Genomic DNA, 67,500 nt, shown 5'->3' with positions numbered 1-67,500 from the left:
TATATATATATATATATATATATATATATATATATATATATATATATATATATTTATATATATATTCTTTATTTCTCAGTTCTTTGAACGCGTCATCTTGATACCCTAATATATATATACTTCTACTGCTACTTCTACTGCTCTAGTTTATAACAATAATCAAATAATAATAATAATAATAATAATAATAAATACTAACTACTACTACTACTACTACTACTACTACTACAACTAATAATAATAATAATAATAATAATAAAAATAATAATAATAATAGTATAATAATAATAATAATAATAGTAATAATAATAATAATTATTATTATTATAATAATAATATTAATAAATAATAATAATAATAATAATAATATTATTAGTATTATTATTATTTTTATTTTTTTTAATTATTATATATAATACTATATAATCAGATAGGATTCATCTGAGACATTCCACAATCATTTAAAGTAATGATAAAGAGCAACCTTTAAAGCGGGTATATACGATTTTGTTCAAATATTTATGAATTTAATTAAATGTGTAAAAACTTAATATATATATATTTCAATATAAATTAAATAAAAGTTAAGAAGAACATGTGTCGAAAAATGCGAAATAAGCCAGATATTTAATTCTGAAATTGAAAACGGCTGTACAGCCGAATTCGCCAGCATGTATATCATACATGTACGATGTGAATCTAAACTTAGTTTTACGGTTAATTTGAATTCCTGCAACGATATCTATTCATACGACACACGAACACTAACTCCGATCCTAATACAAAGACGAATGCTTCGGTTATTGTAGGAACATATGTTCGTCACAATCGACTCGGGCCACTAATGTGTATTTGCTGCATTTTATGGAATTCGGCTTTAATGTATTATTTTTCTTGTCTATTTTGTGTGATTTTAACATATTTTATCAATATATTACAATTAAACACATATAAAAAATCGTATATACCCGCTTTAACATCGCTCATCATCATAATTGGAATGAAATTTGAAACATTGGTTCAACCGTATACGTTTATATGCTTCCTTTCGGTTTATTATTTTGAAAAATAGATAACATTTAATATATATATATATATATATATATATATATATATATATATATATATATTTATACTATTTCTGCTGCTACTACTACTGCTCTAGTTATAATAATAATAAAATAATAATATAATAATAACAAAAATAATAGCAATAATAATAATAATAATAATAATAAGAATAATAATATTGATAATATAATAATAATAATAATATATAATATACTATAATAATAATAATACTTATTAATAATAATAATAATAATGAATAATAATAATAATAATAATAATAATAATAATAATAATAATAATAATAATGATACTAATAATTATATATTATTATTATTATTATTATTATTATTATTATTTTAATACATATAATACTATATAATCAGTTGAGGATTCATCTGAGACATTCGCAAACATTTAAAGTTAAGGATAAAGAGCAACCTTTAACATCGCTCCTCGTCATAATTGGAATGAAATTTGAATAATTGTTTCAATCGTATTCGTTTATATGTTTCCTTTCGGTTTATTATTTTGATAAATAGATAACATTAAAGCATTTAAATGAGTTGTTACAATTGGACGCTGCCTCTTACGTTGAGACATGCAATGGCCATTACATTACATAGGTTCCATTAGTGTTTGTGCTTAGAATGCTTTAAGTCCCAGTCTGGCGTTCAGCAGACATTATATCATTAAATAATACAACTTGATAGGGGATAGGTTGTAATGAATTTAGATATTTGTTGGTACAGAAACCGTTCACGCCCTAATAAGTTAGTTAGTTTATATATTTAGTATTATATATATTAACGATAATTAACATCCATAAACATCCATTAAAATCCAAACGAAATTTACAACAAAAATAGCAACAACAATGAAAACATATATTGAACAATAAAGCTTACCAAAGCTTACCATTTACATCGCGCAAGGTTTTAACAAATAATAATACAGTCGAAACCCGATGGCTCGAACACGCCGGAACCGACAACAAAACTTCGCGCTATCCGGGATTCGAGCCAACCGATTTATAGTATACTTATGGTTACTAACATGAATCTGCTATAGATTTACATCTCCAGTTGAAGAGTATTTCATAATGCCTAAACTCCGTACTAATTTCGGCTATTAAATTATTTAGCACTAAAAGTACAATATTAATTATTTTATTAATTGTTTAAAACAGTTACATATACAACCAACGAAATATCATGTAAAAACACATATTGTATAATCGCTTTTTATGTAGCACATTTACCAGTATACGAAACAGCACTCAAAAACACGAATAAGTATTTTGCACACATCGCTGAACTATTAAACGGCACTACATGAATTTATGTATTTGCTTTCTTTAAGAATGACAGGATGCCAAACTGAGTTTTGTTAAATAAGTTGTCGTCAAGATACAAAGTTTTTATTCCATTAATTCGACGATGTACATGGTATGATTCAGCCGTTCCAGACATATTAAAACTGCATCTACAGAAGGCCAGATTTAATACAGGCTGTCATCTTTAAATCGAATCGATTAAAGATTGAGTCGATAACATGCAAATATGGCGTGGCTTTAATAAATCGCTCCTTATCGATAAACAACTTTATGCGACCAAGGCGAGTTCGACAAAATCGAACAAAATAACGTGTGAAAAATGTGACAGAGACTGTAAAAGCAGTCCGAGCCATCCGATAATTCGACTCTCGCGCATTCGAGCCATCCGACAGAAATGTGTATGAAGATAGAGGCATAAAAAGCGTTGCTTCGGGGAGAGTTTGAGCCAACCGGAAAATTGAGCCAAGCGAATTTGAGCAAACGGGTTTCGACTATAGTAATGTAATTATAATTTTATTGTTTTAAATGCATCACAATAAACGTGTATTTAGCACAATAAATCATAAACAATAATATTATAAAGATAACGAAAACTCTTACCTGCATGATGTCGATTTTGTGATAAATACACTGGGCATTTTAAATTTATATTAAATAATAAAAAGAAAATGCCCATGTGCTAGATTGCTGGAGATTTACCCTTGATCAATTTCCTCGCCCTAAATCCTTCACTAAATTGTCCTTTCACTCAAAAAACAAATCGTATACACTTCATGAATCATGTTTTTATGTAAACACCACATGATCCTTCACTTTTAGCTTAGATCTTGAACAAATGTTTTCAACGGTCTATTTCAGTCCTTATCCGCCCGTAACACGTTAAAATAATTCCATATTGCTTGTAATATTATTCCATGATTTGCAATAAATACTTTCCAATGAAATCCAATAAAACATATGTTATTGCCTTCTTTATTTCGAAAGAGGTTTGTTTAATATATTTCATGTTCCGTTTTCACATTTTTATCAATCCTTATAACTGTTATTCCTTTTAATCTCATTGAACACTTTCTCGTTTATTTCTTTAATTACTTTTTACACATGTTTTCCCATATCCGTCTTACTTCAAATCCTTTCTGATCCTATTGAAACATGTCCCTCGTTAAATACCCACCACTCGCATTTAACATGTATTTATATTTTTTACAAACTTTTCAGAAAGTGCTAGTTTTTGTTAAATATCAGCTGACTCTTATAATGTGGATGGTGAGGGTGAAGATTATAAATAATGCTGGTTCCCATTCGCAAATTGATTAGTATGGTTGATTCCCTTTCCCTTGTGATTCAATTACAGTAATAGCTTAGTGGATTTTGGTCTTGTTGAAACGTGATTGAGTGAAAAATACTACTTAAATGCATGTTAGTCACATAAACCTGATTTATAGAATCGTTCTTGTTTGTATCTTAAATACGTTTGTTCATATTTATATTTGTGTAGTGAATGTTTTTTTTCTGTTGTCTTTGGTATGGACCTTCAAACAAATGTGAACGAAAGACCTATCTTGTTCTATTTAGATTTTTCTAAGCAATAATGTGGAATACAGTTTGTTCAGTTCGGATAAATCATGTGTATTTACATTAATAAACAAGATAATGCACGACAAGTCCCATCATAAACTTAACATAAACACATAAACGTGATAAACTTTTCATATTATGTAGGAATAAATATGATTTCTCATGTGAGTACCTAAATTACCTAAAAAATAAACAGTGTTCAATATAAGTTACTTATTTTTCTGTTAAATAGCTTGTTCTATCATGAACATTTAAACATGTATTAATGTTATAAGAGCTTTTGATCATTTAAGTGCAAAAATATTCTAAAAAGAGTCAAGGTTTTATTTCATTTTCCTTCATGGAAAGTTATACTTTAGAAAAATATCAATATAAATGTAAATCGTCACTCTGACATTTTAAAAACGCATGAACCCCTTTGTCCTTAAAACTGACAACAAAAAGAGTGTAGCTGATGTTTACTTAATTTCAATTCAAAATTCATCTGTATCTTTGGCTGATATATAGCCATCGAGTAGTTAAAGAGCAATTCATTTTATATTATATTCTTTTTTAATGGTATTCCTTATAATTGCAATTTGATAAACTTTTATTTATATTTGTGTGTTATGAAATAAATTTTTGGTGAAATGATCAAAATGGCATTGGTCGTTTGGACTCCAAAAGGTTTGCATTTATCTTTAGAAAGAAATTACCCAATCTTTAATAGTTTACCTGTCCTATATCATCTTTAAAGTCGATTGCTTCGTTCGCATAAATTATGAATAACGTATTCAATTTATTAAATCTGTGATGAATGTTCTTCTGATAAAATCAATAAAAAAAAGCACAAACATGCTGGGTTTAAACAGTATAGAAGCAGTATATAAACACATATATAAATATAAAGAGTTCAGTCGTGCAATCTAAACGCTACTCAATTCATATTCTTAGAATGCAATAAGATATCGCTACCAGATATGTTTTATTTTTATGTCGAAATACCCGGTGATTTAATATGTCAAAAGGTGTTTTCTTTTTTTAAGACATTGTTTTTGGGCATTATGTATAAAATGCGCCAAGTTTTTATTTTAATTGTGAATAATATTTTATCACTAAAATTATAACGAACTCTCAAACTGTATTTGATAAAGCATTTAACGTGTATTTTTAGCATAATCCCGTGTTTTCAAATAAGTACCTTCTCTTGATTTAACAGTAAAATTAGGTACTTCAATATATGTATTTGCACTGAAATGATACAATCGCTGCAATTAACATTTCAAATAAGATTGTTGACTAGGAATAAACGTTCACTGCTTACAAAATCGTTTATTTCGATCCCTCGCTGTAATAATTTTGTTAAATACGAATGACATAAATTCATGTTGTGACATAATGATAAATAATTATTAATAAGACTTCGTAAAAACAATTTTTTTAAATAATGATATTGTAAAATATGCGTTTTCCATCAAGCCAAAACATGCGAGTGTTCTACTAAGAAATATCAGACGATTAAACGATTAAACACAAGTACAAAAACATGTTTTCCCACGGACTAAATATGTATATATTCTGTAAAGATTATAAAAAAATGGTATGAGACTTTTATAAAATTATAAGATCCGCTGCTAATCCAATGTTTTCTTTATGCTTATTTGTAAATATTTTTTTCGCAACAGAATACTGTTTAAGAAACGCAAACTGGTTAAATAATGACTGTAATAAAGAGCAAAAGTAGTCGTATTTTTAAGCACTGCTCATATATATTTAATTCCGACCAAAGCATGAAAATAGAGTACTTTTAATTTAAATCTGAAAATATGAAAAAAAAGACTTTTGGAAATATTGTAACATTTAGCTTACATCAGACTATAATGATATTGTTATTGATACATTGAATGGATGCTTGACGATTTAAATACTCATGTTATCGAATTGTTACTACAAAGAAGCAGAATATCTTTGCAGAAATCATAATTTGAATAATTTATGTGACTTCATTCTGAACTTTGGCGTCCTATTACCGCAATTTAAAAACACACTGCAGTGAAATCACTAAAACGTAATAGATCCCAAGGAAATGAGCAGTTATTTAACGAGTTTTCATTGTAGTATTGTAACATATTGACAATTTGTGCACTGACAATAATATTTCGGAAGCCCGATTCGGATTTTGTAAAGGGCGTAAACCAGTTCTTATCTTACATTCTTTTGTTCAGAAGAAACTGAAAGAAACGATTAGGCTCTAAGCCATTTAGGTAGACATGATAAATCTTTGTATTATATTTAAAGAAACTTATAATGATGAAAACAAATTAAAACAGTTATTTAATATGTATACAAAATATTACACTGTGTTACCGTATGCTCTTCTTATTCTAAAATATTTCAACTACGATAATGGTTTACGTCAAGGGGAAGGGGTGTCATATATTTAGTTTTCATTATTTGTTTACGGTTTAGAGCTGCATTTGCAGTGTTACACTATTGTAGGCTTAATATAGGATCAATGATTTAACATTGATTTTGTTTATGTAATAAAATTGCTATTGTTATATCTCAAACTCATGGAGAAATTCAGCGGCTTCTGATGTGCATGAGCTCTAACTGTAAATACAATACAAGCGATAATAATGCTTTTCCGAACACGTTTGAATTATTTGCAAAAGAAAAATGACCTATAATATCAAACGAAAAGTAAATAGTCGATCATTGTAACAATCTAGATACTATTTAAACTACACTTTGGACTTTTGTATAAACATTGAACATCTTAAAGGAAATTTTTTTGCAAATGCGACGACTTTAATATTTTGCCAATGTTGTCAACTATTCGATGCATTTTTAACGCCAGTACTTCACTATTCGTGTGAAGTTCCGGGTTATACCAAATAACAAAACTAGAACGAATTCACCTTGAATATTGTAAACTATAACCAAGAGTTAATGGCAATGTGTTTTCTGCTGCAGTTTATGATAAACTGGTTGATATCCACTTTATATCCACATATACTTCGAATAATTAAATGTTGAATTTAAAAAAAAGAAAGTTATAATACAACATTTAGGATTGTTCATTACGAGACTCTTAAAAACTTTATTTAGCAAAAGAGAAATAAGATAACAACTGTAAAACCTTTCCTAAATGCCTATCGGCTCGCGAACGTGTTTCAAATACCAGTATGTTAAACAAACAAACATTTCTTACTGAATTTAAATGAAGAGTTCTAGATTGGATTTTTAAATATTAGCGACATACACTTAAATGTCCGGTTTTGTTACGGTACACATAATGTAAAATATCGTGAATATAACATAAGATGTTTTCCCTAAAAGGCTCAGACTTTACGTCTATTGATTAAGAATGTCATTTCATCTAAACATAATTCAAACTGGTAGAGTCAGTAAAAACCGCATAATAAGAATAAATTGATATTGCATTTGTTGAAAGCCGTGTGACATAGACGATTAATACCATTTAAAGTTTATGAACATATATAATATCGTATTATTTCAAGCGACCATCGATATAAACATTCCTAAACCTTAGGAGAATCTCTACGAAAGATAAAGAAGATATTTAGTTTTCAATTAAAGAACCTCTTTCAATCAGGTGGTCAATACTTATTTTTGTATAGAATACAAATACGATAAGGTGGATTGTTCTGATTTGCGGGTTCGCTTAATATATGTGTGTTACTGTGATTGTGTGTTTATGTTTATATATATAATCCTCGTAATTTATGTAATTTATGTAATTTTTGCAATAGATACGTGCTGTTTCTAACTATTATTTGTAGGATAATAATTCACATAGTAAGCGCAAGATACTCAATGTTCCATTTAGTTTATTTAAATATTAGCAGCACGAACGCCACACTATTCCATTAATATTTAGTACAATGCGATTTCTTTTCAAACCACTGTCATGTATAAAATAATACAGTATAAACATTCAGTCTGTTCTATATCATTTCAAGTAACGATTTTGGCAAATTTCGCTTCGGGTACCGATTATTCTCGAGTTCCGTCGTAGAAATTGTGAACACATGATTTCAAAGGCTTTAATTATCGGGTTAGTTTCTTAATAACACAAACCATGTCTAATCGTGAATGTTACGACAATATCGAGTTACAAATAATTTTTGATGAGAAAAATGGTTTATTTTTAAAGACTTATAGCCAGATTGAAAGGAAATAAAAGTTACTACTGAAATTAATTGATAATATAGTGTGGCGCGTAGCAAAAATACTTAGACGTAACGCACACAACTGTTACTAAAAACGTTACGAGGAAACCAGCGCTAGCGTCATGTTATACTAACGTCTAACAAAAGTTGTGTTTTACGACGCGATTGAAAAATCTGAAGACGTTATTTAAACATTAATGGCACAATTTTAGTTCGGCATTCTTAAAAGAGATATCACTTATATGACCTGTGTGTGCTTAGTTGTAAATTGATAATACATTTATCTTGAGTTGGAATTAATTGAGGAGTTCGAACAAGATGATACTTGGTATAACCTAAAATGTGGAAAATTTTATTTAGACTCCCCCTCCTAATCCCGGGATTGAAAAAGTCTTTGCAGAAATTATTTGGTAGAAGTTAATGGTCTGTTTGCAAATTCCAGGAACGTGTCAACAATAAATACGTCGCAACATTTTGTTTAAGACTAATGATGATCTGTATGCAGTATGCTTAATAAAAATTAAAACGAATCAACGCAACGATAATTTGACTGTTAGTGTATAGAATGCATGTAAATTTTGCAATGTTTGTATATATATACTTGTGGAAGGCATTCTACGCGAGTAGTACATTTCATAAGACAACTTATGTTTCAATGGCTACAATACTTGGATAAAAATATTAAATTGCTAGATATGAATGAAGTGGTTAACGAAATACGTTGGTTCATACATATAATCAAGATAACTTTACCAAAACGTAAAGAAACGTATAAAATAATACAGATGGGACATTGTATTATATTTTGCGCGTTTAAAAACCGATAAAAAACATTATGCATATTAAAAGCATGTTTTAATACCAACTAAATGCTTTAAAAAAATTAAAATGTTAGAACAATTTACAATAATAAAGGAGAACATCGCAAATCCGCCAAATATTTTATGGCGTATACCATTTAATTGGGCCAAATTTCAAGCGAATTTAGATCACTTTCCAAGCAATTATATTGTGGCTTTCGTTTTTAATTTTGAAACCATTAAAGCTTTTCAAATCCGAATTATTTAGTGAATTCCCTATAATTCCAAAATACCTGTTGGCGTCAACTTGAAACGCTTCATGACAATGACGCTTGATTATTATCTCATAAACCTCTTTGTAAAAGAATCAGGATGTATTTTTGAATAAAAAACAACCCAAACAACTTTTATAAGATTGATATCTAACTTAAAACTTCTAATCTCGAATAAAAGTATGTATTTGAATATGGTCTGTATAATTTGCGCTCATGAAAATAACGCGCTACCAGTAACCGAATGTTGCATATTTGAACATTTTTTTTCCATTTAAAACATAAGCAACATTTACTTGGACCGTCAAAGTATCAAGTTGTGCAGTCGATGCGTTCTTTCTGACTTGTAATTATATATTTTTATTCAGTTTAGTGTTGTCAAAAAATATTTAAGATAAGAATAATATCATTTAAGTTTAAGTTTAATTAAAGGTTACAAAATAGTAGACGGTAGTTCAAGTAATAAATAGGTTTTTCAATATTTCAATGTAACAAAAAACTAAAAAAGTACACCGGAAAAATATGGAGGTGGCGTCGATTGCGTGCGAAGCAGAACAATTATTACTTTGGACGTCAGCTTTTACATGTACATTATCAAATACCCCAGAGGATATATCGGAGAAAATGTTTATTATCAAACTTTGTATTTTCCTTATGTCGTTATTTTTTAAGAAATTATTTTTGAAGTTTTTTATGACAAAAAATTGGTATTTTTCTAGTTTTCCTCGAGAGAAAAAACAACCCTTACGTGTTTTTATTTAATTTGTTCCACGTATTACACGTCATTTGCTATCAGGAATGCATTTATTAGACATGTACATGTAAGTATACACATATACCATATACATCTCGATTTATAAATATTTAGGCTCTTAAGAGTGTAGGTAGGACTTAAATGGTTATGGAAAGAACGTGGCGCAAATGTTTATGGTTGGCACATTGGAATGTTCGAAACTACTTCATGCTTATACATATTTCAAAACTTAGAAAACGCGATAAAACACTCATCTTGAATGACAATATTTTTTTCAGATGACAACAAAAGGTCGCTTTTGTAGTAATACAGGACCAGTTTAGAAGATATTGTAGTATAAAGATAGCGATAGCTTAAATAAGTCGCTATTGTGAATGGTCGTTAGGTTTTTTCATTTTTTTACATGCACATTTCGACCAATTTAAGAACCTCAAAGGAGAGCACGTTACATAATAGAATCCCACAGCCGCAGTATGTAAAAACTCATGTCGACGTCTCGAGTTTCGTTTCTGATGTTAACTTATTTAATGAGATTGTTTCCGTTAAGTAATTTAGCTTTCAAAAAAAGGGAAAATATTCATTTTTTTTTAAATTAACATTTTTTTTAATTTAAATATTTTTGTTGAAATAGTTGCAAAAACAGAAATGAAATCGCCTTTTTATCAGTAATGTTTGAAACTGTAATCGGTTATTTTGATGTTTTAAGTGTTTAAATTTATTTTTTTGAAAACGCGTTTCACTAAGCGAAATATTTGAAGGGATTTGATCTCATCCTTAAATGTAGTAATTTTACCATAGTATATGCTTATATTAAACGTCGCTTTATAAGTTAAGTCGAAGTTATTTTTATTTTTATTTTTAACCAAACAAAGATGTACGCGGTTTTATTAACCAAAATATTTAACAAATAAACCATATGCATATATCGAGCATTTCAATTTATCTTACAAATGCACGTGAAAAGTTAAATACGTGTCGCATTTAATATATTATACCCAATGAACTAAGTCATTTGAATTTAACCACATGAACGTGCAATCATTTATCCATTACTTCAAGTGAGATATAAAACATTTATATTAAATACATCTGCTTTTTACTTGACTTTCACGTTTTTATAAAATTATTTTAATGACAAAAAAATAATATTTCATTAAATGTTTTTTAATTTAAAATGATATTGTTTGTCCTGAATATATTAATATACGTTCATGCTCATTTGTTAAAAAATACTTTTTTTTTTTAATTAAATACACATTCTACGTATTTGAGTTTCACGTTTCTAAATTATTATTTTAATGACAACAAAATAATATTTCGTTCATTGTTTTTTAAATTAAAAATGAAATAGTATACTTTCATGCTCATTTGTTAATAAAATACTATTACTTAAACTCCCAGATGAAGTTTATTCTGTTTTCCAAATTTTAAAAACTTAATTATTGAAAATATTTATCGTATAATTTTAAATGAAATAAACCTGCATTTTTTACTTTCACGATTTTGTTTTATTATTTTAATGACAGAAAAATAATATTTCGTTCATTGTTTTTTTTTATTTAAAATGATATTGTTTGCAGGGATGAAATATTTTACGTTCATACTCATTTGTTAATACCACGAAATTCCTTCTTAAACTCACATTTGGTAGTTGGTTCTGTATTCCAAATTTTAGAAACTAAATTATTGAAAATATTCAACGTAATGTTACATCCAAGTTAAATCCGGGTTTTTCTTCAACATTACAATTTAAGCTCCTTTTTGCACATTGAATGGTAACGCGAAGTTAAATCCAGTTAGTTCTCCAATATTATAATTTAAGAATTAAAAATAATTATAATTAAGAATAGTAGACGGTATTTCAAGTAATAAATAAGTTTTTCAATATTTCTATGCAACAAAAAACTAAAAAAGTACACCGGAAAAATATGGAGGTGGCGTCGATTGCGTGCGAAGCAGAACAATTATTACTTTGGACGTCAGCTTTAACATGTACATTATCAAATACCCCAGAGGATATATCGGAGAAAATGTATATTATCAAACTTTGTATTTTCCTTATGTCGTTAATTTTTAAGAAATTATTTTTTAAGTTTTTAATGACAAGAAATTGGTATTTTTCTAGTTTTCCTCGAGAGAAAAAACAACCCTTACGTGTTTTTATTTAATATGTTCCACGTATTACACGTCATTTGCTATAAGGAATGCATGTATTAGACATTTACATGTAAGTATACAAATATACCATATAAATCTCGATTTATAAATATTTAGGTTCTTAAGAGTGTAGGTAGGACTAAAATGGTTATGGAAAGAACGTGGCGCAAAGGTTTATGGTTGGCACATTGGAATTTTCGAAACTACTTCATGCTTATAAATATTTCAAAACTTAGAAAACGCGATAAAACACTCATCTTGAATGACAATAGTTTTCAGATGACCACAAAAGGTCGCTTTTGTGGTAATACAGGACCAGTTTAGAAGATATGGTAGTATATAGGTAGCGATAGCTTAAATAAGTCGCTATTGTGAATGGTCGTTAGGTTTGTTCATTTTTTACATGCACATTTCGACCAATTTAAGAACCTCAAAGGAGAGCACGTAACATAATAGAATCCCACAGCCGCAGTATGTAAAAACTCATGTCGACGTCTCGAGTTTCGTTTCTGATGTTAACTTATTTAATGAGATTTTTTCCGTTAAGTAATTTAGCTTTCAAAAATAAGTAAATATTCATTTTTAAAAAATTAACATTTTTTAATATTTAAATGTTATTGCTGAAATAGTTGCAAAAACAGAAATGAAATCGCCTTTTTATCAGTAATGTTTCAAACTGTAATCGGTTATTTTGATGTTTTAAGTGTTTAAACATTTTTTTTTAAAGAAAACGCGTTTCACTAAGCGAAATATTTGAAGGGATTTGATCTCATCCTTTAATGTAGTAATTTGACCATAGTATATGCTTATATTAAACGTCGCTTTATAAGTTAAGTCGAAGTTATTTTTATTTTTTATCAACCAAACAAAGACGTTCGCGGTTTTATTAACCTCAATATTTAACAAATTAACCATATGCATATATCGAGCATTTCAATTTATCTTACAAATGCACGTGAACAGTTAAACGTGTCGCATTTAATATATATTTTACCCAATAAACTAAGTCATTTGAATTAAACCACATGAACGTGCAATCATTTATCCATTACTTCAAGTGAGATAAATAAATTTGTGTATTAAATACATCTGCTATTTACATGACTTTCACGTTTTTATAAAATTATTTTAATGACAAAAAAAGAATATTTTATTAAATGTTTTTTGAATTTAAACTGATATTGTTTGTCCTGAATAGAATAATATACGTTCATGCTCATTTGTTAATAAAATACATTTCTTTTAATTTAATACACATGCTATGTATTTGAGTTTCACGTTTCTAAATTATTATTTTAATGACAACAAAATAATATTTCGTTCATTGATTTTTTAATTAAAAATGAAATAGTATACTTTCATGCTCATTTGTTAATAAAATACTTTTACTTAAACTCCCAGTTGAAGTTTATTCTGTTTTCCAAATTTTAAAAACTTAATTATTGAAAATATTTAACGTATTATTTTAAATGAAATACACCTGCATATTTTTACTTTCACGATTTTGTTTAATTATTTTAATGACAGAAAAATAATATTTCGTTCATTGTTTTTTTTTTAATTTAAAATGATATTGTTTGCCCGGATGAAATATTTTACGTTCATACTCATTTGTTAATACCATGAAATTCTTTAAACTCACATTTGGTAGTTAATTCTGTATTCCAAATTTTAGAAACTAAATTATTGAAAATTTTCAACGTAACATCCAAGTTAAATCCGGGTTTTTCTTCAACATTACAATTTTAGCTCCTTTTTGCACATCGAATGGTAACGCGAAGTTAAATCCAGTTATTTCTTCAATATTATAATTTAAGCTCCGTTTTGCACATCGTGTCGAGTGTTAATCCGAGCAGCAAGTGACGAGGTAAAGAATTGACTGCGGTATATCATAGTTCAATATTACTCTCCGAGGTTAAGTTTGCCAATTTCTCGACGGTTTAACCATTCAGCGAGGGCTTCTGAAATGTTCAGGACCGCTGACGAATTTCACGAACTCTATGACCAATCAAAAAGAAACACGAAGTACATCAAATGAAACCAATGTTCTCATTGGTCGATACGACGTATTTGGAACGATCAATCGAGGTAAGATGAACGCCGTTTTCCTAAAAGAGGAGGTTGTTTTAAATATTGTTTTCGAAACGTGAATTGTGTTGTTTCTTCCTAGTAACAGTTGCACGTGATTTCCGGTACTGACCATTTCTATAAATGTCCAGCAGAATTATGCTTCAAACGCAGTTCGTGTCAGCAACGAAAGGACTTACTTGAAAACCAACAATGAAAGGATTTATTGGAATACTCGCTGTGGTTTACCTGTTCCATCGTGCAGGTACATAGATATTATAATATTAAAGAAAAAAAAAGGTATTACTTTTAAAATTCGGAACACGTACGTCTACTTGAGAAAAATTAACAGTATATACATTTACACAGCATAAAGCAACTAATAAAAAAATTAACTATTAATAAAATGAAAATAATAATAATAATTAATAATAAATATATTGATAACAAATTGTTATTACAGATAATTAAATACTGCATACACATCAACATGTAATTTAACTGCCTATAAACAGGACTGTTATAAAGCGAGCAGAATTTAAAACTTGGAGTAGATGCCATATTTTTGAGATGGTATTAGGTCTTAATAATTGCATACAGTCGAGTCCTCATGAGCGCAAATTCCCAAATAGCGGAAGAAAATAAAGGTTAATGATAAATCTTTCCCTCACAGTTTTGTTATATTTAAATATGATGATTTAAGCCTGATATCTAAGCTTTTAAACTTGTTCACGGATCATATAAAAGTTTACTATCAATGATCTGTATCTCTTGACCGGTGAATTGCAGATTCCAGCATTTAATTGTAAACCGCGATATGCGCGTGTCTCACTGGCGTTCTAGACGACCTTGTTAAAATTATAGAAAAGTGTACAACTTATAAAACTTGAAAAATTGGGTCTGTAATACTGTTATTATTAATTGCAATATAATTATTTTTATAATTTTTGTTATAATAATAATATTGATAATGATAATGATAATAATAATAATAATAATAATAATAATAATAATAATAATAATAACAATACTACTACTAATAATACTTATTATTATAATGAATAATAATAATAATAATTATTATTATTATTATTATTATTATAATTTTTAAGTAGTAGAAGTACTATTAGAAGTAGTATAAGAAGCAGAATAGCAGTGTTGATAGTATGGCCATCAATAACATTACGAAAGTTTCCTATTTCGAACCGACCCAACAAACTAACCGCGACCCGATTTGTTTTTGCTTAAGGGGGAATTATTTATTCTTATTAGATAATGAGATTTAAAAAAAGACACGTTTACAAAGCTCCGCTTTTATGGTTCTCGACTCGTGGTTACCACACAGTTATGTTTACATACGCAGTGTAAACTGACGTGTAGTCTTCGCTTTGTACAATTTACTTTTTTTTATTTAAGTAACGGCAAAGTTGAAATAATATTTGTGAACGATTGTAAAATTGTCAAAAATACATCAATCATCAAATGTTTATTCTAAGTTTATTACACAATAGCAGTTAACTGTCAAAGGATTCTTAATTGTTGGAAGCTTTGAACAGAAAGTCTCAAATGATGTATATAAGGATTTTCTTGTTCAAAAGATTAACGGACGTTTATTCATATTACTTATAAGGAAAAGGTGTAAGATACGACACAAGAATAGAAGACAAAGAAAGTGGTGATTATAATGAGCAAATTTGATAATACAACACGGAATCTGTATAGGAAGTGATTTCAATAAATTTAATACTTAAGTGAAAAAAACAAACTGAAATGCGAAAATTCTATTGAAAAACGGATTTAAGTGTCTTATATGGAATTTATATTGTCCGTTTTGCAATAAACCCGTTCCGCAATAAACCATTAACCCATTTACTAATTGATTTATTTTTTATTGGAAACTGTGAAGGGAAAGTTTCAAATGTCGCATTTACGGATTTCCGTTTTCAAAAGGTTATGACTGTATTGTAAAATTTTCCAAAATAATAGGATACATACAAGTTATTAATTTCAAGAGAAAACACGATAAAACAACACAATATGTACCAAAAATATTTTTTTCAACAAATGTTATGAAATTATGACACAACTGCAACCATTTTATTGCAAAACGGATTGCAGTGTAATTACAATGTGATTTTGTTTAATAAATGCGTTTTGCAATAAAATCATCATTAATATACTAACGGATATAAATTAATTTTGAAACGGTATAAAGGAAGTTTCAAATGGCGACTATAAGAAAAAAAATTAATACGAAAGACGTGTGAATTTCGACTCAAAAGTAAAAGGAAGTAAAAAAATATCAAATCAATAATGAAAATATGTTTAAACAACACATAATGTTTAAAGAAAACGATATAAATTAATTGCGATCTTAATAGAGGAAAAAAATAGAAATGTAATAATTGTATTAAAAACCGGATTGTCGTGTCTTAATGCAATTAGATTTTTTTGTAACAGCCCATTCGTTTTGCAATAAATGCGTTTGGTAAGGAAATCATTACACGTTCATATTTGTATTAAAAGAAAGTTTGAAATGACGATCAGTTGATCGGTATTCGGAATGCCTTAATGATTGTTTCGTCCGTGTTAACTGATTTACCGATTCAAACGTTATAACATTCTTATTTTTATGTTAGTTGAAAGCCTGCAAACCTCGTCAAGGTCAAAATCCACTGGCAGTTTTTGTCTTATTTAAATGTTGTTGTTTTTTATTTATTAATGTATTTATTATAAGTAAGTTTGCCAAAATTTAACAAAAACATAATCATATCTATATTTTAGCTTCATTTTTTCGTGGGTGAAGACAATGACATTAATGAATTTATAAATATCTCCTTAATGCTCTCTGATAAGTTTATGTTTGTAACATTTCGTATCCAACACTCATCGATATTTTAGCTTCTCCAAATAACATTGCGAATTTCAAAACATCAAATTTGTTCCATTATAAAAGTACGCCATGCGCTATACCATCTGCCAGCTGCATCGCCTACACGGCGTCTCACATATAAATAATAAAACGCTGTGACTGCCGTACATGGGAAATAATAGACACTTAGAATAGGTTGCAGATTAAGACTCGCACAAGGCCTGAAATAAAATACTGGGTATCCGTACATCCTGACTACTCACTCGTTATAATGAGTTAGCTAACATTTTGCAGAATGTACCTCATAAGTGGTTATTTCGATATGGTATAGGGGCAAGTAATCTGTATTATGTTTTAGAATACAAGCTCATGACAAGTCAGTTAACAAAAACAAACATTAAGGAATGTAAAATACCGATTAAAAAAAGACATGTGATACTTACCTATTTATGTTTCCAATACACTAGAATTAATTCATGTGTGTGTGATGAGTTTATCGCAATCGGGTTGTTATACACATTTCACATTCAATAAGACACTACCACCCGTTTTGCAATTAAATTATTGCATTTCTGGATTTACTTCACTCAATTCCTATATTGGTTGAAATCAATTTATATTAACATTCTGCGTGTTTTCTCATATTTAATCTTGAAGTTCATCACTTAAAATTTCTTTAAAAAAAATTGAGTCGGCGTTTACTTATATAATATGTGGAAAAATAAAATCCTTAAAAACGACTTTCGAGATTTCGTTTTCACAGTTCCCAAGAAATTGTAATCAAAACACATGTGTGATGCGTTTATTGCAAAACGTGTTAATTACAAAACGGGTTTTGTAAAAATGTCTCATTGTAATAATGTACTGCAACACGTGTTTTTTGCAATACAGTTATTGCATACCTGCGTACTCTTAATCTAAGTCCGCAATTCGTTGAAATCATTATTTATATACATTGTGGATTGTTCTTTCACCTTGACTCATGAAATTAATCATGTTCAATGTTGTTGTTTTTATCTTGTGGTCAAAACTAACATTTATGTCTTATTAAAGAAAAAAAATCCGTCAATACGACATTTGAAACATTCATTTCAGCGTTTCAACTTAATTTAAATCAATAAGTACACGTAAGATTTTTTTTCAGAGAGTGTAATGCAAACGGGTTGTTTTAAATAAATAAATTTCAATAAGTTACTGCAAGCCGTTTCGAAATATAATTATTGCGTTTCTTGGTTTTCTTCACTTAACTATAACACTTGTTAAAAATAATAACTATATATAATCTGAGTTGTAGTCGAATCTTTCGCATCTGTCTTCTTTTGCAAAACAATCTTTACAGACGCCGTTTTAGACTAGTTTTCAGAGTGTCAAACCATTTGTAATCCATTTTTACTTATGTGATGAGTTTATTGCAAAGGGGGGTCGATTTAAAATTATAAAATTGCAATAAGACACGGCAACTCGTTACATTTGTAGGCACATTTCAATACACATTTTGGGTTGTTTTATTACATTTATTCATGCAATTGATCACTTTCAGTGTCTTTTTTTAGTCGAATCTTACACATTTTTTTGAACAGGAAAATCCTTATACGCGATTTTCTTTTCAAAGTGTTCAATCAATTAGAATCAATTAATACACGTGTAAGGAGTTCATGGCAAAACAGCTTGTATAAAAAAATTCATATGGCAATAAAACACTGCAGCACGTTTAGCTAGACAATTATTGCATTTCTGGGGTTGCCTCACTTTAGTCCGAAATTGATTGAACTCGTTTTCTACATTCTTTATCCTATTGTCACATTTACTTATGACATTGATCACTTCAAATGTCTGTTGAATTTTGGTCGAAACGTACACTTATATCTTATTAAAGTCCGTAAGCACGACATTCTGTGTTGTTTTATCGTATGGAATCTCGAAATTCATCACCTTCCTTGACTTTAAGTTGTTAGTCGCAACTTACAGTTGTGTATCCTTTTTGAAATATTATCATATATATTTGTTACTTCCTTTTTACCGTTTCCAACACATTTGAATTGAATTATTCATGGATTATTATTTTGATTGCAAACTGGATAAATTGCAATACGGGTTGTTATTAAAATGGCACATTGCAATAAGACACTCCGACCTGTTTTGCAATAAAATTAATGAACAACAGGTTTATTGGGGCATATTTTATTGCCTTTAATCAAAGCACGTGACAATATGTATTTCATCGCGAAAAATTAGAGAATATACTTAATATTTCAGCGTAAGATTTTAACCAAACACGTGCAATTTCCTTTTTTGATAACGCATGATGTATGGCATGCAGACATTTTCCGATGCTTTTTTTCTAAGTTTATTGACTGCGTCGAACAATATTGTTTCAGGATGCACTTTGTAACTACTTTCCGTGACGAAAATCAGAATATTCATTTACTTTATTAAGTAAACCTAATCAGAAAGGATTATTCGATTAACTGGTCAGAAACAAAACCAGGCTATAACATTTCTACACTTAAAATTAGTATAATACTATATCATTAACAAATTTCTGACTAGTTTTTGGTTCTTTTTCTTAGAATATTAAATGTTTAAGCTACAATATGAATTTTCGGAAGATACTTGTGAAAGCATAATTACTTACATTAAATAATAGCTCGTTATAATATTCGAACCATCGCCAAAATTGAGATTGAGGTTGGTCGCGCCTAATTATATTTTTGCAATAAATTGTTATCAAACACGTGTAATTAACAACTTTTATAAAGAATAATGTATGCAAAATCTGAACGTTACATTATGTTTCAGTTAATTAAAGGTTTGCATACTATTAAAGTAAATACAATGGAATGTACTCATCATGATTGCAAGCTCAGTTTTAAATTTACGAATGTGATCAGAACCTTATGCCAAAATCAAGGTTCGGTATGAAAAAGATTGATCGGGTTTTGTCAAAACTAACAACTGTGTTTACGCCGTATAAATCGCTGGCACATATATTATGCACCTGACTTTGCTGAATCAAGAGGTGTGTCTGCGAAAATGACCATGTATGATAACTGTATTATTGAACTAATAATGCATATTGTACGAATTAATTAATCAAATTAATATTTTTCAATTAAAAAATCTTAACAAATTTCGGAAGATGTATGAATATAAAATTAATATATTTATTTATATATAATAGTATGAAACAATATAGTGATTCGTCTATATTTAATACAGCAATTTATTTTGCATAAAACAGTATGATATTCTGTATTTGATAGACATAGTGCTCTTTACATTAATCTGTATGTAAGAAATTATTAAAAGTCGTTGTACACATTTTCCTTTTCCTTTCCTTCTTACTGTAATTATTGCACGTTGATAGTGTGTGCATTTCACATTTTAATGATATAAAGTCTTAAGAACAATTAGTCTTCAAATATATACAAACTCTTGTCGGAAACAATATAATCTATTGAAACATATCAAATAGGTGCCTTTGGTAGAAAGCATATGGTGTTCGTGGGTCGTATGAATAGATATATTCGCTGGAATAATGCCTTAATTAATAATCCAAGCTCTGTCGATGTTAAAATAGTTATACCACATTAAACATGCTGTTATTGATACTTATAAACAAGAGTGGTTTCGATCTGTTGAAGATAGCTCTATTTAAAATATGTACCGTGTGTCTAAGTATATGTTTGTTTACGAAAATTATATAGATGTATTAGTTAAATCCCTAAGACACTACGTCACAAAGCTTCGAACTGCGAGTCTGCCACTTTAAATTCAAATTGGAAGATATGCTTGTCAAAATTCACCACGAAACGAACGTTTTTGCATTTGTTGTAACGAATTAGATGTCGAAGATGAGTTTCATTTTGTTTGTAAATGTCCTTTGCACACTGATATTAGCAGAAACTACCGAAAGAAATGTTATTATTATAAGCCTTCTGTTTATAAATTCCACAAATTGCTGAATACAACGAATAAATATGAACTTATTAACTTAGCCAAATTTGTAAAAGATTCTCTGATTTTAAGAAATAATATTTCTAATGTTGTAACTTAACTTCAAATAGTTATCCTCCATATATAAGTATATTACCTGGTATTTTCGTAACCGTATACGATGTTGCTTATGTTTATATTATATTCATGTTTATCTCTGTGACATAATTGTATGTGAAGTATCTTAGACTAGTGTTTAGACGATGCACTCTGTGAAAGTCTGAATAAATATTTGTCTTGTCTTGACTTGCCTTTTAGTCCGACCCTACTGCCTTACCCAAAACTATAGTGCAGTCATCCCACTATAAATAGAAGACAATGAATACTGGTGAACATGTGAAATTATTAAACTATTTTTATGTTGTATGCACACATGAAGTCGATTATGTAAAATATTTGTTAAAACATGTATTAAAAACTTATTAAGGTTTCTACAGATTCTCATATTTCGCTATAATTGCATTACCATTGGAATGCACAATACAGTTATGGAGCTTCAGTAAGTTTTATGTACATAAATGTATCATTTCCCTTAAATTTTTTGCAAACAAATACTACTTAAACGTTTCAAGGGAGATAATTGCATGTCACATTTATATAAACTGACGAAATAATTGTCTGCCATTATTTAGTGATAAGTCATATGATTGCACTTTTTGTGCAATACTATAAACAAATATGACAGTATTCCAAACGTTTTTCACTTAAAGATCAAAATCGTATTATACTTGATCCATATTTGTCTTTTTAGCATTGCTTTGCACACACTTACTTTACCTCCATGATCAGTTGTATAATCAGTATAAATACTATACTATTTAATTGGAGACAATTAATTTACCGTTTCCGTGATTAGTACCAGCGCACTGAATTATCTGTAAGTTGTGTCCCCTCTTCAGGACATGTTTAACAAATTATTGCGATTTAATATTTTATTCGTTGTTATAATTTGTCAGATTGATCAGAACGTCGATAAGGACAATCCAATATTATTAAAACACAGACTGGAATGTACATGTTATGGATATCATATGAAATGGCACGGTCCGTCTTAAGAATCTCTAATTATTACATTTATTAAGTCTATAACAGTTTATAAATATTTCAACACGACTTTGAAGAAGCATTTCAAAAAGGGACCGTAGTATAGAGGATATTTGGCGGTCTGTCGATTGGACGGCGTCCAGGATAATGATGTCCGCTAAATAACGCAAACAGTTAAAATCTGATAATGATCAAACTTGACAATTATTGGCATATCTCTGCCATTGTCGATAAACAACCAGAACGCATTAGGTACGTTTGTAAAAACTATGGCCACATTTAGATTGCACTGTCCCCAACTCCGATAGATTTGTATTGGATCATCACAAAACTTAATGACTTGATCGTGGGTATACAATCTCAACCAAGTTTGATAACAAGCCAGATTGCATGAACTACTTATTAAGTATGATCCTTAGCGTATTTGTGTTTGCCAAAAATGTTGCCTGCTTCTTTTCATGTTGTTTTCTGCTAATACTTTAAGTTTTTTAATAAAATATATTGCTGACACTTTAAATATAGCAAGTATACATGTAGCTTAAGATTGTTATTGGGGCTTGATGGGTCAAGGTCAAGGTCACTGTTACTAAAAATGGAAAAAATTTGCCGGTATATACCTTAAGTTGGTATGGATTCAAAATAAGAAAGAAGTGTGAATTTCGACCAAAAATAAAAGGGAATAAAATATCGAATAAATAGTGTAAATATGTTAAAACAACACAGAATGTTTAAAGAAAACGATATCAAGTAATTACGGGCTCCATCGAAGACAAATAGAAATGCAATAATTTTCTTGCAAAACGGGTTGGCGTGTCTTAATGCAATGTGAATTCTGTGCAACCTATTCGTTTTGCAAAAAAAGCGTTTGGCAATGAAATCATTAAACATGCATTTTTTAATTCAAATGGATTGGATAAATTAAAAGAAAGTTTTGTATATCGATCTTTTGATCGGTATTCGGCAAGCATTAATGTTTGTTTCGTACATGTTAACTTATTTACCGATACAAACATTATAGCCCTCTTAGTTTTATGTTAGTTGAAAGCCTGCAAACCTCGTCAATTTTAAAATCGTCTGGCATATTTTTTTTGTTATATATATATATATATATATATATATATATATATATATATATATATATATATATATATATATATATATATATAAAATTTATTTCTTGTAAGTTTGCCAAATTAAAAAAAAAGTATATATATATATATATAAATTTATATATATTTATATATAGCTTCTTTATTTCGTGGGTGGGGGTAATGACATTCATAAATATATAAATTTCTCCTTCTTACTGCTCTCTGATAGGTATTAGTTTGTAATATTTGATATCTTAAAATCATATATATTAAGCTTCTCCAATTAACATCACGGATTTCAAATCATCAACATTCTTCCATTTTAAAAGTACACAAGGCGCTATAATATCTGCCTACTGCATCGCGTACATCACAAATATAAATAAACAACTGTGGCTGCGTACATAGGACATGATATACAGTTAATATAGGAGGCAGATTAAAACACTCACAAGGTCTGATATACAATGCTGGTTATCCGTACTTTCTGACCACTCACTCGTTCTAATGAATTGGCTAACCTTTTGCAGAATGTTCCTCATAAGAGGGTATTTGATATGGTAAAGGGGCAGGTAATCTGTTTATGTTTTAGAATATAAGCTCATGAAAAGTCAGTTAACATGTACAAACATTGAGGCTTGACAAATACCGATCAAAAGATTGCCATTCGATACCTTCCTATTTATGTTTTCAATTCACTAGAATTAATAAATGCATATGTAATGAGTTTATCGCAAACGGGTTGTTTTACAAATTTCACATTCATTAAGACACTACCACCCGTTTTGCAATTAAATTATTTCATTTCTGGGTTTGCTTTAATTAATTCCCATATTGGTTGAAATCAATTTATACTAACATTCTGCGTTTTTTTTCATATTTAATCTTAGGTTAAATCAATTGAAATTTCTTTTATTGTTTTGGTCGGAACGTTTACTTATTTCTTATTTGGACAAATTAAATCCTTAAATACGACATTTGAGTTTTCGTTTTCATAGTTTCCAAGAAATTGTAATAAATATACATGTGTGATGCGTTTATTTCAAAACGGGTTTATTGCAAAACGGGTTGTATAAAAATGTCTCATTGCAATAATGCATTGCAACACGGGTTTTTGCAATAAAATTATTGCGTATTTGCGTTTTCTGAATCTAAGTCCAAAATTGGTTGAACTCATTCTTTATATACATTGTGTATGTTGAAATCATTATATATATTGATTGTGTATCGTTCTTTCGCGTTGACTCATGAAATTAATCATTTTTAATTTTTAATTCTTTTTTATTTTGCGGAGGAAACTAACATTTTGTCTTATTAAAAAAAGAAAATCCGTAAAAACGACATTTGAAACATTCATGTCAGCGTGTTAAATCAATTTAAATCAATTAGTACACGTAAGATGATTTTTAAGAGTGTATTGCAAACGGGTTGTTTTAAATAAATAAATTTCAATAAGAAGCGACAAGCCGTTTCGCAATACAATTATTGAATTTCTGGGTTTTCTTCACTAAACTAAATTTCTTTTGAAAATCATTACTATTGACATTCTGAGTTGTTGTATCACAATTACTGAGGAAATTGATGTCATTGTGTAGTTGAATCTTTGCTCATGACATTGATCACTTTAAATGTCTAGTGAATTTTGGTCGAAACGTACACTTATGTCTTATTTAAACTAAGTCCGAAAACACAACATTCGAAACTTTTTACCGTGTCAAATCAACTCGCATCAATAAGTATCTGTGTGATGATTTTATTGCAAAACGGGTTTATTGCAAAACCTTTTTTTTTTTTACAAAATTCACATTGCAATAAAACTCTTCAACACAATTTGCAATAAAATAATAAAACTTCTTTCAATAAAATAATAATAATATCACTTATCTTCACTTCAGTACGAAATTAGTTGAAATCGCTCTCTGTACACATTCTGTGTTTTTTATCGTATAGAATCTCGGAATTCATCACCTACCATGCCTTTAAGTTGTTAGTCGCAACTTACAGTTGTGTATCCTTTTTGAAATATTGTTTTTTAGATGTGTAACTTCCTTTTTAACGTTTACAACCCATGAATAAATTAATACATGGATGATTTTTGATTGCAGAACGTGTTTATTGCAAAACGGGTTGTTATAAAAATAACAGATTGCAATCAGACACTCCGTCCCGTTTTGCTATACGATTAATTTACAACGGGTTTATTGCGAAACGGGCATATTTAATAACCTTAAATCAAATCTCGTGACAATATATATTTCTTCATGAAAAATTAGAGACGATAGGTCGCACAAAACTTAATATTTTTGCGTCATATTTTAATCAAATACGTGCGATTTCCAATTTTTATAAAGCATGATGTATGACATGCAGACATCTTCCGATTATTTTTGTGTCACATTTTATTAACCGCTTCGAAGAATATTTTTCATGATGCACATTTTTTACTACTTTCCGTGAAGAAAATGACAAAATAAAGTAAACTTAAGCAGAAAGGGTTTTTTCATTAATTAAAAATCAGTAAACAAAACCAGGCTATAACATTACTACACTTAAATTCAGTATTCTATTTCGTTTGCAAATATATACCAATCATACATTTCTGACTAGTTTTTGATTCTTCCTCAAAATATATTAAACGTTTGAGTTACAAAATAAATGGAAGATACTTTTTAAAGAATAATAACTTACATTAAATAAAAGCTCGTTATAATATTTAAACCGTCTCGAGAAATGAGAGTAGATTGGTCGCGACTATTTATATGTTTGCAATGATTTGTGATAAAACGCGCGTAATTTACAACTTGTATAAAGAATAATGTATGAAAAGTCTTTACGTTACATTATGTTGCAGTTAATTCAAATTATACATATTAATATAGTGAATACAATGGAATGTAGTTTTCATGATTGCAAACTCAGTGTTAAATTTACGAATGTGATCAAAACCTTATGCAAAAATCAAGATTCGGCATGAAAAAGATTGATCGGGTTTTGTCAAAACTAACAACTGTGTTTACGTCGTATAAATCGCTGTCCCATATGTTATGCACCTGACTAGGCTGAACCAAGAGGTGTGTCTGCGAAAATGGCCATATATGATAATCGCATTATTGGACTAATAATGCATAATGTACGAATTCATTATAAAAGTAATGTTTTTCCAATACAAAAATATCAACAAATTTTGGACGATGTATGATTATAAAATTAATTTCACCGTAAGATTGTTTTTATATATAATGGTATTGAAACAATATAATGATTCGTCTATAAATGATACATATATTTATTTTGCATAAACAAAAATATGATATTGTGTATTTGAGAGACATAATACTCTTGACATTATTTTGTATGTAAGAAATTCATTAAAAGTCTTTGTTCATTTTTTTCCTATCCTTTCCTTCTTACTGTAATTATTACACGTTGATTGTGTGTGCATAACACAATTTAATGATATGAAGTCTTTAGAACAATTAGTCTTCAAATATATACAAACTCCTGTCGTAAACAATATCATCTATTAAAACATATCAAATAGGTGCCTTTGGTAGACTGCATACATAATTTTGCTGAAACGAATCACAAATTTAAGTCTATAATAATAAACCTTTTATTATAAAGATGGTGCTGCGGTGACCTTCACAGGGCTAACGGGAGTTTCGGGAAGTGCGGGAAATACAGTTGCAACAGTAAGCGTGGTGGAAACGAGTGCGGACTCGTTCTTACTTTTCACTGTGACGGCTACTCCGGCATCTGCTACATTTGCATTTGCTGCTGATGGGAATCCAGACGCGATTGCTAGTGCTACAATCACTGCCGGGGCTGTGAAACTGGCAACCGGTAAAACCTTAGACAAGGAAACGAAATCATCATACGTGTTAAAAATAGTGTAAGTGACACATCAGTTATTTGTTTATAAGTCTTTCGCACGCACGTCTGACGTGTATATCATTAATGACGAACAAGCATTCAGTGTATATCATTGTAAACAGAATTGTTGGTGAGTTACGACCTGTACTTAATCCGTGGTTGCAACACCTATGCCTTCTATGTCTTTATGTACTCCCGTCTGTCTGTCCGGTCGGAGACCGGATGCTGCGGTAACGCATCGATAATATATAACTGATAAAATGCATTACAGATGATAATCAAACACGGTTTAACCATAATGATTGTTGAAAGGATCATGCATGTCTTTAAATCCAAAAGATCAAACGCCATGTTACGCTTCATGAAATAAAATCACATATGTAATTGTACTCGAGTTTTTGCAATATTGAACGTTATCTTGTTTTATTTATTTTGTTGCATTGTCATATAAATAGTTATATACATAAATATTATGTTAGGGTTACACTTGTATTCGCCTAAGACATCAACGAAAAAGTGTAAATGATTTAATCACACAAGTACACATAAATAGATATATAAAGGCAATCATCAGTTGTTCAGTGATTTAGATAACCACCAGTATGGAGTGTTCTTTTTTCTGCAATACTATCACAGTCTGATTTTATTTCTCATACACAGCGGCACCGATAGCCCGGATACTGCAACTTTAACTGTCACCCTTACTGTGACAAACAGGCTTGAGTTTGCAAAGACAAGCTACGAAGTTTGTGTAGCTGACGGCACTGTTGCAGGTATACATATTGTCACCCACTCTCAAAGCTTTAAGATGCTGAATCTTTATCTTTTCAGTATCTTTGTATTTTTTTTTTATGTCTATCCATGTAGAGGTATGGCTAATTCTTACTGGATTTACTGATAAGTTGTGTATTGTTTGTTGTTGTTTTTAAAGAAAAAAACTTTGAATTAAAAAACGTCCATTCTTTTTTGCTTTTATAAGTCCGTAGACGTTGCCACATATTCACGGAATGCTCAAAAGTCCCCAACATTAAATCGTATAACCTGCAAAACGAACATTTTTGTACAGACCAAAATAATAGAAAATATAACAAGCTTTAGACTTGTGATAACTTCAAATAGTTAGTCAATTTTTACTTGAAATTGATATGTTTCGATAGTATGCATTTACTTGCCAAACAAGTCGATTTTTTTTCAGATTCATCATCTTTACTCAAGAACAGCGTACGTTAATTTAAGTTATATCGAGAAAGAATGAAAACCCTTTAGATCTATTGAAGGTTGATAGCACAAAGCAATAGATGTTTCATTTTTATTGTATATAAATGGTATTGTTATTGTAAAAGATAACTGCATTGCATGTCATGCTGCATGTGTATTTCAGAGCATAAGTGACATATTCTAAGTATGGTCACACATTGAAGTTAGTTTTACTATAATAATAATTGTGTATTAAATCAAATGCTTTATCTCTTTATCAACAGGGACTGTGATTGGAACCTACACAGCTGTTGATGCTGTTTCAGGCACAGACACCGTATCCTACACTAATGGTAAGACATTTTCTTTTTAAACCAAAATTTATATAAGTGTTTAAAACAGAAATTTAGCTCTAAAGATTTGGAGGCAAACGATCTTAACTTATTTATTTAACGGAAATGTCAATCATGCAACAAATGATTGAACGAGTTAAAACAAATTTTAACATTGACGTGTATTTAAAGCGTATCACTTAATAAAAAGGTATTGGGCAGAAATATAGAGAAATGTAGAGAAATATAGAGAAAAAAGTAAGAACGTAAAACGGTGAATTTCTCCTTTTTTGGTAAATACACGACATTTATTCTAAAATATCAACTGTACATTGGTATGTTATTGTTTTGGTCTCCGTTTATGTCATCAAACATGTCTGAAAAGTTTGGCGAGTATTCAATGATTATGCCGCTCGCACAAACTCTCGTCCGCCCGCTTGCCACATCTGCCAAGTATGTTCCCATAATACGTCCTGTCAAGAAACGGGCGTATACTTATTGTGAACAACATTATGGTAAATCATGGAGCAAAACAATTATATTAATATTTATATATATTGTTTAACCTAGCTCCTTCTACTGACCTGACTGTTGACTCCTCAACTGGCGCGCTCAAGGTTGCGACGAGCAAAACACTGACTAGCGCTACAGTTGGCGGATACACCACAACAATCACTGCAGACCAGACTGGATCGAATGGAGCTGCCTCAGCGGACGGTACAACTCAAGTGAAGGTCACGGTCGGAGGATGTAGCGGAGCTGGACAGATCAAGTTCATGGCCATTTTACTGCTGATGCCACTGCTGCTCACACGTGTGTTTTAGTTTCTCAACGAATGTGCATTAACACCGTGGACTTGTCGACTTTCTTTAAGTTTATTGAGAATGAATAAAATCAGAACTCCAAGTTGTATTAACGAGATTTATATTGCCAAAAAAGTATGGTGATTTACATGTATATTGTAAAAACATGGATTAATTAATTTTTAAATAGTTATTACATGAACAATATACTATTTCATAAAATGCATTGTAAATTAAGAATTCAAAAAGAAGCTTAAATGCAATAAGATTTTTCATATGTAAAATGGTAGATTTTGATAACATATATACATGGGCTTTGGAGAATACATGGTTGATATTGTTCGTGATACTAACTTATTTGTATATTAATGATATTGTCCCTCTATGAAATACCTTTGGGTACTTGATTTTTTGGGATAATTGGACTTGTGTGTAATTAAATAAGTTTTTGGTTCTTTATTTTGAAATAAAATCTTACTTCAATGTGTTGTCATTTACTCTATATCTTATTTCTTTCTTGGTTTGCTCATGTATTTGCCTACGCTGACATTGACTCGATATACGATCAATTATAAAAAACAACAACTTTAATTAAGGTTCGCTCCGATTGTTGGAATAAGGAAACAATAACGAAATGCGAAAACATGTAGAGAAATTAAGCGGTGAGAAGATGAATATGCCTAACCGCAGCGCATTTTGGTGTAATCTAAACCTATGTGATGAACACGATAGTGCTATCCATGTCTGGTAAAAGAGTTCATTATATAAAATTGGGTTTCATTATTATATCATTTCGATCATCCTTACATCCATGTTTTCATTGTCTTCTTCTTTCTTCTCCTCCTTCTTATCCTCCTCCTTATCCTCAACTTCCTCCAGATCCTTCTCCTCCTCCTAATCCTCCTCCTCATCATCATCGCCATCCTTATCCTCCTCTTCCTCCTTATCATCTTCATCCTAATCCTAATCCTAATCATCATCATTCTCCTCATCCTCCTCCTCCTCCTCCTCATCATCATCATCACATTATGATTATCATCATCGTTATCATCAACATCATCATCATCATCATCATCACCATCATCATCATCATCATCATCATCATACTTATCATCATCACCATCATCATCATCATCATCATCATCATCACCATCATCATCAGCATCATCATCATCATCATCATCATCATCATCATCATCATCATCATCATCATCATCATCATCATCATCATCATCATCATCATCATCATCATCATCATCATCATCATCATCATCATCATCATCATCATCATCATCATCATCATCATCATCATCATCATCATCATCATCATCATCATCATCATCATCATCGTCATCATCATCATCATCATCATCATCATATCTGGACTAAAGTATTGAACGTTTTTTGATCGAGGACACGATATAGTATATATTTTATTCGCACACAGAGCTTTCAAACATATACATATTTCAAGGTATTGTTCACACAAGGAAAAGTGTTTGATGACATAAAGCCTAATTTTGCTTTATACGTGTTGATGATTTTTCAGCATGCATTTAATTATTTTCGAACTTAGACAATAATTTAAGGAAAACAATAATTATTCTCGGCTCGAACCACTGACCCTAGGAGTAAAAGTCTAGCACCTACACCACTCGATAATCCCTGCTCATACAGTGAGAGGTGTCCTCGTTGTCTCACAAAATATAACGATAACAACAGAACCCTCCGAATTATTCAATCATTTCGCCTTTGTAACGCTTGATAACTTATCGTTTTTAAATCATCAAAAGATGCATATAATTGATATTTTAGAGCATGGTTAATGTTACGAGTTGTCGTTTCCGCTAAAATATCATAACTACAGCGAAAATTTGCGAATAAGAAAAAATGCTTATCAATTTTGTCAATTTACCAAAACGTGATAAGGTCCCGATAAATATTTGAACAAATCAATTATTAGACGGAAGTCGATCGTATCGAGAATTTCCACCCCGCAATATATCAAGGGTAAAGCAGAATTCTCACATTTTGGAAGTGTTTAGTGTTTGACCCCATACTTTGCAATAGAAGGTTGTGTGACATGTCTTCTCCTATCCATCAGGTGTATACATTGATACTTAAAACTAAAAAGATAATCGAAATCAAATCTTTACATTAACCTTGCATGTGTACTTGTATATGCCATATTATTAATTGAATTAAATAATAAATTTATCACTAGTCGTATTTTCTATGATAAACATACACGTTCAAAAACCGTTCATCATGCAACAAACAAACAAAACTTATATATACGGTAGAAAACCGCTTTTTCTAAATCGTCAACAATAGTTCCATCCATCAATCCACCAAAAATCTAACCACCAACCCACCCACCCACCGAACAAACCGCCAACCATCCCGCCCCCCAAAAAACACTATCCACTTAACACGACCCCCCAAACGCCCCCCCCCCAAATCATACCATTTATCCTTCACCCATCGACCCATTAACAAATTAAGTTGCAGATAAGAGTTCATTTAGACGAAAAAAAATTTTGGAAATAAGTGTCCCATTACATGTCGGTAATTTACAACACTGTTTCACATGTGTTCTCATGAAAATCCTTTTTTGCAATCCGCTGCTCCTGCTGGTGCCTCGTCTGGGTTTTATCATGCACGTGATTCCAGAAGGATGTTGTTCGTCAGACACTACTCCCTTACCCAACCCTATTGGGTAATAGTTCCGCGATAATATTGTGTGCGATTCAGTAGTGGTGAACAGAGGAAATTATATATTCGTGTTGTTATTTACTGCAAACATGTTTTTGAATATGTAGAATTGTATGTTCAAAGGTATATTTTATTCTTTTTTAGGTTATATATATTTTAATATTTCATTATTACATTACCTTTGGCGTTCGCAATATACTTAGTTATGGAGCTTTGGTTGTTTGTTGTATATAAAGGTCACAGATTTACTAAACATGTGCATATTTGAAGCAAAAACATTTATCATGGACAATGTAACGTATCTAAGGAGATAACTGCAAACCCGGTATATTTAAAATGAAGAAATAGTTGTCTTTAATTATAACAAAATATGCCTTATAAAACGCATTTGTTTTGCCGAACTTAATACAAAATGTACAACATGCATTTCACATAAACGGAAAATATCGTATTAAACTTGATCCGTCTTTGCGTATATTTTTTGTTGCTTTGCGCACGCTGGCTATTCCACCATTACCGGTATCATTTCTGTATAAATACAACACTAGTTAAAGGGAGACAACTCTTTTAAGATTTCCTGTGTAGTGCCAGCGCAGTTAATATTCTGCCAGTTTTATCGTTCGTTTTCGAACACATGTGTAAATAATGATTGCTATTTGATCAGTTGTTATAATTTGCAAGATAAGTGCGATGCAGTATTTAAACACAGTTCCTCTGGACTGGAAAGTACATGAGAGGGATATAATATTAATTGGCACAGTCGATTTTCGATGCTCTAAATAGTACATGCGTTAAGTCTCTGAACAGTTTCTTCAATATTTAAACGCCATTTTTATAAGCCCTTTAAAAACGGACAGAAATTATGTGAGAACGTTTTGCGGGCAGGCGATTGGACGGCGTCCATGAAAATCGGATTATCGTGAAACTTGACACTAAAGTTAATTTGCATATCTTAGTGATTTCAAATAACCAACCTAATCGCGTAAGGCAATTTTAGCAAAAATATAGCAAAATTAACATTGTCCTCTCTTCAAATCATATAGTTTAACATTGGATCATCATAAAACTTGATGACATGACCGTGGGCTTATACTGTCCACCAAGAGTGATAATAAGAAAGATTGCATGAAACAATTGTAAAGAACGGTCCTCAAAATATATATGTTTTCCAAAATAATATTGCCTGCTTTTCATAGGTGGTTTTCTGCTAATCGTTAACGTTTCCATTAACAATCTTTCTGAAACATTAAATACAGCAAGCATTACTGGAGCTTGTGATTGTTATTGGGGCTTCATAGTTCAAGGGCAAGATCGCTGTTACTAAAAAATAAACTGGGTTTCCGCTAAATAACTTTAGTTTTAATGGAGGTCTGAATGCCATTTGTGTGTAGGGAGCTTACGATTAGATCTAGCTTGGGATTGCATATGTAGGTGATCATATCATGTTTATGTCGCGTGAACTAAAATAGAACTACGGTTTCAGCTCAATTACTTAGGTTCGGACGGAGGTGTCAACAAGTAATTGTGTGTATGTAGGTATCTGACTTATAGGCATAGCTTATGATGGCATTTGATGCCAGTCAGATTAATGTCTTTGTCTTCATAAAAGCAAACATAAGAGCAGTTCACGTTAACTAATAACAACTGTTTGATGGGGGCATTGCACTAAATAACTGTTACTTAAATTGCTCAATTGCACGAGTTTTGATGGAGATCTTTTACTGAACTATAGTGCGTTGGTATCTTTACTGCAATCCTAACCTGAAATTGCGCATGTATTATTGTAATTCTATCATATTTATATGTTATGCGAAAAGGAGATCTGTTTTTATAGCATTGACATGTTTAATTTTGTATTAATGCCTGAGTCATCATCTGTATAACAAATTTATAAATCGGTTGCAGATCAATGTAACCCAGACAATGTAACCCAGACAATTAAACGGGCGTGTTTTATGACACTTTTAAAATTTAAAGCATTGTATACTGCATAATGCTGAGCATAATTTCCTTCGCACGATCAATTTATATGCGTCTTGATTTAAACATAAAAAGTAAATTTTCTTAACCTCCAAAGTTTGACCGTGGGACATTTACTTGAAACGGATGTAAACATCACAATATAGCAATTAAACTTAATCATTTTTAGTTCACAACCTCTCGATCACCACGACCAAGATTATTCCTGTTCATATGAATTATTTACATATACATGCACATGTAGATACACTGAGTTCCTTTATAATAATATTTCGAATATTATTTGTTTCATTCGTGCATGACTTTCATAAATTGATATCACTCTTCATATAAACGGTTACGTGCTTTGTGTTTAAACTTATTTATTAAGAATACACACATTCACTTTTCTTCAAAAGCAGTTACTGGTACACTGAAGTAGATAATTTAATAATCAATCACTAGCAGGGATTACTTATCAAACAAACAGAGCCGACTCGTGACGGGATATCTCTACTTTATAACGAGATATTAAATAAATAAACTGAATCTAAACGTATTTGAACATAATATATTGACTACATATATCGCTCATTTTATATTCAAATCGACGGCATTTGTATTTTATGGAAGACATGTTTGTTTGTTCAACAAGTGATTGTAAAACGCAATCGTTCATTACACTCATAGCCACAAGTACTATAATCGTTCTGCTTGGCATGGAGAAATGTGCACCTTTCTCCTAAAGACAATCTCCAGTTGTTTAGTATACATTTTCAGTATTTTACGCTTGTTTCTACATTTTAATTGCACTTCGCGTATTAATATTTTATTGAAATCGTTTGAATAACTGTACACAAAAAATAATGCATTGATTGTATGTAGTATGTCTGGTTCATATTGTTACATGAGCTCTAGATATAGAAAATAGAATGTTTATCATACAAACGCAAAAAAATACCGAAACAATCGCTTTCAAATATATGTTATAGTAACACGTGTACAAAATGGTATGAGCTTTCATTCAGATTACCAATAATACCTATTTATATGCTGTTCTGCACATCAATACAAACTGCATTTGGTTTTAAGCTTCTTTTTTTCTTGAAGCACACAATATAATTTTCTCACAGTTAAGTTTACAGAAATTGAAAAAATAGCCTTATACAATTGTTTATGCATATTAGATGATGTTAAACGATACCAAACTGAGATATGTGGATTCATGACAGAGCTGATGCAGTTCGTTTTATTTAGGTAAAGTAAAAATGCACTATGTCTAAAATACAATTCTTCTAAGTGTTAACGTGAACGTTTCACAAATTGACTCTTGGTCATTACGTGCCAACGTATTAAGCGCGATTATTATAATTATTCTGAATATCATTTAAAAGTTATCTTGTGATAAAATCAACAACAAAATCAATAGATTGAGTCGATGAATTTTTTGCAATTACGACTTGCATTTAATCAAGCGCTTCTTATCGATTAACAGATTTATGTGACCCGAAGCGAGTTCGAGCCAAACGAACAAAACAACTTGAAAAAATTGTGACCGGAACTTTGAAAACAGTTCCAGCCATCCGATAATTCGAGCCTAGCAAATTCGAGCCATCCGATAGAAATTTATATAAATATATAGCAATAAAAATCGGTGCTTCGAGGAGAGTTCGAGCCAACCGGAAATTCGAGCCTAGCGAGTTCGATCCATCAGGTTTCGACTGAATATCTCTATGTTGTATCGTTTGCACCTGCGATACGTTTATTTGATAGCGAGCGTCAGTATGAATGTCTTCATGCATGTGACCTTTGGCTGACTCTCGCTGTCTAAACTTTGACTTTCGTCATGCACTTGATTTATAGTTGACGTGCATTAGAAAATAAAACTTTGTGTTTAATTTTCGAATTTGTGTTATTATCTTTATTTTAAACTTACAAAATTGCCATGACATCTCAAAACATGCAAAATACTAAAAAAGCAAAATACTACTCCTGTGTGAAAAAACTGTTTGAAAAAAATGGTGTTCTTTCTTTGCTAATAATTAATCGCAATCGTAACAATTTTACAGCGTTTGTAACGCTTTTGATCGACGATGCAGCAAACACGTTTTTATCGGCCTAGGGTTTTAACTGCTTTGCATATTCAAAAGCGTTCATGGTGTATTGGTAATGAGTAGGCTTTTGATTCTAGAGGTCCCGGGCACGATGTGTTCTTTATTCGTAATTTCACAATATGAGAATATGGGGTGATATATAGTTAACTCTACACTTTATCGATGTTCTCTTTATGCTTAATTTGAATATTAGAGAATATGGGGTGATATATAATTAACCCTATATCTCATCGATGTTCTCTGTATGCTAAGTTTGAATATTAGAGAATATGGGGTGATATATAGTTAACCCTATATCTAATCGATGTTAACTTTATGCTAAGTTTGAATATTAGAGAATATGGGGTGATAAATAGTTAAAACTACATCTCAGCAAAGTATTTCAATTATTTACTGTTTGCAAACATACAATAGCATGGCTAAAAATTAGTTTTAGACAACATGGTTAGCACTGCATTAAGGAAAGTTATAATATTAACAAATCGATTCTCGTTAGTTTCTCTTAACTGTCATTAAAATAAATCTTTAAGAAATATGTTCACGGCGAACAACAATCGAAGAAAACATATTATTTTATGCTTTCCGGTGGTTTATAGAGAAATATCAGTGAAATAAAAGTGGTATTTCACTGTTTCAAACAGTGAAACATAACAGTGAAAAATATCGTTATTTTTCACTGTTTCAGTTAGATACTGGAACTACTTCCCCAATAACCCCATGGTGAGCCTCAATTGCAATTTTCATTCAAGGGAGACTAGTCTACTTGAACCTGAAACACACATTTACCTCCCTTAAACATAATTATTTCGTCTGCTGCTTAACTCTTTAACAACAATGGATGAATTGGAAAACAATGAAATAAATCTTCTTTTCTCAAATATCTTTGACTTTGATGACTTTTTTAATGAAATGAATGAACAAGATGATGACAGCGCTTCAAAATCACAAGAAATAACATCAGCAGCACCAACAGCAGGAGCAGCAACATCAGCCCCACCACCACTGGTAACAACACCAACAAGGAATTTCAGATCTGTAAGTGTGGATAGCTTTCTGCTTGAAAACGAAAATTTAAATACAAAAAAGTAAACCGACAATGACATCAGACTTTTCAAAACTTTCCTAAAAAGTCACAAAAATGAGGCAAGAAATATTGAAAATATACCTCCTCATGAATTGAACCCTCTGGTCTGCAGTTTTTGTTGGGTGTGACTAAAAAAGATGGATCAGAGTATGAACCCACATCTTTGAGGGCATTTTTAAGCTCAATCGACAGGCATTTAAGGCACATGAACTACAAGCACTCTTTGATAAATGACCCTAAATTTGCCAAAGTGAGGGAAGTATTAAAAAGTAAACAAAAAGCTCTGAAAAAAGAAGGTTATGGAAATAAACCGCATAAACTGGGCTTGAGCCCAGGCATTAACAAATGAACATATTGAAGCTTTGTACGCAGCTAAAACTCTGGGAGAATCAAGCCCAAGAGCTCTATTACACTCACTGTGGCTTATATGTACAACCCATTTGGGGATGAGAACCGGCAAGGAAATTCACACCCTATGCTGGGGTGATGTCAGCCTTGGAATCGATTTTGAAACTGGTGAAGAATTCATCACCTTCGACACTGAGCGTCAGACAAAAACACGTACTGGTGAAAATCCTAGGGATATAAGGTGATTTTCCTACTTTAATATATTTGTACACAAATCTGAATTGATAATTTTTTATTTATATAAAAACTGGTACTGTTTATAAAATATTTAAATGGAATTTTTCTTTAGTAAAAATAATACAAACATGGAGGATATTTGTTGGTTAAAACTTAAGGTAGAATATCGATTTTATTTCACGAGTGATCATATAAATTATTATTTTTACGAGTGGCGAAGCCACAATTGAAAAAATATATTTTATATTATCACAAGTGAATTTATAGACCTTTTTTTACAATATAATTCTTATTTGTATTATTAATATACAGTAGACTTCACTTTTGGTGGAATAGTATTTAATTTAAACAAAACATTTAATGCAACACACATTTTAACTATTCATAGGAAAGTCAAGCCACGGGCATATGCAGTTCCCGAACAACCTGACAGAGATCCGGTGCATCTCTACAAGCTATATGCCAACAAACGCCCTGTTGACATGATGACACAAGACAGCCCCTTCTTCTTAACTCCTGGCAACATGACACAGCAATGCTGGTTCAGGAAGTCTGCCATGGGAATAAACAAGCTATACAGCATAATGACCGAGATGAAAACAGATGCTGGTATTCAAGAGCCAAGAATCACCCCATACAGGTCAAAACCCCATGGCATATTATATACACTACTTTCATAACAAGACTAAAATATATAATAAAAATCACTTACCTCCCATTTAGTAAATAGGTGTTGTTTGTCCAATTTACATGCTACAACACTCAACATTTTAATTCATAAAATCTCCTGTACTCTACTAGTACTATTCCTCTACTTTCCGGGTTCCATTACATCCAGTACTTGACAGACCACCATGTATTTATTGAAGTGTTTCAAGAGCACACATAACAATTACAACTTATATCTTATGTAATATGTCATGTGTACCGTTGAATATTGATTTTATTTTTACCATAGAAATAAACTTTTTTCAGTGCAAGAAAGCACTTGATTCAGAAGCTGAATGACGAGAATGTTCCTGCTCATCAAATAATACAGATTTCAGGGCACAGAAATATTAACAGCTTAAATAATTACAGCAGTTTGAACAAGGAACAGTCAAAAAATATTTCAAAAATACTTTCTCATTCAAACCAGTCAGTTGAAAAGCACAACCGCACAGCCACTGCCACTGCGTCAGCCACACCTGCATCAAGTGATTTTCCGATGGCCCGAGGATTTTTTGTCAACTCACATTTCCAGGGCAATGTAACATTTAATTTTCACAACTCTGAATCTTACATGGGCCTTTCCCAGACACAGAACGTAGTCAATCACCAGAGGCAATCTCCATCCCGTACACCGGCGGTAACCGCAGATTCCCCTGTACAGCGACACTACAAGCGAATCCGTCTTATTGCAGAGAGTGACAGTGATTGATATCGAAACCATTTAGCACAAAAACACTGTTGAAATATGTTTGCGTTCCTAGTTTAATCCAGTTATGTGTTATTAATGCAGCAAGTCGTAAAAGTGTTGTTCAACATGGCGAGCACTTTCGTAACTTTGAGATCAGTTGAATACACAAATTACTACGCCAGTATATGCAACACTATTAATTTCATAATAATTTAAATTAAACTATTGTTTGTAATAATATTGAATGTATAAAGTATGAAAAAGATATATGTTGAATAAAACATTGATTTTAATAGTAATACACTTTTTACAGATGTGAACTATTTTCTTGTGTAGTAAGTTCTTTGTGCGTTCTAAAATTTGAGGCACCCCACGGGGAAACTTAATGAGGCAAATTCGGAAAATTAACAAAACTACAAAAATAAGCATAAAATAAAAAGAAAATTTGTTGGTTTCGGTAGCATATCGAATTTAATTCACTCGTGATCATAGAAAAAAATATTTTCACTCGTGGCTACGCCACTCGTGAAAATATAAATTTCTATGATCACTCGTGAATTAAATTCGATATTCTACCGAAACCAACAAATATCCTCTATATATAAAAAACCTAATCACCAGCAGTGTATTCAGATTATCATCTTATGCAATATATCTTATGACAATCACTATGGCGCAGATTTATGAGAATTAATTGTTTGTTTAATGAGTGTAGGTTTCTTCGGAATGATGGGTGACAAACCACTAAAATGGCGACAACATTAATAGCAACCTATCCCCTAATAATATCACTTCCGTTCTAAAATAAGGCAGTAAGGATCGGGTCGAACATAATTATAGAAGGAATTGTTCATTTTGTGGATTATCACGCATGAAGATAAACACTTTATTTCACATATTCATTATACTAAATGTTAGACACGACCGTGTATAAAGGCTATATAAATATATTGTAATAAATCAAAATGACCATTATGATACACGTCTGTTACTTGCAGAGACGATTACCGGTAAACAATTACGCTTAGTGATCACATTTGGTAAACGTCACAAAGATCTCGATAATACTACAGTAACAGTTGGTAAACACACAAGCTTTAAATGTTCATATCCAAAATAGTGCCCGATCTGGATTTTAACAAGCTTACAAATCAATCATTGCATTAATCGATTATTCTTAATCTGACCATTTTCAACTTTAATGAGGCTGTCATTAAGAAAAATGCGTTTGCTTTGTCGTAAAAAGAAGATAAACTTTGCTAAGAAAAGAGGCAAATTTATCTCATTTTGTCCCTTCGGTTTTATCCTGCTTCATCGTCGATGTCGTCAGCGTCATGATGCTGGTGATTATGATGATGATAAGGTTTGTATAACTAGCTCCTTAATAGTATTAAGAGGAATGATAATCCATCCTTTTCCCCTGATGGTGCCACGCATGGATCTTATCAGGCACGTGAATTAAAGATCACCGGCAGCGGTTTTAAAAACCTTAAAAATACCAATTTTATGTGAGATTATAATGTTTTAATGCATATCCATGCCATCATTCGATTAAAACCAACGTATTCAACGAGTATACAGCCGATAACAATGCCGAGTTTTTGCACTTCGCGATCGAGTCGATATTTTGTTCAAACCGGAAGTGACGTAGTCAAACACCACTTGAGTTCATAACAAAGGAATCGATATCAGCTGTTGTCATAATAAAGATCGACATATATATCGAAGGTTTTCTTACTACGCACACATGACGGCGTATCTTGATTGTATTAAGTATTGAATAGTGATTTAATCAGACAATTATAAATAACACACAATGAACAGATACAATTATTACCAGAAATTGATCGATGTTCGAATGCAAGTCCAAATTGACCGTTCAAATGTAACACTTTAACAATGTAGTCAAAACAAATAATGTTGATTTAAAATGGACGAATCTTACGTAAATGTCGCGTCATTTAAACTAGAATTGTTTAGAATATTTGTTTAATTTCTTTTGCTATTATCCGGACAGGGCCATTTTTTTGAAACCCGATGTTAACCCTGCACACGATTTGTATTTATGCTTAATTGATCTCGTTGTTGTCGCCATTTACTTCAAAGTGAAAATTATCTCATTTTTAGTTATTTGTTATATCTAGGTTTATAATTTGCCGTAAAAAAGCCGTGATTTCTATAAATATGACGAAATTATATTGTTCTAAACTCTCCACGAGCGAGGTGAACTTATATCATAAAGAACAAATACCCTGTCAAAATTTATTTATTTTGCATTTTATTTCAAATCTAGTTGTCAATACTATCCTGCTGGTGCAGTATGTTGTATATTCTGTTTAAATGAGTATTGCAGACATATAATCTGCTGGTTTTTTTACTGTTTGTGCAGATGAAATTGATAACAGTAGATCACTGATAACATGACTTCAGAAAGAGGACCGACTATTTTATGACACCAGCTTTATTTATGGAAGCTGTAAGATGGTAATACACTAAATTCTGCTAACTTGGTGCAATGTCCATGCCTTGTTGGTATTGTTATTTGCATCAGTATAGGCACTTTAGTGACCTACTTATTTTGTCAAAAACCTCCGAATTGAATTAACTTAATAAATAAAATATGCTTATTTATGTTTGCACTCATTATAATGATGTCATAAGATGACAGTTAACATCCATGTATTGTCTACTTTTATAAAAATTGCAACAAAAACTTGTTTGATAAATATAACTTTGTAGTCATACTAGCATTAAAACATGTTTTTCTTCTGATCCACTCGGTACACAACACCTTTTACACCATTATCCGTGATGTGACAAACATTAAAGTACAACTGATTAATTATCATACCAATTAACTTATATTGATTAATGTTTGGCCAATTTAATTATTGTTCGTTTTATACAAAACATTTCACACCTCTTACACACAGACATAAAACCCTTGAAAAACACCGACCACAGGTATAAAAGAGACGTTAATTGCGACAACCGTATATTCAGATAATTAAACAAGACATTATATCTATGATTGATACTTATAAACTATTGATCATTTTATATCCTTAGTTTATTTATTTATTTTTTTTTTGGGGGGGAGGGGGGGGAGTTGAATTTAACAAATGCGAGTTGACCAAAAACACGTGCGAGTTGACTTAGGTATGAAGTGACCGGCCCACCTGTGTTTTTTGATTTGCCTTTATAGCAATTGGCAACTAGAATCAGTATAATTGATAACTACTATTGCACAATGACGACTTCATTTATGAAAAATTAATATAATATTATACAATCAAGATACATTTACACTACATACGGAATAATTGGTAAATGACACATGTCGGCAACACATTATTAATGGAAGTTTTATTAGACAATTTGTTATAAAATAAGACGTGTTATTTCAAATGTTTTATGCAAAGCTTTGAATATTTGCTGGGCGTAAAGTCAACAGCGTCCCGTCGATTATCCGTCGTAAACTCACGGCTAAAATCCATTTGCGCCCGATACTGGCGCCCGTTGGGAAGCAGAAGAATCCTTTCTTCCAATTTTCAAGGCGAGCATTGCATACAAATGCTGCACACTGCACCATCGTATTATCTGTAGATCCGCAATGGCACATAACAATACGAATCGTAATCAACTAAACGCAGATAGAAAATTAAAAAATGTTAAGTAAATGATGAGTACAGTCCTGTATACAGTGACGTTTTCGCGAAATTTGCGTTACTGTAAATAACAATGGAGGTCGTTCTGGGTCATGCGCAGTGGTGTTCGACTACGTCATCGGGGGAAAATAGCGGCGTAAATTGCCGAACACATTACGGAAATTACCAATCATCAAAATCATCGTTTTTCAGCTCTAAATATTTTTTTTATTGTTTTGTTTTGATTTTAATGTAATAACATTGTATTCCTTTACAAAATATTATTTTTACGTAAAATTCTGCCGCTGATCTTTGAGTAAGGAAATTGTGGCAACAGTCTCACTATTATCTGGTCGGCGGCAATTAAGTAATAGCGAACGAGGGAACTTGCATGATCAATTTGGTTTTGTATGCAAACATTGTATTATAATATGTAAAGATTTTTGTTGAAAACATGTATAAAAACTAGTTTTGACTGCATAATTGTATATTTCAAATATTTAATATTTAATTTATCTTTGCCAAGAGAAATCAACTTATGGAGCTTAAATTAGTATTATCTTAATATTGTGCAAAAATGAAGTCCAAAAATTACCACAGATAATTTAACGTATCAAGGGAGATAATAGCTTGCCATGCTTATATAAAATGACGAAAGAGTTGTTTGCCATTATTTAATGATTATTAAATTAATTACGCTTGTGTTTTGCACTAGTTAAAATATAGAACAGAACATAACAGAACAGAACAGTATACTATTTATTTCAGGACAACACATGTGCCGTTTCCGTGATTAACACAAGCGTAATCAATTTTCTGTAAGTTGAATCCCTTTTTCTAAAAAAACAAATGCATACAGAATGGTTGCTATTTAATAAGTTTTTATCATTTGTAAAATTGATTGCAGCGTAAACTAGAAGTGGCGCGGCAGAGGCCAACGCGTATCCCCACGCCGCTTAGATGTTATATTAAAAGGCAATTTTGGGTGGGCGAGGCCTATGATGGTGGGGTCCCGGGGTGTGTAATGTGGACATGGGTGGTCGAGATAGACCGTGTTGTCTTAAGAGATGTTCAGTATTAATTTGAAGTAAATTTGTGAATAAATGAAGAAGTTATGTTAAAACAAAATTTGTGTACGAACACAAAATTTGGGTAAAACAATTGTGGGTACGAATTAATTATGCCAACAAAAAATTTTGGTTCGAAACAAAACTTGGGTACGAAAACATTTGGGCACAAAAAAAAATTTGGTACGAAAAAAAAATTGGGGTTCGAAAAAAAAAATGTTGGTACGGAAAAGTTTGGGTACGAAAACAAATTCTGGTACGAAAAAAATTTTAGTACGAAAAAATTTTGATACTTAAAATTTGGGTTCGAAAAAAACATGGTTACAAAAAATACTTAGGTACGAACAAAATTTTTGTTTACGAAAACAAATTTGGGTACGATAACAAAATTGAGTACGAAAAAAATTGGATATAAAAAAAATGGGCACGAAAAAAAATATGGGCAAGAAAACTATTTGGGTACGAAAAATATTGGGTACGAACAAAAATTTGTGGGTACGGGGAAGAAGTACCCATGGACCTCTCGATAAATTTGAAAGAGAACGGGAATCAAGCTGCCTTTACCTTTATCAATGGCCCTGAGGTGGGAAATGTGGACATGGATGGTCAAGGTAAACCGTGTTGTCATAAGAGATGTTCAGTATTAATTTGAAGTCAATTGGTGAATAAATGAAGAAGTTATGTTAAAAAACATATTTTGGTGGGCGTGGTTGTCCACTATCTCCTCCTACACTAGTAGCACTAGAACCTTGAAACGTACACACATGGTAGCTATGAGCATATGTGCGACGGTTCACTATTTTGAATTTTGATCTGACCCCTGGGTAAAAAGTTATTATCATGTGCGTCGCATGTTGTTAATAAAATGAGTTTAAAAAACACCATTTTAAAGTTTTGGGTGGCCGTGGTTCTCCACAATCTCATCCTACACTATTAGCACTAGAACCTTGAAACTTACACACATAGTCGCTATGAGCATATATGCGACGGTGCACTACTTGGAGTTTTGATCTGACACCTGGGTCGGAAGTTATTATCATGCGCGTCGCATTTTGTTAGTAAAATGATTTTTTTACCCATTTTACCCAATTCTAAAAAGCATGTATTTATCCAAAACTTTTGACCCAGGGGTCAGATCAAAATTATGTCGCTGTCGCCGTCGCACATATGCTCATAGCTACCATGTGTGTAGGTTTTAGGGTTCTAGTGCTAATATGTAGGAGGAGGTAGTGGCCGAACGGAAGAACAGAAAAGCTGAGATCAATTCAATATCCCCACGTTTTTAAAGCGTGGGGATAATGAGGAAATTCAGTATTTCAACACAGTTTGATAAAAATAAGAAGTGCATGGGAGAGATATTATATGAAATGGCACGGTTCGTTTTTAGAAGCTTGAAATATTACATTCATTAAGTCTCTAAAAGTTTCTACAAAAGCACGTCTTTTAATGAGCCCCTTAAAAGGGAGCGTACTATGGGTGCAACTTTAAATGACGGGCGAATGGACGGTGTCCGGGAGATTGATGTCAGCTCAATTATGTTAACAATTAAAATCGCATTATTATAATAATGAAACTTGACAATAAAGTTTATCTCGGCCGTTTTCATTAACCAGCCAGATCGCATTAGCCACTTAAAAAGTGGGTTAATTAAAAAGTTGCTCCCCTTACTCCGATAGTTTTACATCAGAGCATCATTAAACTTGATGAATTGATCGTGGCTCAAACTCCACCAAGTTTGAATACTAAAATAGAACTACTGCTTCAACTCAATTACTTAGGTTCGGAAGGAGGTGTCAAATGGTAAGGGGCGTATGTAGATACCTTACGTATAGGCATAGCTCACGCTGACATGTGGTGCTTGTCAGGTCATTTTTGTGTCGTCATAAATACAAACAGAAGCGCATATGGATGATTATAACTGGACTTTGGATGGAGGAAAATCGGTTGTGTTGTTGTTTTACATTTAGACTAAGCTGGCCATTGAATGTTATGCTATTTGTATAAGAGGCAAAGTAAGTGTTGCTTAAATCATTTAATAACCTGAGTTTTAATGGAGGTAGTTTACCGAAATAAGTGCAATAGTAGCTAACATGCAAACTTACCTGATATTGAATTGCTATTGTTTTGATTAAGTAAGATGAATATTTTAATGTTGTATTCATACTTGAGCAATAATACGTATAACAAATTTATACATCGGTTGGAGATCAATATAACTCAGACCATAATATAATAATATTTCGAATGTTCATTGATACATTCGTGCATGACATTCATAAAATGATATCACTCTCCATAATTATGAACAGTTACTTGCTTTGTGTTTTATGTTATTTATAAAGAAATCGCGCACCAACTGTTCTTCAAAAGCAGTTACTAGCAAACTTAAGTAGTTAATTAAATAATTAATCACTAACCGTAAGAACTTTTCAAACAAAACTGAGCCGACTCATGACAGAATACCTCTACCTTACAATGATATATAACTTACTTATCCAAACTAATATGATAATAATAAATTAACTGCATATTAAACTTATATATTATTTAAAATCGCATTGAACTTTTAACTACGACATTTTTTTCAACAAGCGGTAATAAAACATAATCTTTTACGACAGGTCAAGACATAAGTTCTTAAACAGTTCATCTTGAAATAAAGAATCGTGCGCCTAGCTGCGCAGAAAATATTCCGTTTAGTCATACTTTTATGTTATAAACCTCAATTTGCAAATCGTACACTTCTCATTTTACAGGCGGGTATGCATTATGTTTCAAATGATGTGAGGTTGGGTGGATAAGTAACACACACTTCTAAAGGTACAGAAGAATTTGTACCAAAATTGTACCAAAAGAAAAACACATTTGTCGTTGTTCTAAGCCGTATTATACATTTTGATTGCACATCGCGTGTTGATGATTAACGTTCCCTTCTAGGCGATTCTCACAAGTCAATGCAGACGGCACAAAGACTATGCTTAGTTATGCAACAAATACGGTTTAACGTGTCGATTTCGTTGTAAACTTAGTCGTTATACATAAATAAGTGTGTTTGTTTTGTTTTCTTTTATTTGTATTTAAGTCTCATCCATTTCATGTACGTAATAATTAGAGAGCATTAAAACATACATAAAACAAGAAATTGGCCATTCTCTGTAAGAATTATATTAAGAGAAAATGAGGGGTTAAATATTGCATCGTTTTCACATACTTGTTCTCTGTATACATATTTAAATCAAAAGATATAGTCCGGCATAAAAGTGGCCATTTTTCACTTAACCCGAAATTGGGGTGTATAGAAAATGTTAAAATGATTTTTAGGGGACATGCTACTGATGAAGAATCAAAATGATGCCGGGCTGGTATCTTAGGGGGTTACGAGACATTCAAGATGGCTTCCAAGGTTGCGGCAATGTTCGGTCTGATTTATTAAAACAAATATAAATGCACTATTTAATGTATTATACTGTCATTTTGATGTATTTAAACATGTTAAATATGAATAAAGAAATGCAAACATGTGTTATATAAACACAATATAAATATGTCGTCCAAAATGGATGCCAGTGTCGATTTGGCTGCTCAAAAATTGCACTTATAACCATGACCATACCCAAATTGTCATATAAGAATTATGAATATAAAACAATAAGACAAATTAGTAGCAATTAAGTGTTTAATGAGTGTTCGATTCAATGAATTCCAATAACTCATATACAGAGTATATAATAACAACAAAATATCGACCTAATCCTGACAATTGGATACAAGTTATATTATCCGTGTGTACAGTAACAGCAACTTCGTAAAAGGTATGATTTGTGTTTTGAAAATACTGCGTTGTCTTAAATGTCAATAAGCACATTATATATCAATGAAAACACCATCAAACGTATAATTCCACATTTGTTCACCAAGGTCATGATAATGTCACATTTTTCAAGCATCATGTTATAACGTAGTATGTATACTTGTTTAGCGTATGTTTGGAGTTTTTGTCTAGCATAGAGTGTTGTTCTAATGTAAATATTATTTAAGTTTCCATGTTTGTCTTTCGAAACAACACTTACATAACTCAATATACCATTAGTATCCATCTTTCCATCCACATGGACAAAGTAAGCTATCTCATGGGCATGTTTTGTCAGAACATTGTTAAATTGTATTTTGTTAACCTGAATCTTGACAAACGCAAACATGATAGTCGCGTTTTTTACATGAGCACCCATGTGTCGAACATCGGCTATCGCTTCATCGGCCATCATCATCGCTTCATCGGCCATTGGCTACATTTTATAATTTTAAGCACATTGAGTCGAGCTAAAGCAAAAATTTATGCTACTGAAATGGATAAAAGGGTGTTTATCGCATGGATTCAGATCTGGAAGGGGGATGGCTGCATCTTATGCGTGTTTCCATAAACACGCCTGTATGTGAACACGTTTCACATTTGCATAGAATGCTTCCGTGGTTGTCGGCAAGCTTGCTAGCGATGACATAGCCTTACCCGACTTTCCTACCCTGGTTGCCCAAAGCTTCTGTCTTGTAATACACGTTTCCTCTGTATCAGTATTTCCATAGCAGTCTGAGTCAAATACTCATTCACATGTTTGTACATACAAGCTGTCATATATCGCCTAACAGTCTGATGGAATTGCCGACGTTCAGCATCTGAATAAATTTTCCCTACCGATACCAAACTTTCTAGCCACTTTATTGCATCAAATCAGTTGTTGTTTTTCTCAGTGATACCTAGTATATTTTTCGGTGGTGGTACAGACCTGTCACCCGTTAGATTGACACCCTTGTGACATTGGATTGTCTTCCTGACCTCGCCACACATTTGGCGCTGAACCCTATGTATCGGCCAAACATTACGTATATATCGCATTTATTGAGACTTTATCTTATATAAGACTCAATATAGTCATGTATCTTTCCGTTTAAGAGCCAATGAATGACACACAGATTCATCTATTAATGAACATGTGATCTGGCTTTAAATGCGCCGCTCACACAATTCTTCATGTAAATGATTCTTCAGCACCTATTTTGTTTCTCCTATTCTGAGTTCCTCTGTTTCAGTTAACATAGCAGTAGGTACTGGACTTGCGCCAATACATGGTTAGGTATATCAATTTCCCTAGAATTAGTTTTAAGCTTAAATTAATAAGATTGATGTCAAACACGTTGGTTTCTGCACACATTATGTGCTTTTAAGACACAACCTGGGTTTCAACTGTTTTCGGTATTGACCATAAAAATTATGCGGTCATTTGTTTTCAAATTTTATCATTTGGGTTTAACCAATACCTTTTGCTTGGTCAACATAATCAGACGTTGGTGCTATTTTCCAGTCACAATGTTCGCTAGACAGGTCGGATGCTTGCTTGGATCTAACGGAACAATACAACTTTCTCAGAATACTTGCTTTATCCTAAGCATCTGTACAAATCCTCGCCTTCGTATCTCTGCTGTGTTGTTCATCAGTGTCCACTAAATTGGCTCTGCTCATTTCTCTCAGATCTTCTTCATTTTTGTGGATTTTTTTTCATTATAAACTCAAAACCTTGAGATTTTAAGGATGAAGTGATGAACCTAAAATTCCATTCTTGTCATGGCTATATCGTATACAAGTTATTTCTTTTAACATGTCGATCCATTTGGCATTCCAGTTCACCGGAAAATATCTCATGAAATGCTCATCCTTTATTAACTTGTATTTTGCGCTTTCATGCATGTTTTCATTGACCTTAGATAACAGAGGTTGAATCTCGAGTAGTTTGGGTGTGCAGCAGCAATAGGTATGGTAGAATGAACGAAGCTGATGCCAAGTGCTCGAACATACAACATTATAAGAAATCATGCCTTAATCAAACAATCAACCAACAATTTAGACGTACGACTGGTACATGATATGCTTTTAGGATACGTTTCTAGATCATCAAATGTCTGAAAATTATTCTTAGTGAATACCTTGCGCAACAATTCCTATGTCACTATTCGTAATGCCCGTACATTCTGTGTACATTTCTCCCCTTCAGGAGTTTGAGGATTCGAGTAAATGTTGACTTATGCAGCTCTTCTAACCAATTAGTTTCCATAAGCGTTTTCACTGACCCCACAAGTAATCTTTAAACACGTTTCACTCGTCAAATGGAAGTTACGTTGGTATACTGCAATTTAATGTTTTTGAAACATTATTAAAAAACAATAATTCATTTGCGTAGTCCATGCTTACCCGATGTAAATCAAACAGCTGTAAATCATTTTTGCATAACGAATACGTGTACATAATGTCCGCACTTACTGTGTTATGCAGTACGTTTGTATGTTAAGTATGATGTCCTAGTTTCCTTGTCAGTAATCTCTTCTTGTTTAGGTTAAATAATACAATTACGGGCTTTATGTAGATACTATTGAATGGTCTTTACAAAATATCATTCAGAAAAGCATTTATTTCAGTTTGTAAAGCATGACATTTCGATTCAATATATTGCAATGGAATTTAACTGCAATTGTCTACATAAGCGACCATAGTGGCAGCCATTATGCGTATTATCTTAAATTTTATTTCAAATGACTCACTTTAAAAACATTTACAATCAAAACATCATTCTATTTTAGGCTAAAGAGATCCAAAATAATGGATTAATTCATGATCATATCGCCATATAATTTAAAATGCTGAAAACGGCGGACATCTTGGACGCAATCTTGGATTCCTCAAAACTCCAAAGATTCCAGCCTGGCTTCATTAGCATTCTTCATCAGTAGCATATATCTTAACAAAAACACATTAACATTTACTTTAACATGTCGGGTATATGTCATTTTCTGCCGGACTATTAGGTTACCATTGCTTATCCATAATTAAAAACTGCCATAAGATATAATAAAGTAAAATACTAACACTGCGAAAAGTGGCCTTAACGCGCATATTATGAAATGGTTTAAGAAATCGATTATTACATCTGAACAGGACGGAAATGAACTTATTAGCATGGCTACCTACGCTTAGATACAAACTAACAGACCCTGTTAAATAAGATTATAGTGGCATTGCTTACATTTTAAAACCATATCAGTTAAAAAATAACTAAGAAAAAAAACACCCATGAACGGTGACTCCAGACTGATATAGCCATATTTAGCAGAACATAAATCCAGCACATACTTTTTCCGAAGGAATAAGCAGCCCTACCCAGTTTTCACATAACAAGCCGTGTGACTTTATACAAGATTTGTTCTCCTAAGACTGGGTGCACACCATTTAAAGGAGTTATTTTGCACTACCTAGCATGTTACAACTGTGGATATAATAATAAAAGGACAAAATACTCAAAAGTAGGTCTCATAAGAGTGTTAAACCTATTTTGAGTAGATGCATTTTTTTCCTTTTATGAATAATACAATAGCAGGTTTTGGTTGATAAATACATAACATTCTCTGTAGAACAAGCTGACATGGCATGATTATCAGGATTTACAAATTATTCATTACAATTTTCCTTGCATCAACATACAAGGGACAATGAAAGAGTACATGTATTTCATCCTCGATCTTATCTGTACAATGGAAACAAGTTCTATTACATAGCTCTATGTGTTCATACCGATCGGTCTCTATCCTAAGCGGCGCCACACCACAGCTAAATTTTGTTAAAGCACTTCAATAATTGAATGATATTTTACCGCTAATATATGTTTCAGTACCAAAATCTACTTTAAAATATTGTATAACTCCTTTATTTATTAAGTCCTGTACCCCTTTGTCCAGATTTTCTATTAACTAAATGTGTCCATTTAACTGTTTCCTTTTATAATAACTCTATAACATTTATAACATTTTAATATTACCTAATGGTGTATCTACAATATCATACATTGAAGATCGTTTACACACATCTTTAATCTGGTGTACCCATTTCGAACATATGTTGATTTTGTCCAATCATACATTTTGTTGTTAATTCAAGATTCATCCATATTCACATTTATGAAATGCTGTCTACAAACAGATCCCAATTGTTAAACTATTGGTGGTGTCCAGCTCATTTCACCCAAAACAGCCAATAAAGGCTGTGAACGTTTAGACAACTTTTTCAATATTCTGGTTTCAATTAAAAAGCATGGACATGATCAATAGTGCTCTTTCCCTTAATAAAATCATTGTGTTTATCATTAATAGCATTTTCTATTGAACACCGTTGTGAGATACGATTATTTAATACACTACAATATATATTATACATAGGAGGGGCGAGTGATATTCCACATTAAGACATAGGATCTCTCGGATCTGCTGTTGAAGACTTTGGTATAAAGGCGATATCATTCTTTTTGACCAAGCACTAGGCACTTTACCAGTAATAACGCATCTATTTTATAAACTATGTAACATTAATAGAGCTCCATCAATCGTTTACAAATCACTAGGTATTTGGTCATAACCAGGATCTTTTCCAGATTTTGTAGCTAAAATACATTTTAGAACTTCTTCAATATCTATCATTGTATCAAAAACAGAGTCTTTATCTATATTTCCAACATAATTTGAACAATCAACATTATATCTATTACTACTATCGGTTGTGTCCTCTGGGTTCAGAAGCATTCTGAAGTCAGATCCCCATTTTTCAAGAACAACGTTGGAGTCATTACAAACGGAGCCGTCGGCCAATTTCACCTCAAATGGAATTTTCTTCAATCGTTGACTTCCTATCCCTATTTTGCCAAGAGATTTCCAAAATGAACATGACGAAGCATTTACTGTAGATTCCAAGTCAAGCTGGGCCTGATAGACAAAATGCCTCTTAGCCCGTATAACACAACTATCAAAATGTTTTCTATTCTGAGCATATATATGTTCATAATGTGGTTTTTCATTTGGTTTAAATTTTAATCATTGTGTTCTGCCTTACACATATTTGTCCTTAACATTGCTAAGTGATCAGACCACCAAGGCTCTTTTGGCCTAAATTTCTTTCTTGTGGTACCAGAGAAAGACACAGTAAAAACCTTATGCTTTAACTTTTCATACATATCCCCGTGAACATGATTGACAAACTGAACGTAAGCTTTATTAATAGTATCTTAAAACATAACTGAGCCCTCCAGCTGATTAATTGAGTGTATGTACAATCTTATTTCGTACATCAATATCAGAAAAAACAGTTGCATTAACATTTTTTTGTATCAAAATGTGTGTTCTTCATTGAAATGGATTTTTTCTTTTCAATATCATCATAGTTTCAATAAACATCAAACAATATATTCCATATTAAAAGAGAATGGTCTGATAGTGCTTTATTGACAAGTTGCCCAAATAGAAATGCTTTATCCATAACATCAGGCACTTTAAGTACTTTAAACTGCCTAAAACTTTTATTTAGTGACTCATATGGAACATGGCAATAATCCACAATTGATGCACCCGGTGGACCAAAAGAAATCATTTTATGTATTGGACTTATAAATATAATGCATTGATTTTATCTTATTTACCTCGCTGATATTCATAAATTGGCTATAGATATAGAAAAAGCATGTTTTCTTTACAAACGCACAATCGTACCAAATTGATCGTTATTAAACTATATTCAATAGTTACACTTCCAAACAAAGTAAAATCTTATGAGCTTTCATTCAGATTAGCAATAATACGTTTTTATCTGCAGTGTAATACAGAATTTAGACTATAGGTATACAACATGTATTCTGTACAGACCTTCTTTATCTATTTAAGCACAAACTATGATTTGTTTACATTTAAAGTTAACAGTAATTGACAAATAAATTAGCCTATTATAAGTCTTAATGAATAAAAGAAGATGTAAAACGATACCAAAACGAGATATGTGGGTTTATGACAGAGCGCATGAATTTCTTTTAAACGTGTCTGTCGTGGTTACGTTTATGATTGTACACATTCTTATATTATTATAATTATTAATCTTATCTCATATTATGACCGATCAAAATTCTATATAATGAGAAAGCGTTACAAAACGAACGCCTAAACTGCTGCTCAAAATGAAAGTTCTATTCAGGTAAAGTAAAATTGCGCTTTGTCCGAAGAACACTCCCCTAAGTTTTAACTTAAACGTATCACAAATTGACTATCGGTCGTTACGAGCCTTCAGGTGGATGTGGATGGAATCAAAGCAACATTGTTTAACCGCAACGAAGTGAATGTTTTTGTAGGAATGCAGATAAACAAGCATACTCACAACTCACAATGCTCACTAACCTGAGGCAAAATATCTTATTGGCTATATTAAGGACAGAGCAGAGTTGGTGACCGCATGGATATCACTGCTTTCGTACAGAAACGACGGTCTGATAACGACACATTTGTGACATGCTCCATGGTAAGAATAAAATGCCTATGTGGCTTGATATCAGGGGATGTTTTCAAAAATTATCTGTAATAGAAAAGGGTCGTTATCGTACCAACTTTATAAGTTATTAAACAGACAACCTATTGATATAAATTACAATCAATTAGAAATGACCACACATTTATATTTTTGTAAGCGACAACTTGTGTGCCAAATAGTTGTTATTCGGAACTCTCCAGTCTGGGTTTATCCGATATTTGAGCACGCGCGGTAAGTACAAACAAAAGCTGACTAACATATTTTAAAAGAAAGTGAATCAATAATTTATCTAATCGCTGAATAGTAAACACCACCTTTTCTGCTCAAACGTTCGTTATATTTGATAAAAAAAAAACATGATCCAATAATTTGTCTTTAGATGAACTTTTCTCGATCGTGTTTAATTTGTAAGAATACTATATAACACGATATGATGTAGCATGTACAGAGCTTCAGTCACTTAACTATATCATTGCATAGTAGTATACTGTGCGTAGGCCTGGGCATACAGTTTTAAAGGAAGTATCTACCAAGACATTGACTCCATCCTGTATATATTATACTATTCAAATATAGATAAAATCACACAGACAAGTACAAAAAAAACCTTTCTATCCTCAGTCCATTCGTAGTACTAAAACTAATATATCGTTCAATATCAGTTGGATATTTATAAGTCTAATGATATAGCTCTATTGTGATGCTTTGCTTTAATCTAATCTGAACAGTAAAGAAAATAAATTATTCGCTAAATACTAAGACCTTAAGATTAGAAGGCACATCACTACCCAGCTTCACCATACATTACGTTTATTTGCTTTATCTGTAAAGCATGCAGAAAAAAACAAGAACATGAATAATGTTTTTTAGAAAAAATATTGCATATGTCAAGCCGTTTGTATAGGTTCCTTCATAACCATACAGCTATTAAGTCTGTTTTTCATGTCTTTTAAGGATGTTAGCTACTGGACCCAGTCGTTTAGGCGGTTGTACATCTTAACGGTGTATTCAGACTATAATCCTGTATTAAACATGCATGTATATCAGTGGTGGATTTGTTATGTGTACTTCTTAATATTAATAGTTATAGAAATAACAACAAAATACTTTAATTTTGACATTTCCTAAACGAAACCCTACTGACGTTTAAATACTTATTATCCACTACTTAATGGGAAGCAAATTGGATATCGACGTTACTGGTCATTACTAGAAATCGCTCAGAAATCGGAAAAACCCACAGCGCACGAGTTCCGAATTAAATCTATTGACATATATTGTACGTATTAAATTACAATATCTTGTATAAAATATCAAATATTAGATGGATAGTTTTACATGAATAATTGCCTCTTTTTATCGGAATTGTAACTCAATACTGACAAATATCATATTATAAGACTTATTATTGTTTCCATCATTCGCATTCGCTTCCAATCATATCGTCATGCCATACTCAACACCGCATTGTTCACGCCGGAAGTGCGGATACTTTCTCAACGGATGACACTTAGATAAAAGTGAACAACAAAAGTCACACGCGAGATCAGCTTTTTAGCATTTATGTTCAGTTCATTTGGTTTTCGAACACTAAACATTATTTAGTCGAGTAATGGGATAGTGTTATGTTTAAAGAGTTACGCGGAAAAACGGTCGATTATGTAAAAAAAAACGATAAAATTAAATCGATTTTATCAGCATGAATCGGATGATCGGTACATATTTCAACAAAATAAAAAAGGGAAATAACTAAAAAACGTGATAACGATTAAAAAATCGCCGTTTAGTGGACGAACTGGTCGTTTAAGGACGACATTTTCTCGAGTTCCCTTCAACATTGACGGGAACAGTTAGATGCGTTCAGCCAATATATACATATAAATATATAAATTTATGTATTTATTTATGTATCAATCGCAGATTGAAGGCTTAACATCCAGAATAATCGAGTGTAGTCAATTCTGAAAGATTTTATGAGCAGTTGCCGTTGGCCTCCTCTACCATCCCCGCCAAATGCACATTAAAGTCGTGTTATGCCCTAGAATGCCAACATGAAGCTAAATTCTATTGGACGTGAAGAAGAAGGGTTTTCGAGATCGTACGAGAGTCCTGAGACAACAGAATACCACACTGCGACATAGAACGACGAGTGGGAAGATTTACCCGACACCAGACAAGTTGTGGCAAGAAACATGTCGCGAAAACCAATGTCTTTACCAGATGATTGTTGGCCCAGAGTCTTCAAGACTTCATGTAAATGCATATAAAACTAGTAATGCAAGACAGAAAGAACATCAGAGCAAATGTCCATTTATTCCACATCACGATCATCACAGACCCTTTTAGAAAAGGTTAAATATTCTGTATAAATCTTTGTTTAAACAAGATTGGTGAAATCGGACATTCATTCAATGATAGTACTAAGTTATCTGCCCTTGACTGGAAATGACATTTGAGAGATATAATATGAAATGAACGGTCAGTTAACACGACGTTCTGCAGATTACATTCATTAAGTATGCAACTTATCAACAGACCTAACTTAAAATTCAACATAACTTATTGACATTAAATTAAAAGCTATTGATATTTAGTGCATCGTATTAATGTATATTTGTTGTATTCATGTCAGAGCCATCTTTTGTAGAACCAACTAATACACACTTTATAGGTCACAGCAACACAGACTACTCAACGGGCGTATTTTGGGACTCTTTTTCACTTTGCACATACTACAGCGAGAATTTGTGTTATAATTTTTCGTAAGAAAACACAAATTTGATATTGTTTTTTGTGTGAACTGCATTGTTTATAAATGAACAAAGTTAAGTCTTATATTCGTTTTAGAGTTTTGTTATTACCGTCAATGATCAGACCGCCATTAGAATTAAACCACATACTGCCACACTGGCATGAATAAAACTGCATCTCCGCCTTTGCACATCAAAATGTAAACATTAACCTCCCAGGTTTAACCATAAGCGGTGTTAGTTTCAGCGGATGTTATAATTGCACGAAAGGACTATTACTTAAATGTCTAAATTACATGTTTTGATGGAGATCTTATCCAAAAATATAGTGTGTTCGAAGCTTACATGCCAATCTAACCTTAAATTGTTGATGTATTATTGTAATTAAATCAGATTTATATTGTATGCGTCAAAATCTGCTCTAATAGCATAGATATGTTTCATGTTGTATTCGGTCGAAGATCGATGTAATCAAGAACTTGAAACTGGCGTATTTTGTGACACGTTTTAAACTGAATACATTTTGCAATGCATACTGCTGACAATAATCGCTTTTGCAAGATCAATTTATTGGCGTTCCGGTATAAACACAAACAGACTTACTTTTTCTTAATCTCCAATGTGTAATCGAAAGATGTTTAGGTTTAAACGGATGTAGGCATCAACGTATAGCAATCAAAATAATTATTTTCAATAAAAAATATAAGGATCACCATGATCACGAGTATTCTTTTTCATATAAAGTATTAACTTGTACATGTTCATTTAAATACTCTGATTGCATCTAGGAAACAGTTGTTAATATTGATTGTTTCATTTGTGCATGGTTTTCGTAAAATGATTTACTGTCCTTGTGTATTATGTTGTTTAAAAAAAACATCCACTGTGCTTCAAAAGCATTTACTGACTCACTTAAGTAGTTAATTAAGTAATACACCGTAGAAGTGAGTACTTAACAAACAAACAGAGCCGACTTGTGGCGTGACATCTCTTCTTTATAACGTATTCGAAAAGAATACATTAATTGCATATTAAACGAATATATTCATTCAATACGGCATTGGCATTTTATGGAAGACATGGGTTTTTTCAACAAGTGGTTGTTAAACGCAATCGTTCACTACACTCCATTCCATAAGTTCTATACTAGCTCTGCTTGGCATCGAAAAATGTGCGCCTTGCTCCAGAAGAGAATCTCAATTTAAGTCATACTTCATAAAATCATTCTCCATCTGCAAAAAAATATGCTTCGATTTGTTTAAGCGGCTTTACAAGAAGATGCTTTCTTGTATTGATAAATAACACACATTACTAAAGGTTCCGAAGAATTGCTACCAAACGAGAAACACATTTTGAGTTGTTTTACGCTTGTTTCTACTATTTGATTTCACTTATCGTATTGATGATCAAATAAACGTTCCCTTTTAGGCGATTATAGCTATTCAATGAACAATTGTTCACACGACACGGAGACACGATGCTTTAGTTTTGCAACAAATACGTTAAAGTTTTGTAATATACTTAGTCACTATAAATTGATTGCCAAAATGTAATCGATTGTACTAATAAATATAATACATTGATTTTATGTAATGTCTCTCCTTCATATTCATAAATGGGCTTCAGATATAGAAAATATCCTGTTTACTATACAAACGCATAAACTTACCGAATCAATCGGTATTAAATGATATATTTAGTAGTTACACGCTGGTATTAGCTTTCTTTCAGGATAATACGTACTTATTTGCAGTGAAGTTCTGCATATCAATTCACACTACACCTTTAAAAAAAAATTGTACAAAACTTCTTTATTTCTTAAAGCACACAATATAACCTTCGTACATTTGAAGTTTACAGTACTAATTAACAAAAAGTATGTGTTTATGTATTCATATTAGATTATGTAAACCGATACCAAACTGAGATATGTTGGCTCATGACAGAGTAAATGCAGTTCTTGTTTACGTATATGTCGTGTTAACATTACACATTTTAAACATTCTTATAATGCAATAACTGTTTATAATATAATTTAGAGGTATACATGAAGCATATGAGCAAAATTTTATATAAAGAGAAATCATTGCAAAACGTATGGTTAGACAACTGTTCACAATAAATTCATTATTTAGGCAAAGAAAAATTGCGGAATAATATCCGGAGTAAAATAAGTATTTACTTAAACTTTTCACAAATTGAGTTTCGTTCATAACGTTCCCAAATAGTTTGTGTTTTTTCATTGTTATGATGCATTTCATCCAATAGATATCGATCGACAGCTATAACGAAAATGAGTCATAAGCAAAAAAAGGCGAAGAATGAATATTATAGCCTGATGAAACAGAATCCATTAAATTGGATCCAATTTATTTCAGACATTCATATTTATATGTAAAAATATGTAAATGTAGTTTTAATAAAAGAATAACTCGACGAGGATGAGATTCGAACTCACGCGAGAGACCCCAATCCATTAGCAGTGCATCGCCTTAACCACTCGGCCACCTCGTCTGATTGGACCCAATGTATTTTATTCAATTACATTCATATATACATATATTTAAATGTAGTATTAAATAAATATTTTACATAAAGCTTAAATATCTATAAGGAGAAAATAATTATTAGAAAAAGCACTCATTTATTAGAATATATTTTTTAACACTCTGTAAAAACACAAAATGTACGGTGCGATGACATTAACCGCGCCAACCCATGTCACTAGATCAACCTCCGCACAGAGATTTGACTGGAGTCAGCAGAGCCAGATCCAATCACTGCCTTCATAATCAACCTTATTGCCACGCAGAGTTGTCGTTCAATGCTCTCACATACAATCTTTGCCATCACAAGAAAATCTAACCAGATTTAGTGGAATTTTTGTTGTTGTTGTTTTAGTTCAATATTATGAAAAGCAGTATCATTTTCTTTTATATTTTGAAGAAAAAGTTTATAAGTTAGGTTCATAAGAAATACAATGACCTAAATGAAAAAAATAATAATAATAAAACAACAATAAAACTATTGTACCACGTTTTAAGGCTATCATCACGTGGTTGATTATAAAGGCGGTTATTTGATTCAGCTGGTTCAAGTCCGATCTCTTCGCGGAGGTCGAATCAACCGCGTGAGTATAGCCTCGCCACGTGGTACAATAATTGTACCGTTGTTATTTTTCCGTTTTCTTATATCTAGGTTTCTAATTTTTGTTATGAACCTTTACTTATTCATTATTTCAAAATATGAAATAAAATGATACTACTTTTTATAATAAAAACTAAAATAAACTCCTTCCAAATCTAGTAGGATTTTCTTCTGATGGCAGACATTGTTTGTGAGAGCAAGACTCTGGTAGGATTTTCTTGTGATGGCAGACATTGTATATAAGAAAAAGGAACGGCAGCTCTGTTTGGAGATTGGCAGAAAACATGACAGACGCGTGTTTTGAGATCGCCAAAGCAGCCCTTGCATTTTATGAAAAAAATTAGCACTTCGACGCGGTCACCTGTTGATTGACGCATAGTTGATATGCAAAATAAGATTAACGCAGTATGTTGCGGTACTTCATAGGTATGTGACGTAATAGCCACACATTACACAGTTAAAAAAAATCAAGTTTTTTTACTTACATCCAAATACGATCAAGTGAAAAACAAAATAATAGGTATTGAGACTGAAAAGTAATTGTTTTTCTAAAAATAAAAACACTAATTCATAAGAATATAGTTTTAATACTCGGTGAAAACATGATTTATTACATAAACACACCCACCACTTTCATCATCATACCATCATCACCATCACCATTATCATAATAACAGACACAAATATTTTCATCAATAATTTATCATTTGTATTATCATCCTTATCACAACCATTATCATCAGAAATATTATAACACCATCATAATTGCAATCACTACTATCATCGAAACGTTTACCAACAATATCATAATGTCAGTCACCAGCACTTAAAAATATATACTTTGACGACTTTCATCGTCATCATTTTCACAAGTGCCATCACCATTTTCGTCAAAACTACAATCAGCAATACAATACACGCCTAAATCGTCATCCTCATCACCACCACTCACAGCATTACTATTTTAACGACTATCAGCATTACCATCACAACCACTATCTGGATTACTTTCACATCGCTATCTGATAGCATTACTCTCGCTCCACTATCAGCATTACTATATTAGAAACTATATCAGCCTTACTATCACACCAATATCAGCATTACTATAGCCAAGTATATCAACCTTACTATCACACCAATATCAGCATTACTATTATCAACTATATCAGCCTTACTATCGCTTAACAATCAGCATTATTTTACCAAATATATCAGCATAAATATCAATCCACTATCAGCATTAATATTACCATTTATATCAGCCGTACTATCATTCCACTATCATTATTATTTTACCAACTATATCAGCCTTACTCTAACTCCACTATCAGCATTACTATAACCAACTATATCAGTATTACTATCACTCCACTATCAGCATTACTATTACAAACTATATCAGCCTTACTATCATACCGCTATCAGCATTACTATTACCAATTATATCAGAATAGCTATCACACCACTGTCAGCATAACGTGCAAATCACTATCGGAATTACTGTCACACCACTATCAACATTACTATCAACACCACTATTAGCATTACTTTCGCCATAACTATCACCATAACTTATCTTACCTGTATCTACTTTACTTACACAACCATTATCAGCATAATTATCCCCACCATTATCCGTTTAACTATTACACCACTGGAAGCATTACCATCAACACCAATATCAGCATCACTATCACACCACTATCAGCATTACTTTTACACCACGATCAACATTACTATCACACCACTTGCAGCATTTCTGTCCCCACCGTTATCCGTATAACTATTACACCATTGAAAGAATCATTATCACCACCACTATCAGCATTACTATTTCACCACTATCAGCATTTCTTTTACACCAATATCAAAATTGCTGTAACACCAGTATCGACAGTACTATCAAACCACTACCAACATTACTATCACACCACGATCAACATTACTAGCACTCCACTATCAACATTACTATCATACCACCATCAGCATTGCTACACCAAACACTATCAACATTATTATTCCCAACACTATCCGTATAACTATTACACAAGTGAAAGCCTTACTATCACACCAGTATCGACATTACTATCATAATTACTATCCCTACTACTATTCGAATAACTTTTACTCCACTGAAAGCATTTTAATCACACCAGTGTCAACATTACTATCACACCACTATCAGCTTTACTATCACTTCACTGTTAGCATTACTTTCATCTACACTTTCATCTTCACCATCACTAAAACTATCATTAACCGAAATCCCCACCAATATCATAATAACCATCACCGCCATGATCATCGGCATTAACTCCATCTATACCAATACCATTCTTTTCGTGAACATAATAACTTTTATTGACATCACAATCAATATAACCTTTACCGACACTATCATCATCACCATCATCGCCACTACCAACACTTAAACATCACAATATATAGTATCATCATCGCGGTTATTATTATCGCCTATGCTATCAGCATCACCATCACTGCCATCATCACCCCTAATACTTACAGCACAACTACTGTCCTTATCACCATCACTATCATAGTCATCATTGTCATAGTCACGGTTAATTGGAATTTTGTTCCTTTTTACAGGCACTCTACTCGTTGCATACAATCAGTTCCACGCTCTCAAAATTGCATTTAGATTCTAGGCGTGTTCATTAGCGCATTATCGGCCTTCATTTTAAGGTGTGTTGCTCTTCAAACATGATCACCTTAACATATAGATAAACGTTAAAATAATTAATACCTTTCGACCATAAGCATTCAAGGATACACAGTTTCAGTCGTTCAAATTGCAAACGAGAAAACCACCTGAAATGCGAAATACCGTGTATTTTGAAACCCGCTCAAACGTGTCGACCGAATAATGCTGCAATATGCAAGATCACATTGTGTATGGTTATTATGATATTTTGTCAAACTATTTAAGTACCTTGTTCACCAAAATCTGAAAATGTCGTTTACTTAGGGCAAACAGTGTTACAACCCGTTTTGTAATAAAAACCCGAATTGTAATAATTATTACAAAGTGGGTTGCGATGCATTATTACATTTCGTTTGACAGTAACAACCCGTTTTGTTAAAAAAAAACAACGAAATGTAACAAATTTTATCATGTCCATTAAATCAGAGAAACAGACTTTTTTAGAAGTTATTTTCATGTTTAAATTAGTTTTAGAGTAGGTATTGACTGTTTCCCTCGACCTTTGTTCTTATAGACTTCATCAACAAATCATGAATGTAATAATTTATTACAAAGTAAGTTGCGATGCATTATTACATTTCGAGTTGACAGTAACAACCTGTTTTGTAATAAAAACCCGAAATGTAATCAATTGTACCATGTTCGATAAAGTCCCAGATACATTCTTGTATAAAGTATTTTCAAGTTTAAATTAGTTTTACAGTAGGTATTTACAATGCCCCAGACATTGGTTCTCATAGACCCCATAAACAAATCATGAAAGTAATAATTTATTACAAAGTGGGTTGCGATGCATTATTACATTTCGGCTCGACAGTAATAACTCGTTTTGTAATAAAAACCCGAATGTAATCAATTGTACCATGTTCGATAAAGTCCCATCATTTTCAAGTTTAAATTAGTTTTAGAGTAGGTATTGACACTGTTAAGAGTAGGTATTTAGAGTAGGTATTTAGGGTAGGTATTCCCCCCGACCTTTGTTCTTATAGACTCTAACAACAAATCATGAATGTTATAATTTATTACAAAGTGGGTTGCGATGCATTTTTACATTTCGGGTTGACAGTAACAATCCGTTTTGTAATAAAAACTCGAATTGTAATAAATGTAACTAAGTGAGAAAAATTCCGATATACAGTCATTTTTGAAGTTATTTTCAAGGTTAACATAAGTTTTAGAGATGGTATTGACACTTCCCCCGACCCTTTTTTTCTTATAGACTCCATCAACAAATCATGAATGAACTAATTTATTATAAAGTGGGTTGCGATGCATTATTACATTTCGGGTCGACAGTAACAACCCGTTTTGTAATAAAAACCTGAATTGTAATAAATGTAACTAAGTCAGAAAAATTCCGAGATACAGTCATTTTTGAAGTTATTTCAAGTTAACATAAGTTTTATAGAAGGTATTGACAATTCCCCCGACCTTTGTCTTATAGACTCCATCAAACAAATCATGAATGTACTAATTCATTAACAAAGTGGGATGCGATGCATTATTACATTTCGGGTTGACAGTATCAATCCGTTTTGTAATAAAAACTCGAATTGTAATAAATGTAACTAAGTGAGAAAAATTCCGAGATACAGTCATTTTTGAAGTTATTTTCAAGTTAACATAAGTTTTAGAGAAGGTATTGACACTTCCCCCGACCTTTGTTCTTATAGACTCCCATCAACAAATCATCGAATGTACTAATTCATTACAAGTGGGATGCGATGCATTATTACATTTCGGGTTGACAGTAACAACCCGTAATGCAATAAAACCCGTAAATGTTATACATTTGCCCATGTCGTATAAAGTCCGAAATGTTGATATGTTTGAATTTATTTTCAAGTTTAAATACAATTTTGATTAGGAAATGACAATTCACCCGAGTTCGTGTAGACTCCATAACAAAATCATGAAATGCAATAATGTATTGCAAAGTGGGTTGCGATGCTTATTACATTTCGGGTTGACAGTAACAACCCGGTTTATGTAATAAAACCCCGAAATGTTATAAATTGTCCGATGTCCGTTAAAGTCCGAGATATAGATTTGTCAGAAATATTGTTTCGTGTTTACAAACAATTTTGAGTAGGAATTGACTATTCACCCGACCTTCGTTCTTATACATTTCATCAAACAACATAAATGTAATAAATTATACTTGGTGGTTGCGAGGAATTATACATATCGGGATGACAGTAAAAGTTATTCAAACGATCTGCGAATATATTTTCATATTAAATATAGCGACTGACCAAATTATTTACGACGACATACATGCGTTTTCAATCTGACTTAATTCGTCGCTCATTGTGCATATATTTGTAAAGCGTCGTACTTTCAGTTTCTATAACGATGCGAAAATAAAATGTATAAGAGAGGTAGAAAAGACGTCCGGATTGTTGCGCCAAAATATCAGCTGACAGTTTAAAAAGATAACATTTACAAATAGTTTTTTTTAATTTAAAGTGTATATAATGGACAGTTTTAAGGATTAAAAATTTATGAACATCAGTTTATTTAAGTTAATTATGATAGTTTACAGTTTTATTGAATCAATACACGTGTGCAGCTTCAACAGAAGAAGTTAAGCAGCAATGACTTTAAGGTACGTACTTTTATAACTCATTTCACCCTATTTCAAGAATGAAATCCCCCTATTTTTTTTAAATCAATTGGTGAAAACCCCATTTTCCAAATAATTACCTGGGGCACTGTATAAACCATAATATAAACACGACAATAGCCTTATAATTCCTATGATAGCCTACGAATCTTCGACATAATTCTACGTCGAATACACAGTGTAAACTTCTAAAAGTGTAAACGTAATGTTCAAATCAAAGTAAGTAAATTGCCGCCTGTAATCAGCCAGTGCTCATTTTCTAAATATAAGTTAACACGAAAATGCACTATGGAAACTTGTAGAACAAAATAATTAACCCGTTCTTATCTGTAAATTTACATCAAACTTAAAAAATCCTTGCCTGGATACGTTCTGCTCAATAAAACGGGGCGTATTTGAGAACTTTGTACCTAAATCACTTGTTGCAATAATACAACTCCCAGCTATTGACTTTCCGCGTCGCTCGTATGTATTTATTAAAGGTCAGAGCATTCAAGAAAAACTACCTAAATCACCTGCTCGTTATCATTGTGTTTAGGTTACAATATACTAAATCAATGTACACACACCAACACTCCCGGCCAACGTACATACCAACACCCGGCCAACGTAACACCAACACGCCGGCCAACGTACACACCAACACTCCCGCCAACGTACACACCAACACTCCGGCCAACGTACATACCAAACACCCCGGCCAACGTATACATCGACACCCCGGCCAACGTACACAAAAACACTCCGGCCAACGTACACACCAACACGCCGGCCAACGTACACACCAACACCCCGGCCAACGTACACACCAACACGCCGGCCAACGTACACACCAACACGCCGGCCAACGTACACACCAACCATCCGGCCAACGTACACACCAACACCCGGCCAACATACACGCCGATCAGTGGAATAAGTGTCAGGATATTTGCAGAATCTGCTGTTTTTTCGAGTTATATTTTAGTGAATACAATTTATTTATTAACAAGTATGTTAGTTTTTGTTTTACAGCCATTTTAAACGCTTAAGAACAGACCGACAGACAAACAGACCGAAAGACAGACAAGTTCACTCCTTATATACCCCCCCCCCAAAAAAAAACTTCGTGTGTGTGGGTATAATAAGGTCGTTTAATTTGTCTATGTTTCACATTCAAAATGATTGAAGTGGACATACTAGTACTAGTATATGAAAGGTTCGTTATATATTGAAGACAGATACATTGCCATTGATGTGGTCTTGTTGCTTAAATTTTGTATTTTGGTAAATTGACAAAATTGAAAAAAAGTTGTTTCAGATTCGCACATTTTCGTTTTAGTTATGATATTGTCAGGAAACAGTAATACTGAACATTTACCATGGTCTAATATAGCCATCATATGCATGTTTTGACGATTTAAAAACCTGAAAATTATAAAGCGTTGCAACGCGAAACGATTGAATAATTTGGATAGTTCCGTTGTTGTTGTGAAACTACGAAGATTGCTTATATAAAGTAAACAATACGTCACTCATATATACTTGGCAGGATAGCCGATCGGTGTAATTGGTTTTTACTCCAGGACTCCGGGGGTCATTGGTTCGAGCCCTGATGAGGGCTACTTTTTTCATTTTTTAAATTTTATTCTTGATTTTTTACTGGAGCTTTTTCGATCCAATGTTTACATTTATCATTATAAAGCATTTAATGACAAACTTCAAAACATGCCAAATCTGTGAAAAGGCCTTTTTGTCAATTCTATGTTCAAAATAACATAACATAACATAACATTTATTCGGCATTAAATAGCATATTCAAAATTTATAGCCTATACACAGTATGTGTTTGAGATAGCACAATCATGGTACATGTATTTGAGAAGTACCACACACAAATGATG

General features: G+C 31.9%; 2 protein-coding genes and 1 non-coding gene across 3 annotated transcripts; 2 read left to right on the top strand and 1 right to left on the bottom strand.

Moving 5' to 3' along the window:
- The first annotated feature begins 14,304 nt into the window (after nt 1-14,304).
- On the top strand, nt 14,305-29,898 carry LOC127848767 (uncharacterized). The gene is made up of 5 exons (XM_052381369.1): nt 14,305-14,472; nt 26,835-27,102; nt 27,744-27,856; nt 28,565-28,633; nt 29,183-29,898. The coding sequence occupies exons 1-5, from the start codon at nt 14,421-14,423 to the stop codon at nt 29,434-29,436; spliced, it is 756 nt and encodes a 251-aa protein (XP_052237329.1). The 5' UTR covers nt 14,305-14,420; the 3' UTR covers nt 29,437-29,898.
- An 8,485-nt stretch (nt 29,899-38,383) lies between these two features.
- On the top strand, nt 38,384-39,564 carry LOC127848762 (uncharacterized). Its single transcript, XM_052381364.1, has 2 exons — nt 38,384-38,512; nt 38,848-39,564. The coding sequence occupies exons 1-2, from the start codon at nt 38,397-38,399 to the stop codon at nt 39,290-39,292; spliced, it is 561 nt and encodes a 186-aa protein (XP_052237324.1). The 5' UTR covers nt 38,384-38,396; the 3' UTR covers nt 39,293-39,564.
- A 19,985-nt stretch (nt 39,565-59,549) lies between these two features.
- On the bottom strand, nt 59,550-59,630 carry Trnas-gcu (transfer RNA serine (anticodon GCU)). Its single transcript has one exon. It is a non-coding gene; the product is annotated as a tRNA-Ser (tRNA).
- Between the last annotated feature and the right edge of the window lie 7,870 nt (nt 59,631-67,500).

Source organism: Dreissena polymorpha, chromosome 10 (assembly GCF_020536995.1).
Source record: "Dreissena polymorpha isolate Duluth1 chromosome 10, UMN_Dpol_1.0, whole genome shotgun sequence".
NCBI lineage: Eukaryota > Metazoa > Mollusca > Bivalvia > Myida > Dreissenidae > Dreissena > Dreissena polymorpha.
The sequence above is the reverse complement of the archived record's forward strand: the minus strand, read 5'-3'. Positions and strand labels throughout refer to the sequence as shown.

Coding starts and splice junctions, on each gene's coding strand:
- LOC127848767 (XM_052381369.1), top strand. CDS start 14,421: ATGAAAGGATTTATTGGAATACTCGCTGTGGTTTACCTGTTCCATCGT. Junction 14,473..26,834: donor TTACCTGTTCCATCGTGCAG/GTACATAGATAT, acceptor TTTATTATAAAG/ATGGTGCTGCGGTGACCTTC. Junction 27,857..28,564: donor AGCTGACGGCACTGTTGCAG/GTATACATATTG, acceptor CTTTATCAACAG/GGACTGTGATTGGAACCTAC.
- LOC127848762 (XM_052381364.1), top strand. CDS start 38,397: ATGACACAGCAATGCTGGTTCAGGAAGTCTGCCATGGGAATAAACAAG. Junction 38,513..38,847: donor CCAAGAATCACCCCATACAG/GTCAAAACCCCA, acceptor AACTTTTTTCAG/TGCAAGAAAGCACTTGATTC.